Source organism: Glycine soja, chromosome 12 (assembly GCF_004193775.1).
Source record: "Glycine soja cultivar W05 chromosome 12, ASM419377v2, whole genome shotgun sequence".
NCBI classification, from domain to species: domain Eukaryota; kingdom Viridiplantae; phylum Streptophyta; class Magnoliopsida; order Fabales; family Fabaceae; genus Glycine; species Glycine soja.
Window position 1 is genome coordinate 3,953,046 of NC_041013.1, and position 71,098 is coordinate 4,024,143.

Consider the following 71,098-nt stretch of genomic DNA (forward strand, 5'->3'; position numbering starts at 1 on the left):
TATACATGATAGATTGTTCGTTTAATCATGATTGTTGACCACAGTGTTCCGTATCGCATGCCAATGTTACATGGATTGTTCATAAACATGTTAATGGGATAAACATACGCATGTGAGTGAACAGTGTGCAACACCACACTTTAATGAGGTGTCAATGCATGTGAGGGTTAGGTCTGACACTGTTCCGCATCTCTGAAATCATGCATATGTAGACTATTATTATTGAAGTAAATTGAAAATAACAACTTCAAAGCATGCAACAACTACAACTAGATAATAAAGATGGAGAAAAACTTCAATGCAATACAACAACAAAATATGTTAAATTATTCATTCTAATTTCAGGGTATTCTCCAGCTTCTGCTCCATGTCGGCCCAACTTAGGTCATTAATTTGAGTAGGTGATAATGAATTATGAACATCAACTTTAAGTTTCATACATATTACACTTGTCATATTGAGAAATGTATGAAACATGCATGAGACACCTTCTTCGTCAATAATTTGAATTGCCCTATATTGAACTTCACCATTGAATTGATATACAGGACAACGATACCAAAGGGCATTAATTATAGGCGTAACACCATTATCTGTAATTGATGACTGTATTATAGTGATTATATTTGGCAGCGTCATTGTTGGATTCAAGAGTAACGACTTTGTCTTGTCACCTCTGAAAATTGCATTTGCACTTGAATTTTGAATGATTTCACCATTGATATAAACGTACGCACAAATAGGCTCTGACCTCATTGCTATCCCTCTTTGTTTTCTCTCACAATTTGATTAGACGCAACTGTGCAAAGTATTGGGTGACATGGTAGGTTTATATATGCAATCAATCACGGGTCCATGGTTCACGTGAATTAGAATCTCGATGCGTCATAGTACCACAGTCGTGTTAACGTATTTTGGAATCTCGAGGCCTTACTATGAGACAAATTATAAATGTGGTTTGGAATCTCGAGACATTACAATTACATTAAGTGTAATGTTGAGGCCATGCGAAATGTTGAGAATGAAGCTAATGTAGTTATCGTACGCATTCGGGTGAATAGTGTGCATGAAAATGTCATTGGTTCACGTGCATTAGAATCTCGATGCGTGACAGTACCACAGTTGTTGTTAACGTGCTTTGGAATCTCGAGGCCTTACAGTGAGACAAATTATAAATGTGCTTTGGAATGTCGAGGCATTACAGTTACCTTAAGAGTAATGTTAAGGACATGCGAATTATTGAGAACCAAGTTAATGTGGTTAACGTATGCATGAAGGTGAACAGTGTGCACGAAATTTCATTGATTTACGTGAATTAGAATCTCGATGCATCACAATACCACAATCATGTTAATGTGCTTTGAAATCTCGAGGCCTTACAACGAGACAAATTATATATGTGCTTTGGAATCTCGAGGCATTACAGTTACCTTAAGTGTATTTGTGCTTGCAAAACTGAACATAGTTTAAATGATAAATAGATGAGAGGTGCAAGTCAATACCACATTTGCATCACCCAACTTCAAATTTTATATCATTTGTATTCGGTTTACCATTTGACATCATTCTCATGGATGATAAACCTCTATTGCATCATCAACACGTTCATCGTTCATGTACTACGATTAATGAGTTAATCGCTTCCTATTACCATACAATACCTGAACCAGAACCATAAATTATACCATTATTATCGTGTACCGGGTTCCAACATATTGCCTTAATCAAACAGTGTAAAATTGATCCTGCATTGATCACTGCATTGGTTGAACGATGGAAACCTAAAACACATACCTTTCACCTGTCATGGGGAGAGTGCACCATCACACTTGAAGATGTTGCACTTCATCTAGGCATTAGATTCGATGGTTGTGTTGTGGTTGGACCTAGCTTCTTACATTGGTATGAGTTATGTCACGAGTTACTAGGGGAAGTCCCTCTCGAAAATGCACATAAAGGAACCGTACTGAAGTTGACATGGTTACTAAGCATGTTCCGCGTACCATTGCCCGAAGAACCAACAACGCACCAACTACAATGCAGGTTTAGAGCTTACATAATGTACATGATTGGCGGTGCTTTAATTCCTGATAAATCTGGAAATAGAGTTCATTCAATGTATTTGAACCTATTACGTGATTTGAACAACACAAAAAATATAGTTAGGGTTCAGCTTGTTTAGCAAACCTGTATAGAAAACTATGTCGAGCATCATCGGAGGTTGGTAAATCTATGGGAGGTTGTGTCATACTATTGCAGTCATGGACTTGGTACCACATGCCTTTTCTTTCCAGTATGACTGGTTCTCCCACGTCATGACGATGTTTTAGCTGGGCAATGAGTTGAAGGAATAGTGACACATACACCAGTGTACATGGAATGGTATAGGAAAAATACTACTTTGTTCTTGTCTGTTGCACAACAACTACATGATCCACGCACAACAATTACCCATAATGTTGCAGGGTCAGGTGTTGAACAAACACATTTTGAAATTCCACATCCTCAGTCAATGTATTCTACTCCTTCACTTGTTCATCAAACTTTTGGTCACACTAGTGAGTTAGTCACCGTAACCACCCATGAATGGATGATCGATTTATTTGGCGTCAATTTCAATACACCAAATTCAACAGCATCATATTTAGCTACTTTAAAATAGTTCGATGCACCACATTCGTTTGGAGAACAAGGTCAAAGTTCTTCAGCTGCAACAACCAACATTGAAAATATTAACATAGAACAACAACATCATCATGACGTGGGAGAACCAGTCATACTGGAAAGAAGAAATCCACGACGTAATTGGCGTCCACCACCTTGTGGGAATGGTCATCGTCTTGGTCATTGAAGTATAAAATGTTGTGATGTTGAGATCAAATATGTTTAAGTACCCCTGTAACAGCATCATCAAATATGATTTGGACCTTTGGAACTATGCTTAAGTGCTCATGTTCTGCATTTTTTTCAAATTATGTCCAACTCTTTAATGATATTTTTGACTCACTTTTTCTATGGTTTGAACATCAAAGAATTCAAGAAAAATATATATCGTGCACCAGTTCTGTGGAATAACACCTCAAAATACAAGCACAAAATAAAAAACAAAACTATGATTTGGACTTTTGCAACTACGCTTAAGTGCCCATGTTCTGCATTTTTTTCAAATTATGTCCAACTCTTTAATGATATTTTCGACTCGCTTTTTCTATGGCTTGAACGTCAAAGAATAAAAAAAAATTATATTGTGCACTAGTTCCATGGAATAACACTTCCAAATATAAGCACAAAATAAAAAAAAAACTATGATTTGAACCCTAGCAACTATGGTTAAGTACCCATGTTCTGCATTTTTTAAAAATTATGTGGAATACATTAATGATATTTGTGACTCGCTTTTTCTATGATTTGAACGTCAAAGAATCCAAAAAAAATTATATCGTGCACCAGTTCCGTGAAATAACACCTCAAAATACAAGCAAAAAATAAAAAAAAACTATTATTTGAACCCTTGCAACTATGGTTAAGTACTCATGTTCTGCATTTTTTAAAAATTATGTGGAATACATTAATGATATTTGTGACTCGCTTTTTCTATGGTTTGAACGTCAAAGAATCCAAAAAAAATTATATCGTGCACCAGTTTCGTGAAATAATACCTCAAAATAAAAGCAAAAAATCAAAAAAACTATTATTTGAACCCTTGCAACTATGGTTAAGTACCCATGTTCTGCATTTTTTTAAAATTATGTGAAACACATTAATGATATTTGTGACTCGCTTTTTGTTCTGTGGAATAACACCTCAAAATACAAGCACAAAATCAAAAAAACTATGATTTGAACCCTTCCAACTATGGTTAAGTACCCATGTTCTGCATTTTTTTAAAATTATGTGGAACAAATTAATGATATTTGTGACTTGCTTTTTCTATGGTTTGAACGTCAAAGAATAAAAAAAAATTATATCGTGCACTAGTTCCGTGGAATAACACCTCAAAATACAAGCACAAAATAAAAAAATCTATGATTTGAACCCTTGCAACTATGGTTAAGTATCCATGTTCTGCATTTTTTTAAAATTATGTTGAACACATTAATGATATTTGTGACTATCTTTTTCTATGGTTTGAACATCAAAGAATCCAAAAAAAAATATTGTGCACCAGTTCCATGGGATATCACCTCAAAATACAAACACAAAATAAAAAAAAAACTATGATTTGGACACTTTTTCTATGATAATAACGTCAAAAAATCCAAAAAAAATTATTCGTAACACACTTTGCAATTTGCACAAATTAGTTTTTTTTTACTCTGAAATTTTAATGGACTTCTGCTGCACGCAGAAATTTGCACACGTCTCTAAAAAAATAAATGTTGCACCAGTAAAACTGACATGACATGGACAACTTAATTTTCTTTTCACTGATAATTATAATGGACTTCTGCTCCATCAATTGTCAGGGATAAATCACAGGTTGAAATTGACAACACTCGGCAATTTGCACACATCTCTAAAAAAATAAATGTCGCACCAGTAAAACTGACATGACATGGATGACTTAATTTTCTTTTCACTGATAATTATAACGGACTTCTGCTCCATCAATTGTTAGGGATAAATCACAGGTTGAAATTGACAACACTCGGATATTTGCACACATCTCTAAAAAAATAAATGTCGCACCAGTAAAACTGACATGACATGGATAACTCAATTTTTTTCACTCTGATAATTATAATGGACTTCTACTCCATCAATTACCAGAGATAAATCACAGTCAAAATTGACAACAATTGGCCATTTGCACACATCCCTAAAAAAATAAATGTCGCACCAGTAAAACTGACATGACATGGACAACTCAATTTTTTTCACCCTGATAATTATAATGGATTTCTGCTCCATCAATTACCAGGGATAAACACAGTTGAAATTGACTACACTCGACAAATTGCACACGTCTCTACAAAAATTAATGTCGCACCAGTAAAACTGACATGACGTGGGCAACTCGATTTTTTTTCACTCATTTGTTTTTTTCACTCTGCAATTTGCACATTATGGACCTTTGTAAATATGCTTAACTATTCATTCACCCGTTCATCTAAATGCACAGTTAACTAGTGACTCATCCAACTATAACCAAATTCTGTAAATACCACTACAACTAAAGACATTCGTAACAATTTCAAATTTTCATCTCAATCCCTACCACAATGTGTCACCTAACTACATATGTCACAGTTTACTACGAAGACCAAATTTGCAATACTAATGAGGGCACCACTTTCATTAGTAATAACACAAAAACTTTCATGGTCAACAAGGTCATAACCTTTACACAATTGCTTGAACTTGTTCACCAAAAACTAAACATTGACCCACTAACAACATATCCAACATCTCTACTTTCGGTGCCCTATATTTGAGTCAGCACAACGTTATATGTACACATCTTTTATTCTGCAAGATGATGCTGATGTTCTACAAATGTTCAACATTTTTTACAACAACCCATCACTACCATTTGTGGAGTTATTTGGCATAATCTGTGACAATAATCCATCAGGCAACCAACATGACTCAACCTTTAATCTTGAGGACTTATCAGATGAATACGAGACTTGTTGGGTCAAAAACCATGATAATGATACTGACTCCTCTTTTGGGCCTAAAGGAAGTAACTTGTCTCCATCCCACGAAACAATATTCAAACGGGATAGGTAATCTATAAATCATTCATGTCTAAGTTATTTCTTCTTTGAGATTTTCATGTAATGTCTTATGTCCGTCTTCAGTTATCACTTTACGTATTGAAATAATTTTTCCTTTAAATTTAAATTAGCAATTTTATGCTTCCCACTTTTATTGTAGTAGTTGACGTGGTAACATAACTATCAAAATTCACAATACTTTGCAATTTACACTACACTGTTTCTAAAAATTAAATGTCTCATCGACAAAACTGACATGAAATGGACAACTCATAATCTCCTTGTTCACTCTGAAAATCATCATGGACATTTGCATCTTTAATTACAAGGGAAAAATCACAGTCCAAATTGACAACACTCTGCAATTTAAACACGTCTCTAAAAATTAAATGTCTCACCTGCAAGACTGACATGAAATGGACAACTCATAGTCTCTTAGTTCACTCTGAAAATCATCATGGACGTCTGCAGCTTTAATTATAAGGAAAAAATCACAGTCCAAATTGACAACACCCTGCAATTTGCATACGTCTCTAAAAATTAAATATCTCACCTGCAAAACTGAAATGAAATGGACAGCTCATAATCTCTTTGTTCACTCTGAAATTATAATAGACGTTTGGTACATCAGTTACTAGGGAAAAAGAAACATTGGATTCCAATACACATCAACGTGGCAAGATACTCATACAACTATAAATAACACAACACACAATACAAACACACAATTTCACACAACATACTCTTATTAACCAAATTCAATCTTATTAGTATGTCATTTTTGGGAGAAACAAACAGCCAGACCATTGCTAACTCCAGATTAGCCTTCATTTTTCCAAATGGATCAATCACTCACAACCAAACTGGTATTTATTTTCAAAGTCCCACTCCAACACTAATGCGAGTTCCTAACGGCTGTTCTTTTGATACACTCAAGTGTAGAATGCACAACACCCTTCAACTAACCAACGCTCAATTAGTGGATGAAGTTTACTACCGACAATCATCCATAGCTGCAGGTCAACAATATTTTTTTAAATCTCTACAATTGAAAAATGATGATGTTTACACAATGTTAATGTGTAATGAGCAATACTCGTGTGTTGGCCCTATAGAATTATTATGTATCATTATTAGAACATCGGATGCTATACTCAACCTGCTTCAATCAACTATTACTCCTACTCATGATGCACTTATGTATTACAACAGGAAGTGGAACATACCACGACAAGGTGAGTTTTTGGGTTACTCCTTTACTGGAACTAATCCAATAAGATTTGACATTCCTTCGAGATGTAGCATAGACAAACTCAAGGATTTAATCAAGCAAGTTACACTTATAGGAGTTCCCCCTAATGGAATTCACGAATCATAATTGGTTAGACGATTGTTCTTTCGACAACCAGGTCATGTTAAGTATTCAAAAAATTTGATTGAATATGAGATAACAGAATTGAACAATGATGAAAGCGTGCTAAAGGTATTAGCACAATTCAAATATTGGAAACGATTTTGCACAATAGAAATTTTGGCTATTTTTAGCAAACTAGTAATCCAAATAGAAAAAGACATGTATCATACACAACATATTTCAGATCATCATTAGTTTTGTCATATTTGTATTGTAATTGTAATTTTTAATATGTTGCATCATTGTCGACTATCATCCCAGTTACTACAATTTGAAATTTTGTCTACTTTGTAAGACAAATGTATCAATTATTTTTTCACGGTGTTTTCTTTAATTTATGTTAATGTTACTAACTAATTTTATTATTTTTTATTTTTAAGAACATAATAAAAAAATAACAAAACATAAATTTAACTACAAACTTACATATAACATAAATACAAATTTATACTATATAATTTTATTCAATTTTTATATTTTTCTTCATATTTATATTTCTCTTTTAAAAAATATAAAATAATTTTTCTAAAATTAATTTATTAAATAAATAATTTTAAAATCTATTAAAAATAATTTTATATAATATAATATTTAACTTTAATTAAATTTTAATTTATAATAAATAATAAATAAATAAAAGAAAGAAAAAAAAAACTAAAGAATGGAAGTAAGGGTGGCACCCGACTTGGAAAGGCAAAACAAAAAGAGATGTACTTTGGGAAACTTTTTTCAAAGTAGTGTAGTTCAAACATTATGAAGAGAGAAGCTGTGTAGTACAGGAAAAAAAACCGAATGAGACACTGTTAAGCTAATCAAAGCAAGAATGTAGAAGCTCTTAAGCAGGGGCTGAACTACGTTTGTTGGAATAGGGGCAGCCGTCACCCTAAAGTTTTCTAAACTTGTAAATATAGAAGATGATACACACATATATTATATTATATTCTCTCCTAAAATTTCATCTCACCCTCCTTCCCTTATTTGTGCAACCATCTTTTCTTGTATACCCCTCCCCTTTTCTAATGCATCTTACTTTCTTTTAGACTTTACTTCTATGTTCAGAAAAAAGTTGTCAGGTAGTACACAGTTTAAGAGGCCAAAAATAAAAATTAGTTATGAACATTTTTTCATTTTTCTAATTGGTGTTTATTGGAAGTACGTCTTCTTTCAAACTGTTGGATTGCTTATTCGCTTTTAGTTTCTTCTTTTCATTATAGTTATACGTTAGGCAATAGTTTAAACTTTAGCTATAATAAACTAATTAAATTTTATAATGTAGTTCAAGTATGATAATTCAAAGAACTCTTTGTTTATTTTTCAAGAAAAAAAGAAGTAAATGATTTTAATCTATCTCATCTTCTATTCTTATATTAAAAACTTCAGATTTTTTACCAAAAAAAACTTGTAATCGTGATGAATGACCTTTTAAAAAAGTAATTGATTATGATTATTGTTGTATTTGCTTTCATAGAATATCATAAAACATATAATTTGTTTTATTAAACTAAATTTTAGATAACATCATTTGCAATCTCCATCATCTACGCAAGCTAGTCGACAATGTTTAACGTTCAACTGATTGCATGTATATTAGTCAAAATCTCAATTTATTAATTCTCGATTCAAACAAGAATAAATAAATCAATCGACTGTCCTTAATGTTCTTCACATGCACGAGTAATTTTTGGAGTTATTATTAATAGTGTTTTTAGGAGTTTTTCTTCAACAAAAGTGTTATTAGATATTTTATTAATTCCTTATCTCTTTCATTCTATAATTAAATTTAAATATATATTTTTAAAATATCAATAATTAAAATAATCTTGTATCACAATATAAATTTAAAATATAAAATTATGTTAAAAGAATTTATTTATTATAAATGTTGGTTTTATATATATATATATATATATATATATATATATATATATATATATATATATATATATATAGAGAGAGAGAGAGAGAGAGAGAGAGAGAGAGAGAGAGGAAGGAGAGGGAGAGAGACGCAATCAATTTAACCTCCATATATTTCATGTTAATCTCTTTCAGCAATTTTCTTAATTGGTCAAGCCAACTTAGGGATATTGACTAATGAAATTGTTAAAATACTATCACCTTCGTTGTTCAAAGTTGCCGGATTATCAACCAAGCGCACACATATTTTTTAATTAATTTCGTTAATTACTTTTAATCAATTTATTAAAATTTTCAATGAATATTAAATATAATAAGTTGCTTATAAATTATTATTGAAATGATAATACATTGATGAAATATTTTTTTATGATTTTCAATATAAAAATATTTAAATATATTTTTTTCTCTTAATCTTTAAGTTCATTCCGAGAAGATAATTCTGACTAATATAGTGTTTGATTGAAAGGTAAATAAATATATATATGCTTTATAATATATTTATGTTGTTGATTCACACACACAATACACACAAAAATAATCTATAAACCAAACTAGTTTTAATTTAAAATATTATTTATTATTTAAAAGAGATGTTGGAAAAAAATTGTGGACTGAAATTTCGTCTTCTGTTTGTTTTCCATGTAACTTCGCGTGAAGAACATGCATTATGGGCATTCCCTTTTTTTAAAATATCATTTTGTTGTTGACCACACAAACTAACATGGTTAAACTATAATTTTGATTTTTTTTTTAAATTTTGGATATACAATTTTCATCTCTCTTTATTATTTTTTCCTACAATTAATTTTCATCCTTTGTTTTAAAAATATAATTTTAGTTCAACTCTCAAATTTTTATTTGTTTATTTTTTATATCTTAATTAATTAAGTTAAATAAATATGTTAAATCTAGAGTTTAATTAAATCAAAATAAAATGTGTAAAACATGTGAAAAATTGAAGACTAGATCAAAATGGCAGATTTTATAAAATAAAAAATATCAAAATCAGAGGAAAAAAATGATCAAAATTAAGAATTAAAGGAAGCTAAAACTTCAATTCAGATAATATGTTGATTTTCTTGTTAAAAGAAAGATATAGAAAAGACAGCAGCCTATTTTGACAACCAAATTTACTTGGAATCATCAGAATGTGTTAGTGTTTAATTAGTCAGTCTTTATACCAATATCAACAGTAGAATTTACGATATCATTATTAAATCAACGTCATCGTATGGTAGGTAGGAATTCCTTCCTAACCTATATAAAGAGGAAAGCAATCGCAGAGATATAACAATCATAACATCAAACGACTAAGCAAAACATATCACATAATATGGCATTTAAAGGCTATTTCGTTTTGGGCCTCATAGCTCTTGTTGTCGTTGGCACTTCCAAAGTTACATGCGAAATAGAAGCAGATAAAGTTTCACCTATTATTGACTTTTCCCTCAATCGGAACAGTTTCCCTGAAGGCTTCATCTTTGGGGCGGCATCATCCTCCTACCAGGTACGTGTATATAATATAGCCCTTCTTACAATACAAACACATATATTATATAGGGAATGTTCAATATCTAGCTAGCTACTTAATTTATTGTATGGTTTTGATTTTGTTTTATGATTGTGCGTATGAACATATATATAGTTCGAAGGTGCAGCAAAGGAAGGTGGTAGAGGACCAAGTGTATGGGATACCTTCACCCATAAATATCCAGGTAACTAACTTTCTCTTACTTATTCTTATGCACCTACAAACAGATCAACGTATCGGAAAAGGAAGGGAATTAATTGCTTTTCGTGTGCAACCTTTTTTAGTTAACCAAGATAAGAAAAATATCTATGATTTACATTTGCTTATTATGAATTATTATTGAAATGCAGATAAGATCAAGGATGGAAGTAACGGTGACGTAGCGATTGACTCCTACCACCACTACAAGGTATATTTCTTATCACAGTAATTTTTTTTTAGTTTCTTTGTGTGTGTGTCTTGTTAAAATGAATTATTTCTTCTTCTTCTTCTTCTTCTTTTTTTTTAAATATCTGTGGTTCTTGGTGTTCATAAACGTGTTTTTTTCTTGCCTATTTTGGTTTGTGTAGGAAGATGTTGCGATCATGAAGGATATGAATTTGGATTCATATAGATTGTCCATATCTTGGTCAAGGATTCTCCCTGGTAAGTTAACTGCTTATAATGACTAATTTAAACTAAATATTTTCCTAGTTGGATTATCTTTTAACCATATATTTATTTAAATTATATATCTATAGAAGGAAAGCTAAGTGGAGGTATAAATCAAGAAGGAATCAACTATTACAACAACCTTATCAATGAGCTAGTGGCTAATGGTAAGAATATAATTAAACTCGATTGATTCAACTTTTATTGTACTTCAACTTTAATTTTATCATATTTCCTTAATTGATAATCATAATTAATTAAATATTTACAATTATAGGTATACAACCACTTGTCACTCTTTTTCACTGGGATCTTCCCCAAGCATTAGAAGAGGAATATGGTGGCTTTTTAAGTCCACGCATAGTGTGAGTTTCAATTATAGAACACAACTTATTCGAGTGTTTAGCAGATTAATTGAACACCTACATATGAATGTAATTTGTTGAACAAACATAAATTGAACTACAGGAAAGATTTTGGAGATTATGCGGAACTCTGCTTCAAGGAATTTGGTGATAGGGTGAAGTATTGGATTACTCTGAATGAGCCATGGAGTTATAGTATGCATGGTTATGCAAAGGGGGGAATGGCACCAGGTCGTTGTTCTGCATGGATGAATTTGAATTGCACTGGTGGTGATTCTGCAACAGAGCCTTATTTGGTTGCACATCATCAACTTCTTGCTCATGCAGTAGCTATTCGTGTGTACAAGACGAAGTATCAGGTTAGTTAATTAATTATATGATTTGTTCTCTTAACCTTTTAGATGTGTTATAGGTAGATTTGGCCATATTAAATTTACACTGAGGGAGGAATTAAAAAAAGAAAATTATTTATAAAGGTTGTTTTACACCCTCTTTTTAAAAACTATATATGTACACAGGCATCTCAAAAGGGTTCAATTGGCATAACCTTGATAGCTAATTGGTATATACCGCTCAGAGATACCAAATCTGATCAAGAGGCTGCTGAAAGAGCAATTGACTTCATGTATGGATGGTAAGAGAGTTCCATCCACCCATTTTGTAACTTTGCTTTCTACAAAATGCATTGCATTTATATCAAGAATTTGACAAGTAGAACTTATTATTATCTCTATTTGGTGTTGAGAATGCACGACTTGTTGAACAAAAGGTTGAATTGACAACTAATTGATTTCAGGTTTATGGATCCATTAACGTCCGGAGACTATCCAAAAAGTATGCGATCTCTAGTGAGAAAAAGATTACCAAAATTTACTACAGAGCAAACCAAACTACTTATTGGTTCATTTGATTTTATTGGCCTAAACTATTACTCATCAACATATGTCTCTGATGCACCTCTGCTAAGCAATGCTAGACCTAATTACATGACAGATTCTCTTACCACTCCTGCATGTAAGGACTCCAATCTTTTATCATTCTATCAATTCCCTAAATTGTATGTATACATTATTGCAAAAGGTCATGGTTGACAATGGTTTGTCTTTTTTTTTCTTTTCTTTTTTATTAATTTCAGTTGAACGCGATGGAAAACCTATAGGTATAAAGGTACGTGTATACCCACCAAAGCATGCTAATGCTCTACTAGTTCAATACTTTTAATTTTGATAAAATATAAAACTACCTCTTTTCATAATCATGCAGATTGCTTCTGATTTGATATATGTTACTCCAAGAGGAATTCGTGACCTTTTATTATATACCAAGGAAAAGTACAATAATCCATTGATTTACATCACTGAAAATGGTAAATAACAATTGTCTATACACATTTAATTTCCATTTATGAAATAACATATGTTATACATGATTTTCAATTTCCCCAATCTATTGAAAAGAATGTGTATTCTAACTTATGGTTTACATATTCTTTACTTAATTTATAGGTATAAATGAGTATAATGAACCAACATATTCACTTGAGGAATCTCTTATGGATATTTTTAGAATTGATTATCATTATCGTCATCTCTTTTATCTTCGATCTGCTATTAGGTATGTAATCTATTATTTATATAAAAAGGTTTATGTTATCTTGTCATAAAATTTAATAGTGTTTAATTTAACTTATACTTGATTTAGGAATGGCGCAAATGTAAAGGGATATCATGTATGGTCTTTGTTCGATAATTTTGAGTGGTCTTCAGGTTATACAGTACGGTTCGGAATGATCTATGTAGATTACAAAAATGATATGAAGAGATACAAAAAACTCTCTGCATTGTGGTTCAAGAATTTTCTGAAGAAAGAATCTAGACTTTATGGGACTAGCAAATAATGTTATGAAATTTGTTTATACAATAATTATATTTCCAAATTTTTACTATTTGATTTGTATTTGATTATTTTTTTTATTCTAAAGAGGTCCTATTGGACTTAGAGGGAAAATAGAGATGTAGATCTATCGATAATTGAAACGATTTTTTTATGTTATAATTGAAACTATTGTTACATTAAGGATGAAAGAAATTTATTGTTATGATAAAGTTTTCATTTTTATTAATTATATTTGTTAATTTACTGCATCTTGTATCGGGGGTTTGTAAAAGTTGATGACAGTAAAGCTCACTCTGTTCTCATCATATAGCTGGAAAATAGAAATTGAACGAAGTAATTGAACAAAGCCACGAACTTCTTTTTTTTTTTTTTTTTTTGAAGTACTACATATATCTATATGGATCACTCTTAAGAAAGAAGTTAAGGAAAATGTACAGGATGTATACATATAAGTATTTCCCCAAGAAAATAAGCACGATATATCTATAATTTTTGCATCCTAGTTTTTTTTTTTTTTGTTATCTACGATTTTTGTTTGAAGTCAGTAACTAATTCATCGAGATATTAAAATTCATTTAAAGAATTACTTATTTTTAATAGATATTTTTCTACACGCATAACATGGATTATACGGATGATTACTTGCTTAAAAGACAAATCAATCGACATATATATTGGTCTGACGTCTTAGTTTATTAATGAAAATTAACTTAATATATAATAATTCAATAAAATTAAAATGTGATAGCTATAACGAACAAGCAGTTTTATAAATCTATTGGCCAAATAATATTTATAATAAAGCTTGCTGTAACAAGTTCAACGACCAAAACAAAAAAACTGGTCCAAATAATTCAATGTGAAGTTTGCATATCCATAGAAGATTTTCTTTGAACTATATCCAGCAAAGGAAAAATTTCAGATGATAACATAAAACACTGCACTCCTTTTTTCTTCAAAGAAAATAAAAAAAAGCAATGTACTCCTTCTGACGAGACTAATATAATAATACAATTTTCAAACCAATCCCTTTATTATCGATTATTTGATTGATTAATCATTTATACTGGAATGAGTAAAAAGTCACATGATTTGATAATTTCTCATCGGAGGCTAAATCAAGATAATTTTGAATCTAAGTTTTCAATTTTTGTTCATCCTTCTTACCATAATAATATATCTCGAGGTTTACAATGATAATTTTTTCTATAAGACATAATTTTGAATTTTTTTTCTTTTATATAATTTCAATTATCTTGTATTTTAATTAAATTTTACTAAAATATCTTAAATTATTTTTTTTCTCTCTCCTAAAAAAAAGATGAACAGATTTTAAATTATTATATTTATAAATAAATTTAATGCTAATAATAAAATCAACTAATTTTTTAATAAATATAAATTAATCAATTATGTTTATGATTAGTGTTAGAGAGAATGTTATATTTATATAGATGGTTCAACCAAGTTGATCGCTTGAACCAATATTGATATAATACCAATTGAGTCAATACGCTAAAGCTAACCAACCATCACCCTCTTCTAAAAATTTAAACAATATGTAAACACTCGCTTATCTCGATAAAATCACCATTGCTCAACTTCTGGTGACAAACCATTAGTTAAATCTAGTCCCTGGAGCCAAAATATTCACATGCATTTACATCATATCCAAACCAGAACTGAGCTTACACTTCACACCACTGTGCATACCAACACAGCACCACGCATTGACCGCCACTTAATCATTACCTCAACCCACCAACACCACAAAATAACCCATGCAAGGCACCACTGCACGAGTCACCTCCCTATTTTTTTATATCCGTGTCATGATTTTAAATTGCGGTTTGTAGTGAACCAAAAATTGATACAAATTCTATGTTATCATTTTATTTATTATTTGAATAAATTGATATACTTGTTAAGAGTCTAACAAGGTTATACTTTGTTCGACCATTTTGAATGGTCTTCAAGCTATATATCAGGTTTTGGGATAGTTTTCACTGGATTACAAAAATAGTATGAAAAGATACTAAAAACCCCATACACAATGATTTAAGAATTTTCTCAAGAAAGACACAACAATTTATAGCTCTAATAAATAATATTATGAAATTCATTTATTTAATGGTTATATTTTGTAAATAATAATTTGATTTTTTTTTATATTCTTTTATTCTAAAGAGGTCCTATTGGACTTATATGATAAATAGTTATTTGATTATTCTTTTATTCTAAAGATGTTCCATTGGACTTAGAGGTGAAACAAAGATGTATATGATCTGTTGATAATAGCTGCTATTTTTATAATAAGAATGAAATAAACTTTTTGTTCTGATAAAGATTTCATTTGTTAATTAACTTACTGCATCTTATATTGGGGGATTTTGTGAAAGTTAATGATAGTAAAGCTCACCTTCATTTTGTTCTCATCGTGTGGCTAGAAAATAGAAATAAAACGAACCTGCAAACTATTAGCACCACACAGTGGACCAATATTTTAAAAAACTAACAGAGAAAAGATGTACTGGATTTAAAGATATAAATATACCCCTAGGAACTCCAGCTCAATATCTCTATAACTTTTGGCGTCCGAGAGTATTTACTATGAAATTTATTTTACGGGTTGATCTTAATGTGATTGTGTAATTTAATTCAAATTCTCAATGGAATGTTTTCACTATTTAATTCTAAATGATAATATGAGAACTTAGAAACAAATTCTCTTACTAAAGAAAACGAAGAAAATAACATCAGTAACTAAATTAATTAAATCAGTGCAGAGACACATTGCCCTCTAAAACCAAGTTCCTTCCCTTCCTATGCATACCAGAATAGTCTTTTAATTTCGAGAACCATACGGTGTGGTGCTATGCTTTTGTGATGTTGCTATAAGTTAGGCTTCGCAAATACTAAGAGCGTTTCCGTCTGCAAATGCTTGATAATATATATATATATATATATATATATATATATATATATATATATAGTTGTTAATTACAAGCATCTGCATGTTTTTTTTATTCTCGTATTGTCTTTTCTTTCTCTTTTAACTATTATGTTTACTTTAATTTGTCTCATTATAGATTGGGTGTATACGATTAAAATGACAAATTAACAGGACACCCGTGCAACGATTTGGTTTGAACGCATTTTCTAAAATGACTTCATATATTAATAAGTTGATATATATTAAACTCACCAATGTAATGTATATTCATATTCCAATTCAGTTATGTTGCAGTCAATTAATATAATAAAACCTGTTAATTGAATTCCTTTATCTTGTTTAACTAAAAAATTAATTTTTAGAAGTTACTTTCTATATTTTCTTAACTTTATATTATTTAACCCTTTTGATGTAATATACGCACACTTACACTAAAAATATTTATTTCGATTAAAATATTTTTTATAAAATTATTCTTACTAAAAGAGTTAAATGGTCATTATAATTTTATTTAAATATTTATGTCATTTATTAGTAATAAAATAATGTTAAAAATATTTATATTTATAATAAAATATGGTTTAAATAGTATTAAATGTAAAGTTTTTATACAATTAATATACGTAATATATAAATACATAATATACAAATATGTGACTCTAATGGATGTTCAAAGATAACTTAATTAATATATAAATATGTGGCTTAAGTCTCTACAAATATGATAATATCTAGTTTAAGTGTAAAATATTTGGTTAGTGAGAAATTTTGACACGTCCAGAATATAAAAGTAACAAAGACTAAAACAAGAATAAATTAATAAATAATCAATCTTGTGGGAAAATGTTCTTAATGTTCTTCACGTGAGAGTGATTTTCGGGTTATTCTATTCTTTAACAATGGTGCTTTTAAGGTTTTTGGATACTTTCTTAACTACTTATCTTCATCATTCTATAATTATCACATTTATTTTTAAATTAAATTTTAATATTTTAAAAAATATGAATAATTCAAAATAATCTTATATCTTAATATAAATTATTTATCATAAATTTAAAATAAAATTTATGAATTTATTTATTATGATTTTGAATTATATATTCAACATATTTATTTGTTATAAATTTTAGTCATATAAAAAAAACATATATCCTGTGCACATGGCTAACACACACACGTCTGGGTATAATATGTCCAAAATTTTCACGCAATCAAACTTTCATCAAATTCATGTTCATCTCTTTCAACAATATTCGAAATTGGTCAAAGAGCCAGCTTAGTGGTATTAACTAATTAAATTATTTGTTGCAATAAAAGAAAAACTAATTAAACTATTTAAAATATTATCACCTTCGTCATTCAAAGTTGCCGGATTATCAACCTAGCGCACACATATTTTTAATTTAGTTAATTACTTAAATCAAGTATTAAATTTTTCAATCAATATTAAATATAATAATATACTTATGAATTATTATTGAAACGATATTATATTGATTAGATATTTCTTTATGATTTTTTAAATAAAAAATTAAATGTATATGTTTATAATATATTTATGATTCATTCAAAATAAAAACACACTAACGCGCGCGCATATATATAATATATAAACAAAAAAAATCACTATCTATAAACCAACTTTTAATTTAAAATATTATTTATTATTTAGATCAATATATTTTCCTGCTGGTCTTAAATCGATGCTTGTGATGGTATAAGGGATGTTGGACAGAAGGTTGTGTATTCAAATTTCGTCTAATTTTTGTTTTCCGTATGTAACTTGGTGCGAAGAACGTGATGCATGCATAATGGCATTCCCTTTTTCAAAATAGTGTTTTGTCTTTGACCATCTTATTTTCTTGTTAAGAGATAGAATGTTATATAAAAGATAGCCGTGAGCCGTCTTTTTTGATAATAAACTTAACTTGGAAAATGGCAAAAGAAAAACGTGGGAAAAGTCAACAGAATATATCAAACAAGGTAGGCATAAGCATGTATTAGTGTATATTCAGTCTACTAGTCAACACTATAGTATATATATTATATTACTATTAAATCACGTAATAGTTTGGTGGGTAGGTATTCCTATTTCCTACCCATATATAAAGAAGCAAGCATTCCCAGATATAACATCAAACGACTAAGCACCTATCTATATAGATAAAGAGGCAATTAAGCATTCTCAGATATAATATAACACTAAACCACTAAGCAAATTAATATATCGATCACACGATATGACATTTAAAGGCTATTATTTCCTTTTGGGACTCATAGCTCTTGTTGTTGTTAGCACTTCCAAAGTTACATGCAAAATAGAAGCAGATACAGTTTCACCTATTATTGACATTTCACTCAATCGGAACAGTTTCCCTGAAGGCTTCATCTTTGGGGCAGGATCTTCCTCGTACCAGTTCGAAGGTGCAGCAAAGGAAGGTGGTAGAGAACCAAGTGTATGGGATACCTTCACCCATAATTATCCAGCTAAGATCAAAGATAGAAGCAATGGAGACGTGGCCATTGACTCATATCATCACTACAAGGTATATTTTTCATGTCATGGCATTTTTAATTATTTTTTTGTATCTTGTAATACGAATTATTTATTTCAAAAAATTATATATAGTTCTTGGTGTTCATTAACGTGAAAATCATTTTTTCTTTGCATGTAGGAAGATGTTAGGATGATGAAGGATATGAATTTGGATTCATATAGATTTTCCATATCTTGGTCAAGGATTCTACCAAGTAAGTTAATTAATTGCTTATGATGACTAATTTAAACTAAATTTTGCCTAGCTGTATGTTATCCTTTGACCATTTATATATATTTTTTATTAAACTATATACGTATACATATCTACAGAAGGAAAGCTAAGTGGAGGTATAAATCAAGAGGGAATCAACTACTACAACAACCTTATCAATGAGCTAGTAGCTAATGGTTAGAATTTAATTAAACTCGATTGATTAAACTTTTATTGTACTTGCAGTTTAATTTTACCATATTCGATTGTTGTTGATAATCATAATTAAAATTAAATATTAATAAATACAGGTATACAACCACTCGTCACTCTTTTTCATTGGGATCTTCCCCAAGCATTAGAAGATGAGTACGGAGGCTTCTTAAGTCCACGCATAGTGTGAGTTTCAATTCTAAAACACAGCATATATTTTATGTCTTTAGCACATTTAACATCTAGATATGAATGTAATTTGTTGAAAAAACATATATTAATCTTCAGGAAAGATTTTCGGAACTATGCGGAACTTTGCTTCAACGAATTTGGTGATAGGGTGAAGTATTGGGTTACTTTGAACGAGCCATGGAGTTACAGTCAGCATGGTTATGCAAATGGAGGAATGGCACCAGGTCGTTGTTCTGCTTGGTTAAATTCAAATTGCACTGGAGGTGATTCTGCAACAGAGCCTTATTTGGTTACACATCACCAACTTCTTGCTCATGCAGAAGCTGTTCGCGTGTACAAAACTAAGTATCAGGTTAGTTAATTTGTTCTTGAACTTTTAGATACGTTATAGGTAAACTTTGCCACATTAAATTTACATTGAGCGAGGGATTGGAAAATGGAAATCATTTATAAAGGTTGTTTTACACTTTCTTTCTTATGTACTCAGGCATCTCAAAAGGGTTCAATAGGCATAACCTTAGTAGCTAATTGGTTTTTACCGCTCAAAGATACCAAATCTGATCAAAAGGCTGCTGAAAGAGCAATTGACTTCATGTGTGGATGGTAAGAGTTCCTACCACCCTTTATCTAACTTTGGTTTCTACAAAATGCATTGCATTTATATTGCATCAAAAACCAATAAATAAATACAATGCGTAAGTATTATCTAATAGACTATATCTTGATATATTGGGGGTTCATAATCCTTAGCTTTTGCAGGCTTCTACATGTTTCCCAAACCTTAAATGGTGGTCTTCCAAGGGTGTATATATATTAAGGATTTGATCAGGGGATCTTGCTATTTTCTCTATTTGGTGTTGAGAATGTATGACTTGTTGAACAAAAAGTTGAATTGATAGCTAATTGATTTCAGGTTTATGGATCCATTAACAACGGGTGACTATCCCAAAAGCATGCGATCTCTTGTGAGAACAAGATTGCCGAAGTTTACTACAGAGCAATCCAAATTACTTATTGGTTCATTTGATTTTATTGGCCTAAACTATTACTCTACAACATATGCCTCAGATGCACCTCAGCTAAGCAATGCTAGACCCAATTACATAACAGATTCTCTTGTTACTCCTGCATGTAAGGACTCCAATCTTCTATCATTCTATCAATTCCCTAAATTGCATGTATACATTATTGAAAATGATCACGGTTGATAATGGTTTGTCTTTTATATTTGTGATTGATTACAGATGAACGCGATGGAAAACCTATCGGTATAAAGGTACGTATATACCCGCCAAAGCACGCCAATGCTCTACTAGTCGAATCCTTTCATTTTGATAAAATTTAAAACTAAATTGTTTTCATAATTATGCAGATTGCTTCTGAGTGGATATATGTTTATCCAAGAGGAATTCGTGACCTTTTATTATATACCAAGGAAAAGTATAATAATCCTTTGATTTACATCACTGAAAATGGTAAATGACACTTTTATATATATATATATATATATATATATATATATATATATATATATATATAATTTTCTTTAATGGAATAGCATATGTTGTTCATGATTTTCATTTTCCGTAACCTATTTAAAGGCATGTGAATTCTAATTTATATTTTCTTCACTTAATTTATAGGTATAAATGAGTACGATGAACCAACACAATTACTTGAGGAATCTCTTATGGATATTTTTAGAATTGATTATCATTATCGTCATCTCTTTTATCCTATTAGGTAAGTAATATTATAAATATAAAATGTTTATGTTATTTTGTCATAAAATTTAATAGTGTTTAATTTAATTTATATTTGTTATAGGAATGGCGCAAATGTTAAGGGATATTATGTATGGTCTTTGTTCGATAATTTTGAGTGGTCTTCGGGTTTTACATCGCGATTTGGAATGACCTATGTAGATTACAAAAATGATTTGAAGAGATACAAAAAATTCTCGGCATTATGGTTCAGGAATTTTCTCAAGAAAGAAACCAAACTTTATGGTTATAGCAAATAATATTATGAAATTTATTTATAAAATAATTATATATACTTGTAAATAATTATTTGATTTGTATTTGATTATTCTTTTATTCTATTGAGGTCCTATTGGACTTAGAGGGGAAATGGAGATGTCAATCTATTGATAATTGCTACTATTTTGTTACATGAAGAATGAAAGAAATTTTTTGTTATGATAAAGTTATCATTTTTTTATTAGTTATATTTGTTAATTTACTGCATCTTGTATCGGGGGATCTGTGAAAGTTGATGACAGTAAAGCTCACTCTGTTCTCATCATATGACTGGAGAAGATAATTTGAACGAAGCAATTGAACAAAACTACGAACTTCATGTATTTCATAAATCATAAGTACATATTTCTATGGATCACTCTTACGAAAGAAAGAAAGAAAAATGTGCTGGATTTATCCATATGAATATATCTCCCACGAAATATAGCACAATATATCTATAACTTTTGGCGTCCTAGTTTATTAATGAAAATTAAGTTCAACCGTGATTGAGTCAATGCGAGAACAGAGTATTGCTAAGTACCGTGATCTTTACATATCTTTAATTGACGAACGTATAATTGACCTTCTCTCACCATGTTTATATATTTAGAAGAAGAAAAAATGTCAATCTTTTTATTTTTGAGAAGAAAAATGCCAATCTTTTAAGTACTAACTTTCGTCACTAGTGTTTGCTCCTATTTTTAATAGTAGACTAATAGTTACCGTGAGTAGGAGTCACACTTGTTTTCAGATTGAATGTCTTTTGGCACAACACAGAATGGAGCCCCCCTTTTCCTTTCTGCCTTAGCCTGATCCACTTTCCATGGAAGCACCAATCGTGGAGTTTTGGTTCAAATAAATTAACCTCATTTAAACAAACTGTTTTTATTGAAGAATTTTAAATGGGTGTATAAATATTTATCAACCACTCTTATACTTTTTATCCCATTTTAACAAAGATTAAACAAAAAAAATCCATGATTAGCTATTTTTTTAATAAAGATTAACCATTAATAAAATAATAAATAAATAATACTTTGAATTTGATAATAATTTGAAAAAAATTTAGTCTATAAAAATATAAATATTGAGACAAATTAATTTGACGTCAAGTATTTAAGATTAAATCCATAATGCATATCAGATTGTTAATGTGCAAATTCCATGTAAATGTATGGTGTTTTGGACTAAAGATGTAGTGAATTCTTTTTAGGTAAAAAAATTATACCATGATGTAAAACGTCCTCTATGCATATGTATAGAATTGCTACGTCAGTAACAAACATGTTACGTTCGGACTAAATGTTAAAAAAAAGAAAGGAAAAAAATGATGTTTAAATTAATTTATGATAACATTTATACAATTATAAATTAAATTGATCATTTTAAAAATATGGGAGTGAAATTGTCGAAAGAAGGGTTCAAGGTAGTTACCCTAAAATCAATGTGACGGTAAAAAAGAAAAAACAAAGATGGAAAACGATAAGTTGAGAGAGCACAATCACTTGCTTAAACTTCACTCCGAGAGTTACGATTATGGCATTGAATTTGAGCATGTTACCATTGCTCTGCGTTTTGTCTCTTTTTGTTACCTCGGCCATCACAATTACTCTTTCCAAGAGCGTTGCACCCATTCATGACGTTTCTTATCTCAACCGGAGCAGTTTCCCGCAAGGCTTTATTTTCGGGTCAGCATCCTCAGCATATCAGGTACATTATATCATATTAATTTGTCAATCAATTTGAACAATCTTCCAATTTTGTTTATTGCTGTCAATACTGTCAATTACCGTTTATGTATTCAGAATCTAAGATACATAATTTTGCTGTGTAGTATGAAGGTGCTGCAAGGGAAGGTGGAAAAGGACCGAGTATATGGGATACTTTCACTCATAAATACCCAGGTATATGTATATCTCTCCTCCAATAGTGCTTTTTAATATTTTTTTTACTTTTGTTTTCAAATAAGAGTAAATAGTATCAAACGAGTGTAATTCAGTTGACAACAAACAAACACTGAACTTGGGGGAGGGGGAGAACCGAAGTTTGATTTTGGCATAATACACATTCATGGAGACGAAGAGGAACTTTGAGTTTGTCCAAGTCGTGGACCGTAGATTAATTCCATCATCAGGCATAGAAGACTGAAGTTTGTGGTGATACTTCAGAATCTAATCAGAGAGCCAAATACCTCAAATGTAGTGCTCACCAGAAAGAAGAAAAAAAAGTAAATAGTACGTGTTTTTTAATTGCTCCAGCCTTGCAGAATTTTGGGTCTCTGGGTGAAATTTTAGACCATTTTTTCTTTACCAAGCCAAGTAAATCATAACTTGCAATCAGAACTCAGAGGTGGTTGCTAGAATGGGGCTAGAGATCATAGAAATGGAAGTAAAGGAGAGGATTCATAGAGATTCTATAGTTGATTAAATAATGTCTCTGACAGTAGCTATTTAGAGTCTTCTAACTGTCATCTAACTGCTCATTTGACTAACATCTAACTCCTAACTAATGAGTAATTTGCAAGATGTATGAGTTGAGTATGTTCTCTGATACATGCTTTGACTATAAATTGCCCGTTTTAATGTATAATTTCCACTTATGGCATGCAGAAAAAATAAAAGATGGAAGTAATGGAGATGTAGCGGACGACTCATATCATCGGTATAAGGTATATATGGTTTCAATAGTAGTACTACATAAGTAGTTTTCATATGAATAAAGAATGTAACTGATATGTAGACTCATCATAGACTGGTCCACCTGTTTTAGGAGGATATTGGAATCATGAAGTATATGAATTTGGATGCTTATAGATTTTCCATTTCATGGTCTAGGGTACTACCGAGTAAGTGAAGTTTTGTTGACATTCCACCCAAATAATTTTTTTTCTTAGTTTGTGTTCCATAGTAACTTATTAATTTCTTATAAATTATTTGCAGAAGGAAAGCTTAGTGCAGGTGTAAATCATGAAGGAGTAAACTACTACAACAACCTCATCAATGAGCTCATGGCTAATGGTCATAATTCATTAATATTTATTTCTATAACTCTTTACATTGGATTAGTATCTTATCCATATGGTTGTTAATCATATATAATCATCATGAATCATGCAGGTCTGCAACCATATGTGACCCTTTTCCATTGGGACGTTCCCCAAGCCTTAGAGGATGAGTATGGTGGTTTTTTAAGTCCTCACATTGTGTAAGTGAAATCAATTTCCGCCTAGAGCTATATAATTAACTGATAAATGTTGTATGAATGTTGAGAGAAAGTTTTAGTAAATCTAATGATATGATAAACATATATAATTCATATGAACATGCAGAGATGATTTTAGGGACTATGCTGAACTTTGCTTCAAGGAATTTGGCAATAGGGTGAAACATTGGATTACTTTGAATGAACCGAGGAGTGTGAGCAAGAATGGCTATGCAAATGGCAGGTTTGCACCTGGTCGGTGTTCTGATTGGCTAAAACTGAATTGCACAGGTGGTGATTCCGGAACTGAGCCCTATTTGACTTCGCACAACCAACTTCTTGCTCATGCTGCAGCAGCCAAACTGTATAAGACCAAGTATCAGGTCCTCTGTATTCTTGAGCTGCTTTAATTTTAAATCACCAAATGCTTTTTAAACCCGCAATGAATCTTTGTGTCCTGATATTTAATGATACTTGAACTTTTCTAATAAAAGGATCAAAGAGTACAGAAGCCACATGTAATTTCTATTTGGTGAAAGACCATAATTTATTTTCATGTAAATTATTGACTGTTGTTACTAATTAAATTGACAAAATATTTAAAAGTGTATATGCAGACATCTCAAAAGGGTTTAATAGGGATTACCTTGAATTCTGACTGGTATGTGCCGGTTTCTAAAGAGAAATCTGATCAAGACGCTGCACGTAGGGGCCTTGACTTCATGTTTGGATGGTAAGTTTATACTCAACATTCATAGCTTGAAGGGAAGGAAAATTGACAGAGACAATATTTATTTTTGAAAATATAATCATGTAGTGACTGATGGTATACTACATTTAGTAAGAAAAATGTGGGCCAACAACATTATTGATCGCTATTAGTTAATGATGCCACTTAGATTGATGTGTTAGTACCTGATCTTATTTGTGGGGTGATTTGTGGTTACTCAAAGTATATGTCATCTCATAAACCTGTATAAAATTTAAGGTAAATTATATATGAATTCATATTGACTCCACTTGAGTTTAAAATAAACATTCTTAATTAAGTTTAACTAGCTGGATTCAATTGTAGTGATGTGTAATTTGTGCTGTTAGGAAATTAGAAAAGAGTGTTTCAGTACTTCTTATGGATTGCATTTGCATTTCTGGTTAGGTATATGGACCCACTCACAAAAGGTGAGTATCCAAAAACCATGCGATCTATGTTGGGAAACCGGCTACCAGAGTTCTCCAAAGAAGAAGCCAGGCAACTAAAAGGATCATTTGATTTTCTGGGCCTAAACTACTACTCATCCTTTTATGCTGCCCATGCACCCCACCAACGTGGTGCCAGACCAACCTTACAAACTGATGCTCTTGTTAATGTTACAAGTAATTATCAACTTGTTTATATGCCTGCACTAGTTCTAATGAATGACCAAACAGAACTCAAACCAAACTTATTGTACTTACCGTGAATTATATATGAAAACATGGTTTTTTTATTTTTATTTTTCAATGACAGATCACCATGACGGCAAGCCCCTTGGTCCAATGGTATGTATTTTCATCATTTCATTGGCATCTATGTTGCATATCAATGATTTTTCATTTGTTACTTTTTTCACTCATAATCATTGAATAAAAAAAGGCTAAAACATGTTTTCGATTCCTAATAAATAAATATCTGAATTTTGTGTTTGTTCTTCGATAAAAAATATTCTTTTGTTATTAGTCTTTTTCAAAGAGACTAATAATAAATGAAAAAATTTATTAAAAAATAAACACAAAGTATTAAAGATTAAAAATAAAATTTTTGTTTTATGAGGAAGCAAAAACAAAGAAAAATTTTATTAGGAAACAAATACAAAATTCAAATATTTATTAGAGATTACAAACATATTTTAGTTTATAAAAAGAAATATTTAGAGAGCTATATTTATAATAATTTGCAGGCTGCTTCTAACTGGTTGTGCATTTATCCACGAGGATTCCGGCAACTGTTGCTTTTCATCAAGAAGCAATACAACAACCCCTTAATTTACATTACTGAAAATGGTAATAGATCAGTCATTTTTATTTTTTTTTCTCATAATTCTGTGCGTACTGTAATTGATAAAGCTAATGATTCATCAAAGAAAAAAAAAGGCAAATGAAAATTTAACAAAATTAATTGATAGGTTATGACGAGTTCAACGATCCAACACTATCACTTGAAGAAAGCCTTTTAGATACTTACAGAGTCGATTACTTATATCGTCATCTTTATTATCTTCAAACTGCAATCAAGTAAGTAATGCTTTATCAGAGGAGCCTTTCTCTATTTATGGATCTGTATGTTTTATGCATCACACTTCACATTAGTATTAATTTTATATGGGTTAAATTGTTCACTCGATTCTTGTATTTATCTCCATTTTAAATTTTAGTCCTATATGAAAAAAATGTAAGTTTTAGCCATTACAGATGAGTAAAAGTTAAATGTTCCCTAATCGTCAAACAGTGTTAATACCGCTACAAAAAAAAAATTCGGGTTGAGTAAAATTGCTACAAACTTTTTTGGTGAGTGCGAAAATGCCCAAAAATAGGACATGGAAAACTTTTTGAAGCAATTTACATTGCCAAGAATTTTTATAGCAATTTTGCATTGCTATAAAGTTTCATAGCAGTGTTAAGTGTTAACAGCAACACTGTCAACCACATCCCTAACGATGTTAGCAGCAAAAACCAAAACTTAACATTTATGTGTGTTCAAGGACTAAAACTTGTAGTTTCTTGTTTAGAGACTGAAACATAAAATAGGGACAATTATAGGAATAAAATGAATAGTTTTGTTTTTTCATACTTCCTTTTTACATTTACATTTGATAGGAAAAGAGGAGCGAGAACCGGAAGATGATTTTCTTTCTCCCTTTTTATCATAAAAAGTAATTGTGAAAGAGTAAATAACCAGTGTAGGAGTGACTATTTTGGTTAATTTGTTTTTGTTGACTTTCATGCATGAAGGGATGGCGTGAATGTAAAGGGATATTTTGTATGGTCATTGCTGGATAATTTGGAGTGGAACTCTGGCTATACTGTGCGATTTGGACTCGTCTTCGTGAATTTCAGGGATGGCTTGAAAAGATACCCAAAACTCTCGGCACATTGGTTCAAGAATTTCCTCACTAAATCTTAGTTAGACATTGGTTTCGAAGAAAATGAGATGAAATTCAGGTTAAAAAATAAGTAATATGTACTCATTCGGTTCTCTGGGGAAAAAGATTTGTAACTAACAAAAATTTGGAGCAGATGGTTGAATTATTATTTTTTTGGGTTACAATGCTAAATATCTATTAAGTCTTATTGGAGAACTTGTGGACTATCTTTTAGTAGAGTTTTCTCTTTTAACTACATTGTTTTTCATCCAACAGCAAATAAACTTTTTTATATTAATTAAGAAAATTAGTTAATATCATGAATTTAAAGGTTATGAAATACTATCCCTATACAAGGTTGATCTAGTGATAAAAGGAAAAGAAAAAGAAAGAAAGATCCTGAGTTCGAATTTTTATGTTAATAAAAACTAACAAACTGATATTTAATATTTATTACCACTAAGCAAAACCAGTTTTTCAATGAGAACCAATTAAATCTCATAATTTTGCCACATCATGTGACAATGTTTTAATTGAATGAAAAATAATTAAAAGAAACTAATTCAGTATTGATCTATTCACAAAATAAAAAATCTCTATTGATCTTGCAAGGCTCGCTGGGAGAGGAAATCGTGAATGAGTGCAATACACCATCGATGGTAGTAGAAGGAATAGATGAAGGATGGGATAAAAAAATATTAACTTCTTCACATACCTCCACATTCAAATCCTCTTGTTGTAAACTTGTAATGTCTCCCCTCCTGAATCACCCAATAACATTTCATCTCATATATCACATCCAAATTCAAATCAATACAATTTCTTCTCTTCAAAGTAGTTCCGGCGTCGAAAGACACACACCATTCAAATTAAAATCCTTGTTGAGATTAAGTTTAGTATTCATATTAAGCCCAGCATTCAAACTATCTTCAAAACAATTTCCTCCCCTAGAGTTTCTATGAAGTCAATAGTCATCTGATGTGGCACGATTACCATTAACAAAAATAATTAGGTTGTTTTCTTATTCATCTGTCAAAAAAATATTTTTTATTCAATTAAAATAATGTTATCTGATGTGAAAATTTTATATGATTTAAATGGTTATGTAAAACTGATTTATAATAAAAGTGCAAAGCCTTTCAATCTCTAACATCAATGATTTTAATTACATTTAGAAAATTAACTTTTTCCTAAATTATTCTTTATTAAAACTCAATATCCAAAATAAAAAAATAATTATTAAAAATTAAATTTCAATTAAATGAAAGAAATTTTAGAAATAATTTCATTAAATAATGTAAAATTAATTAAATTTATTTATATTTTAAAGAGCATACATAATTTTTTTTCTTATATTTAATACTGAAAATAGTACTATTTGACAGCAATAATTGTTACCACTTTTCAGAAAGTGTGCAATGCAATGATGTATGCAAATCAAATAATTGATACAAATAAGTGGTACCACTTGACTCACTTGTCACGAGAACTCGTCATAATTTTAGAATGAAAAACAAAACAGTGAAGTAAAGAAAATTCGACCTTCCTGTAAGAAGTTCGACCTTTTGGTACGTGTCGATGCAGAAACGACCTTCACTTTGTCCATGTTTTCGGAACTAAACAAAAGTGAACCAATATTTTGTAATAAAATTTCCTTAACCTACTTCTGGTAAGAGAGGAAATAGAAGGATAACAAATTATTTTCTTTTGTTTGATTTGAGAAAAAAATATAAGAAATAATTTAACTTCTAGAAAAAAATTAAATTTTTTTCCAATTTTAAACTTTTTTTTCCTCTTGTTTTAACCTAGCGGACCATAAATAAAAGAACTTAAAGTTTTATTTTTATTATTCCAACAGAAAATAAAACTATATAAAGGTTAGAGTGATAGAGCAGAATCACTCAACTTGTTCACTTTCTGAATTATGGTAATGGCATTGAAGATGTTTCCGCTGCTCTGCGTTCTGTCTCTTTTTGCTACCTCGTCTATTATCACCATCACTCATTCCAAGACTGTTCCACCCATTCTTGACGTTACTAATTTCAACCGAACCAGTTTCCCGCATGGCTTTGTTTTCGGGACAGCGTCAGCTGCATACCAGGTATATATATATATATATATATATATTGATGACAGATACCATGAGTTTATATAATAACTTGCCTATGTTGTCCAATCAAATGTGCTACACTTCCTTAATATATAATATATTAATGTTTAAAATTTAATTGGTTTAGTTACTCTTATTCCTGTGCAATCTTTCTGTTTTAGTAGATGCACTTAATTACTGTGATGCATACAATTTTTAATCGTTTTAGCTCTTACCATCGAAAATTGTAGGGACCAAATTAAAATAGATTAAAAGTATATGTATTTGAGACTAAAATAAGTTAAAAAGCGTACATGCATGTAAGTACTCTAACAAATTATTTTGAGGTGTAGAAACTAAAACATTAAATTGTGCGAGTGTAAGAATCAAATAAGTAGTAATTAAATCAGTTTAATTTCTATATATTGTCAAATGGGAAAATCAATCATGTACTGCTTTTAAGATAATTATGTTAAAAAGTTAATAAACTTATCAAACATGTCTATGTAATTGTGATTGAATGACAGTTTAAAAGCTTATATGTTGTTAGTGCATGTATTGTTTACTCTAATTTTTTATTATTATCAATTTGCCAATTAATTTGAACCATCTTCGGATTTGGTCATCGTGATCAATTACCGTTATTATGCATTCAGAAGGTAAGAGGCATAATTTTGTGATGTAGTATGAAGGTGCTGCAAGGGAAGGTGGAAAAGGACCGAGTATATGGGATACTTTCACTCATAAATACCCAGGTATATGTATATGTCTCCTCCACTAGTGCTTTTTAATATTGGTATTTATTTTTGTTTTCAAATACACAGTGTGTTTTTTTAAGGTTCATTTGGAAAGTAAAAAAGATTCATCATACCTTGAATATAATATGGAACTCGTAGTGGATTTGGAAGAGGAACTCTCTTAATTTCTTTATGTGAGATAATGCAAGTTCCGTTCACTTTTGTGCAACCTGCTAGCTCTTCTCCGTTGATATAATATAATATACTTGGTGCTAAATCATGTTTAAGGGTCACTTTCAGAATAAAGTGTAGAATTTTAGGTAGAGAGGGTGCAACTTTGGACCCTGTTACACCAAGCCAATAGCCAAGTTATTGCTTGCTATCAGAACTCAGAAGAGGTTGAATCATGGAGATGAAAGTAAAGGAGAGGATTGGTACAGTATTCTGTAAACTGTAGTTGATTGAATAATATGATTGTACCTATTTATAAAACAAGAGTGATAGTCTTCTAATTGCTCACCTAACTAACATCTAAGTTCTAACTAACTCTTCTAAAAGAATGACAGCTGCATGAGTTGAGTATGTTCTCTGATACTTTATATAACTATAAATTGCCTAATTACATGTATAATTTCCACTTATTTATCAATGAAACGGCATGCAGAAAAAATAAAAGACCACAGTAATGCAGATGTAACGGTAGACGAATATCATCGGTATAAGGTATAGGGTATATATATATATATACATGGTTTCAATAATAGTAATCCAATTGTTTTTATATGAATACAAAATAGAACTAATATGTAGAGTCATGATAGACTGGTTCACATGTTTTAGGAGGATATTGGAATCATGAAGTACATGAATTTGGATGCTTATAGATTCTCCATTGCTTGGTCTAGGGTACTACCAAGTAAGTCGAGTTTATAAGCTCTTTTTTTCTTAGTTCATGTTCCATAATAACTATCATTAATTTCTTATAAATTATATGCAGAAGGAAAGCTTAGTGCAGGTGTAAACAAAGAAGGAATAAACTACTACAACAACCTCATCAATGAGCTACTGGCTAATGGTCATAATTCACTAATATTCTAACTCTTTACATTGCACAAGTATCATATCTATATGGTTGTTTATCATCAATAATGATGGTGAATAAAGCAGGTCTGCAACCATATGTGACCCTTTTTCATTGGGACGTTCCCCAAGCCTTAGAGGATGAGTATGGTGGTCTTTTAAGCCCTCACATTGTGTGAGTGACACTATCTTCCACTTAGAGCTATATAATTAACTGATAAACATTGTATTACTATTGAGGGAAAGTTTTTAGCAAACCTAATAAACTGATAAAGTTATATAATTCATATGAGCATGCAGAGATGATTTTAGGGACTATGCTGAACTTTGCTTCAAGGAATTTGGTGATAGGGTGAAACATTGGATTACTTTGAACGAACCGAGCACTGTAAGCATGAATGGCTATGCAGTGGGAAGCCATGCACCAGGTCGGTGTTCTGATTGGTTAAAAATGAATTGCACAGGTGGTGATTCAGGAACTGAGCCTTATTTGAGTTCACACTATCAACTTCTTTCTCATGCTGCTGCTGCCAATCTGTATAAGACCAAGTATCAGGTCCTCTGTATTCTTGACCTGTTTTGTATAACCAAATGCTTTTTAAGGGTTAAAGAGTACTCACAACATATTTAAGTTTTTGGTGAAGGATCATGCTTTATTTTCATGTGAAATTATTTAATGCTGTTACTAACTAAATAGCCAAAATATTTGAAAATGTGTATGCAGACATCTCAAAAAGGTATAATAGGGATTACCTTGAATACTGACTGGTTTTTGCCGGCCTCAGAAAAGATAACAGATCGAGACGCTGCGCGTCGAGCCCTTGACTTCAGGTTTGGATGGTAAGGTTTTTCTCATCTATTAATAGCTTGAAGGGAAGAAATACCGACAGAGACAATATTTATTTTTGAAAATATGATCATGGCATGATTGATGGTACACTACTCCATTTAGTATGTGGACCACTAACATTATATATCTGTGCAATTATGTGATCTAACTGTAACTGTTAAGCATTCGGCATTATTAATCACAACTAGTTGATCTTGCTACCACTTATATTGATTTGTTGGAACTCCTCTGTGGGGTGATTTCTGCTTAGACAAATGATGTCTTCTCAGAAACCTGTATAAAATTGAAGGTAAATGACATAAATATGAATTCAATTTAATTCAATCGAATTTAAAAAGAAACATACTTAAGTTTAACCAGCTGGATTCAAATGTAGTGATGTGTCATTTGTGCTGTAAGGAAATTATAAAAGTGTTTCAGTACTCGTTGATTGCATCTGCATTTTGCATTTCTTGTTAGGTATATGGATCCAATCACCTTTGGTGACTATCCAAAAAGCATGCGATCTTTGGTGGGAAACCGGCTACCAAAGTTCTCCAAAGAAGAAACCAGGCAACTTAAGGGGTCATTTGATTTTCTGGGCCTAAACCATTACGCAACCGTTTATGCTGGCCATGCGCCTCACCTACGTGGTCCCAGACCAACCCTACTAACTGATCCTCTAATTTATGTTACAAGTAATTATCAAGTTGTTTATATTCCTTCATTAGTTGCTTCAGTTTAATTGAATTTTCAAACGAGAAATTATTACATGATTTAACCATATAATCCTAACCAATCTCTGTATGACATAATATAGTTGTGTTATCTAGAAATTGGTCGAAACTCGAAACCACATAATCTTTGACTGTGTAATAATTTCCCCATACAGAACTACTAAAAGCAAACATTGTACTTATTGTGAATTATACATTAAAACATGTTTTTTTTTATGACAGATCAGCGTGACGGCAGGGTCCTTTGTCCATACGTATGTATTTCATCATTTCATTAGTTCAATGTTTTTCACTTGTTAGTTTTTTTACTCCAAAATATGATATACATGGAAAATATTAAAAGAACTCTAATAATTTGCAGGCTGCTTCTAACTGGTTATGCGTTTATCCACGAGGACTCCGACAACTGCTGCTTTACATCAAGAAGCAATACAACAGCCCCGTAATTTACATTACTGAAAGTGGTAACAGATCTGTCATATTTTATTTTCTCGGATAATTCTCTGCATACTGTAACAATATTGATAAAGCTAATGTTACATAACAAACAAATATAAAAAGAGCTAATGAAAATATAAAACAAAATTAATTGATAGGTTATGATGAGCTCAACGATCCAACACTATCACTTGAAGAAAGCATGATAGATACTTACAGAGTTGATTACTTTTATCGTTATCTTTATTATCTTCAAATGGCAATCAGGTAAGTAATGCTTTTATCAGAGGAGCCTCTGAAGCTCTCTCTATTAATTGATTTGTTTGTTTTATGCATTTTAATTCAGAGTAATATTAATCCTATTTTGTTTCATAGTTCTTTTTTACATTTACAGAAAAAGGAAAGTGAAGAAAACCAGTATAGGAGTGTGACTTTTTTGGTTAATTCTTTTGTTTTTGTTGACTTTTATGCACACAAGGGATGGTGTAAATGTCAAGGGATACTTTGTATGGTCATTGCTGGATAACATGGAGTGGAGTGCTGGCTATACTGTGCGATTTGGATTGGTCTTTGTGGATTACAAAGATGGCTTGAAAAGATACCTCAAACTCTCGGCACAATGGTTCAAGAATTTTCTCAACAAATCTTAGTAGTTACACATATATGTTCAGCATGGTTCCAAGTAAAATAAGATATGAAGTTGATGTTTTAAAATAAAGTGATTGTTTGAACATATCCAGTGGATTCAAGTTCAAATCTTGAGTAAGTGGGTGCCTTAAATATTCAAAAGAGTTTTATCATCTAAAATGATTCTATCTAACTCAGTAAAATTATGTCTAGAGAAGTAAAGGAAATTTTGGATTTTTTTTTTTTTTGGTTGATGTTGTTGTTCTAAGTTTTGGTGAGAGAAGGTTTTTGAGACAATGAATAGTAGCAATTAAGGATTCTATCTGTCAAAAAAAAAAAGTAGTTGCGGCTGTTAAAAGGATATTATGGATTTGTAATAAAAAATAGGGGTATTAATGGGTATGGGTTATTTGTGAACCAGAATTGATTCAAACTAACTCAAATAATTTAGGTTGGTTATTTTTTGTATTTGGGTCAAACTCCATGTGATCCATTCAAACCCATTGAATTTTGGGTTTAGTCACGAATTTTAATATCTGGACCAATTGACTGGCTAACCTAACCGTTAATTTGTATTATTATTATTGTTATTATTATTATTATTATTAAATTTACAAAAATTAATTACTATTATTATTAGACTTAGTAACTAAGAGTAAGATAGTCTCTCCTTTGAAAAATTAACTTAAACCAATCTATTTAAATTTGACTAGATTAAATCACAAGTCTTATAAAATTCAACCTGATCCACGGACACCCTAAAAAAATATGATATGAATTTGGTTTATTTAGATCTAAGAAATAAAAGTGTTGTATCTAACCAAATTCAACACAAATGATAGATGGTTGGATTTTTTTAACATATTGATAAATATTCAATTTCTGACATATATATAAGTTTTTGCTGTGAAATAAAATTATTTATATATTTTAAAATATTAATCTTTAACTATTTATTAATTGATAGAGTTAGTTTTTATGCATTATCTCTATTAAAAAATTACACTATTATCTGATCAGGAAATATATAACCAAGAATATATGAAGAATGTCTAATTTAATTGATTGAATTAGATATATAAATGTTATAAATTCTCCTGGCAGTATCTTCAACTCATACTAATAAAAAGAATATAACCAAGAATGTGCGAGATAATTCACAGTGATCGATCACTCACATGGCCACACTACAAAAATGCTATATTTTAGTTCCTTTGGCTTTGAGACATTTTAGTTGATGAAACGGTCGAACATGTAAGATTGTAAAGAAGCTTTTGTTTATATTATAGCCCTTTCCCTTCCTAATTCGAATTCTCAATAAGGTCTCTTTTAATAGTAAGCCCTCTCTTTAATCCAAAAAGGGTTATTCTCTGTTTACAACTTCTAAATTTCTCTTGTATTATATGGATATTTTTAAATTCATGTAAATTTCTTAAACAAAAGTAAATTAAATGAATAGTAAATATTTTGCAAGTAACTGTCAAAAAAAATATTTTTACAATTAATAGTATATATTTATATTATTAATTATGCATAGAGACAAAACTTTGAAATTAAAGAGAAAATTACGGAAATGAACTATTAGAATTGAAATACACTAATATTTTTAAATAAATCTTATCATGTTTAATTTTTTAAGTAAATACATTGATTAACCTTTACATACAATAAAAAAGGCAGAAACCAGCTGGAAGTGCGAAACAATTAGAACCGGCCACATATAACGCTGTTTGAAACGGTAGGTGGAAAGAAAACGGCCACTTAAAACACTGCACAAAGAAAATTAAAACCAAAAAAAACTATTATTCTTTAAAATATCATTATCAATAGTGCAAACTAAGCCAAGGAAATTTATTATACTCTGAAGGAGATTAATTCAATAATGCACCTTTCTTGTCAATTTATATAAATTTTATATAAAAGACTGATAAGAGCGAATTAAACCTAAAACTTAGTGTACACACACGCTTTGAAGTCCTATGTTTTCTATCTTCTTTGTTACAAAATCATCCCCACCAACAAATTCTCCCTAACTTTGTTTTTGCATTTTAAAATTTTTTTTACCATCTTTGTAACTGCATACATGTACAACTGCACTTTATATAAACAATCCTCACATCAATGAGTTCAGTTACACTTCTGAAGTTTTGTTCAGTCAAATAAATTATCTGTTTTTTTTAGTGCGGACTAAAATATTCTCTATATGAAGCAATCCTGCTCAAAATGACAGTTTGTTATGTACTTATGTTTACATAGCATCAACTTTTGAAAATGTAATTAAACAGACAAGTTGCCTATCAGTTTTTTTTTCTCTTTGAAGTTATTTAATGCTAGCTTGCAAGTTGCAACAAACAGATGTTGATGCCATTCTCCTAATACACAAGTAATTTATTTTTTAGAAGGATATATTTAACCAATGAAAGTAGTAAGCACACAAGGAAACTTTATTAAACATCAATAAGGGTATGGCATTCAACCGCTATCTATACCTTCTCCTAGTTGGTGTCTTCACTCTTGTTATAAGCTCCTCCGTTACAATCACACATGCTGTTGCGCCTATTCTTGATGTTTCTTCTCTAAATTGAAGCCGTTTTCCCTCAGGTTTCATCTTTGGCACCGCCTCCTCCGCATACCAGGTGTGTATCAGTACTCATACTATAAACATGTATATGTGTACGTGCGTGTGTGCATGTGTGAAAGAGAGATTGTGCTTCACATTTTCATAATTTAGATTATGTGCCAATGGCCTAAGCTTATAGGAGTTAGATTTGTATAGTATAATTAATGACTAATTTGTGTCTATGATGTAGTACGAAGGTGCTGCAAATGAAGGAGGCAGAGGACCAAGTACATGGGATACCTATTCTCATAAATATCCAGGCATCTCTGTTCAATCCTTTAATTTCTTTAATCGGTGAATAATTTGAAAGAGAGATGAAAAAGATGCTTGATTTACCTGATCTGGTTTTATACATTAGTGTAATAGGTGAAAACTAAAAAATTAGTTTAAAATTATCCTTAGTGTGAAAACCAGATAAACTCAAGGTCTCTGGACCGGATTGCTTGAACCTCTCACAGTATAAAAATATTGTATTAGCTGAAGATAAGGAACATACAGAGTGGAGTTCCTCTCTTTTTCTGTGTAAAATTTGATTAGTTGTGTTGTTTTGTCACATTATGGTATGCAAAAGTCGTTCTTAAGACACTGTTAAAAGTGAAGAATCAGAACAGATTTTAAGAAAACAGAGATAATTAATTAGGTATTTAAGAAGACAAAAGCTGAGGCTAAATCAGTATATTGATTTGATAACCGTTGTTCCACTCCCTCTGGCCAACGGCAGTTGCCCTGTATCTGTTTTCTTCATTCTTCATGTAGTAATTGGTGCATTTGCAAACAGAAAAAATATCGGATAGAAGCAATGGAGATGTAGCAGTTGATCAATATCATCACTATAAGGTACCATCCAAACCGATATTGAAATTTGTTCTGCACTATGTCTATCTTGTCAATTTTATATTATTCTAGTTTTTTTACAGCAAATTAATCCTAGTGACACACTCTCTCTTATTAGATCAAATTTACTAAATATTAAGAGTTTCGTTTTTTATATTTAGTGAATCTCATTCTAAACTAGTGAAATTTATATGAATTTCAATCAATATAAGAAGAGTGTATTGGAAAGAGAATGTGTTACTAACACTCCTTTATTTATATATGGGTTGTTTCGGCTTAATTTCTGTTCATAAAATAACTTTTTGGCTAGCCAATTATCAATATAAGTTATACATTTGAGCTTGTTATCCTAACAATGGCATTCACGAACTTCTATTTAACAACTTAAGTATTCAAGAGTTTTAGTCCTTTGCATAGTATCGAAGCTTATCATACGAATGTAAAATATCTACATTACAGGCACCAAAACATAAAAAATAAAAAAATAAAAAAGCTATACTCTTGCATTAAGCAGCTTGTTAGAGATGTAATATTTAAGTGTCTTTATTTTGTGAGATATGGTACTGTCATTCATAAACTTTCACTTGACCGCGTAAGCAAGGGTGGTTATTGATAATAGGATAGCGAGATCAACAAGTATAACGAAAAATTGTTCTTGAGTCCAAATTCCTGACATGATTTAAATAGAAGGGCAATCTAATATGAATATTCAGTAGTGTCTATTGGGCACAATCAATAAAAAATTTAGGATACATCAAAATAGCATTCATAAAGCTGACAAAGTCCATGCTAAAATTATTTTATGTCATTTTGAGTATTGATTGGTTGTGTCTTGTAAGCACATACTCACATCGCATTAGTACATATTGCTTTTATATAATTGTTTTGTTCACTATCTTTTTACCAAATGTGTTAACCATTTTACATGTTCATAGGAAGATGTTGGGATCATGAAGTAAATGAACACTGATGCTTACAGATTCTCCATCTCTTGGTCAAGGATATTACCAAGTAATCAAATCGGATTTAGTTTCATCCTTACCAGTTTCAGTTAGTAGAATCTTTCCTTTACACTAACCTCTCTGATAAATATGCAAAAGAAAAAATTAGCGCCGGTATAAACCAAGAAGGAAAAATTAATGACTTCAAATCTCAAAAAATGGTCATATATAATCCATCCTGCATTCACATATCATCACACATTCATGATGTTCATAATCTTAATATATTGATGGGAATTAATCCAGATCTTCTGCCATTTGACCCTTTTTCATTGGGATCTTCCCCAAGCCTTACAAGATGACTACGGTGGCTTCTTAAGCCCTCGTAGTATGTAAGTGACAGAACACAAGTTTTCATTCAAGCTAGATAGAATATTAGCGATTATTTACAAATCAATGCCTGCTTAGATAAATTGAATTTTCACCAGTGTTTAACACTCATTTCTATGTGCAGAAATGACTTCCAAGACTACACAGAGCTATGCTTCAAGGAATTTGGAGATAGAGTGAAGCATTGAATTACTTCTAATGAGCCATGGAGTTACAGTATGAGTTCAGAACCCTGCATGAGCTCTCACTACCAACTACTTGCTCATGCAGCTGCTGTCAAAATTTATAAAACCAATCTAAGTGTGTTTGGTGAGTATTGATAAAATGGGTTTTAAATGAAATTGAATTTATAAAATTGATTTTAAAGTAGTATAATTTATGCTTGGATGTTGTTATTCTAAAAAAGAAGTTAGTATTAAAACACAGTATACAAATTTTATTCAATTCAAAATCAATTTCTCAAGGTGAAACTAAACATAAGAAAATTTACCTAAAATCACGTTATTTCAACATGATTCTGGGCAGTTCAACATGTAACCAAACACACTAGAGTCTTTCCTATTCAAGATCAAACTTGTTAGTAGTACACATCTTTTTCTGCTGTTCATTATGAATTTACGAAAATTAACTTGAATGTGAGCAGGCGTCTCAAAATGGTTTGATAGGCATCACCTTAAATTGTCACTGGTTTGTTCCGTTCTCAAATGACACATTAGATCATCAAGCTTCCCAACGAGCTCTTGATTTCATGTTTGGATGGTAAAGGCTAATTAATTCTATTCAAATATCTCTCTGTGCCTGTGTTAGTGTGATGCTTCTAATCTGATTTGATTTCAGGTTTATGCAACCACTTACAACAGGAAATTATCCAGAAACCATGCAGTCTTTGCTGGGAAGTCGATTACCAAACTTCACAGGAGCAATCCAAGCTACTTATTGGATACTTACAGAATTGACTACTTCTATCGCCATCTTTATTATATTCTAATTGCAATCAAGTAAGTGTGACACTCTCTTCACTTATTCCATAATTTAATTTTATGATTTTTTGTTGGCTTTTGGTGCGAAGGGATGGGGTGAATGTACAAGGATATTTTGCACGGTCGCTTATGGACAACTTCGAATGGAGTGCTGGCTACACCTTGCGTTTTGGAATTAACTTCGTTGATTACAAGGATAATTTGAAAAGACACCAAAAGCTCTCTGCCCATTTGGTTTAGGAATTTTCTTCAAAAATACTAGACTCATTGTATGATGACCTCTATAATTAATAAAATAAAATGAAAACTTGGCAATTAATCAAGAGCAACACCTTGAGTTTTCGCAGTGTTCTGTTCTTGAATGAGATTCTGGTTAAGCAGTAGTGTTGTTTAGTACTAATTCTGTTAATTTCGAAAAAGAAAATATGCTAAAAAAAATGATCTCATTGGTTCAAGAACATCCTAAAGAAACACTAGTCATATGTGTTTATGGAAATTCTGGTGGTTTAGGCACCAGTTTATGTGACTATGTGTCTATCTTATGTTTAAATTAAAAACCCATACCGGTTTAGGATCATACTTCACACATAATATCAGTTTGACTTTGTCAACTTAAATAGATATACTACAGGGAACCCCCATTCCAGTCACACCTGGCTTTGAGAAAGGTTTCAAAAGCTCGTACGGTACAATGCCAGCTCCATTTCTGTTCTTCAACTTTGTGTTTCCATTCCTCTCATCAATCAGTGTTTCTAGTTTCTTCAGTCTCTCTCTAAATCTTTCAAAGGAAGCCTTTATGACAGGATCTTCACCCCATGATGGTTCCATCTTTTCTCCTATGTATTCCTCATCTGGTGAATGAGTTGAGAGTATGTCCAAGACAGCCATGACTCTAGTTGCTTGAAGTTGTGAAGGAAAGCACTTCAGAAGTGCTCTTTCAGGCTTTTCAATGAACTTTTTCCACTCTTCTTCTGTAGGGTCCTCTGAGGGCATTTTAGTCCTGGCAATTGTAGGCCTATTTGGGAAATATCCCCCATAAACATATTGCCCAAAGTTCACAGCTGCATGGTGACCAGAAGTTACCCATATGATTGTGTTGAGGATTCCAATGAGGTCTTTTGGGGTTTTAAGATGTGGCCACCATGGCTCATCTTTTTTGTCAGCATGACCAAGTGTTCTAATCTCTGTCCACCATGCCTGCAGCTCTTCATCTGACTCTACAAGACTTGGTTCAGGGTAGTAGTGGTTGACATAGTCAGTGACCCATAGCTTTATAGCATCCCACAGAAGGAGTCCATCATTGGCAAAAGGATAGTCTTGAATGGTAAGCTTTAAGCCATGTGGAGAAAATGGATCTTCAACAGCAATTCCCCTAATAATTATGGAAAATATGTCAAACTGTGGTAAGTTGTACTAAAAATTATTCATCAGACTCCACTTAACATACAAGGGATATTTTAGTTACAATTATTCAGGTATGGTCAAATTAAAAAGAAAAATGTTACTAACACACTCTTCCAAAGGAGAGATTATTGTATGGCCGGAGACTACTCCGTGTTCATGGTCTCAATCAATTTTTATATGTAGCCAAGTTTTTCAATTTGCTATAAGGAATTCATAAAACTTAGATACATGTCACATAATCAACATAATCAACACATCATGATGATGTCCCTGGACAATATAAAAATTTTCCCTCTCAAACATTTTTTGTCGTTAACTAACCCTTATTGTGGCAACCATTAAATATGTCATGATTCTTTAGACTGTACAATAATTTCTCCTTTCAAACACATTTTTTTTTATCATTATGCAAATATGCATGCTGTGTGTGTATTTGAAGTTTGATTATAAAACTACCTTCTAATTAGATCTGCTGGTAGTGCCTGCTTGTCAAACCGCCATTCGAGAGCATAAGCAGCGGAGCTAATCTCTAAGGCATACTTTCCTGGTGCAAATGAGCTCTCAATTGTGCCATCAGCATTAATAAGTGCTTCCCGTGCAAGAGCGTTAATCTCCATTGTGTAACGGAAATGAGGGTGTAGCAATTTGTTTATGGGGTGCATCTCACTAAGTTGTCTGTTGGTTGCAATAACATACGGCTCTGTCGCACAGTGAGTTCTTAACCTACCAAACAAGACAAAAATTAAACGTTAATTTGGACCTTCTTCGCAAAGATCAGAGAAAATATGGATTGAATACAATTCTAAATAAATATAACTGAGAAGGAATGAGTCAATGAGGAGAAATAATTAGATAGTCTATGATCACTATATGCCTATTGATGCAATCAATCTCTACATGACACATACTCAAGTTTTTCAATTTATGACAAAGAATTAATAAAACTCTATGTACCATGTAGTGACAAGATAGTCCTAAACTATCTAATAATTTCTAATCAATGTGACAAGTAACATAAGCAAATAGAATAATCTAAGCTAGCCTTCACAAACTTTCCGTTGATACACGCTAAGGACAGAACTTAGATACAGTTCCTTAATTAAGTACTACTGATATTATTTTTTGATTGAAATTAATGTTTCATGTGCTGAATAATCTGCCTAAGCCTTAAATACATACATTTATTATGCAAATTATCGAAGTAAAACTTAAATTCTGTCCTTATATCATTTGGTTGAGTAAAAGGCAGTTGGTGAAGCATTATATATTGCGTACCAATGACTAACAAGTTGGTGATAGCCAGAGTCATGTGCAAGAACATGAGCCTTGGCTAACCTCCAGAGCCAAACACTGGTTGAGTGCCAAGAAGGCGTGAAAACTTGCTTCCATTGGCCTGTTTTATTTGACAATGATGGTGGTCGAGTAAGCTCAATGGCTAGAGGCCTCAGTGTCCCCTCTGGGTTTAGAAAGAACAAAGTTCGTGAACCATACAGTGTTTTCCCCTTGAGTTTGCGTACTTTGTTGACGTAGGGTAAAAGTACGTCATGGTAGTCTAACATGAACAGCTTCTTTTCTTCAATCGCCTGCATGTTAGAACTATATTATATTTGTAATTTATAATCTAAATCCCCAATAAAGAAATGAGTATGTAACATCACTGAATTAATAAACCATGTAACATCATTGAATTAATTAATACTTTAGGAAAATTTAATCAAGAAGAACTAAACCTTTTCTACAGACATTATGCCTCCAATCTCTTTGTTGATAATTTCTGAGGTGATTGCTGATTCTGGTGGACCATATTTTTCTGGGTCAAGTTTACTTTTCAATGGCCATTCCTGCCCAAGAAAGTAAACTAATGATTTTTTTCAATGGGTTAATTTTTTATTGAAAAAATGAAATCGGTGTGTTTAAAATAATGCATACTGTGACCAATCGTATGCTATATGGGTTGAGACCAGCAACAGTCTGTCTAGCAAATTCCTCATCCCTAAACCAGAAAAATCTGTCCCCTGCAAACCAACACAAAACAAATATTTATGCAATATAATAAGAGTTTAATTTTGATCATTCATTTAATAATCAGATTAAAGTTTCTTTTTTGTCTAGACCACAAGTATCCTCCAACCGAATTTAAATATACATATAGTATAAATAAATAAATGAACAAAATGAATTTGAGAATTGAAATCTGACTGCTCATAGTCTCTGGGGTCTCGAAGCGAAGCACGTGTGCCCTGTCACCAGAAATGGATTTGACTAGCCTAGGCATGATTTTTCCTAGGAATCCCTTCTCGGTTTCTTCAGGAGGCAAGTCAAGTCCATGGCTGAAGAGTGAATCTATGTCGTCGAAGTAGGAAAATGCAAGGTCCTTTTCTTTGATAATTTTCCCCAGAGATGGAAGCAATATAAGTAACACCGAGTGTAATGTCTTGGTTGAGAACGTCAACTGCTTCACCTCTGAGAAGCACTCGTCCCTTGGAACGTAAAACTTTCTACTTCTTTTCTCTGACAATGGATCTGCATCACAACAAATCGCATTTACACTATCTCATATCCTTAATTAATTCTGACAAATCACTCTAGAATGTTTTGTGGATGAAAAATACTTATGCAGCATAAATTACATACCTGCTTCACTATGTGGACGACCAGTTCGACAACGTCTAGGATAAGGTCTCTCGTTACCTCCTAAAGGAGGTCTCTGAAGTTCAAGGCTTTTATCAGGATCTCCAATGTCATTGTATATGTCGTAATCGTATATTCTTTCAAAGCTCTTGCGTTCTCCTTCTCCATTGCCTCGCAGATTACTCAATTCTTTTGCTCTTAGTCTTCTTAAACCACCCGGTGTCTCTTGCGGTAAGAAACACTATGCCAATAAGATCATATCACACTTGTGTAAATTAGACCACATATTCTTGTATGAGAAATGTTAGGAATCTCTTACACCATCTTTTGAACAATTTTTTTTATTGATTGAAATTTATTGAAAACGATAAAATTTTGTGAATTCAGCATCATATTTAATGATTCTTTTTATTGATTTGTAGAGAGAGATAGTAACACACTAACCCTATACTACTACTACTATGTACCTTGTTGGAGAAGAAGACCCTTTTGGTGGGATTATCGAACTTGGAGTGAACCCAAGAGGCACAATGAAAATGAATAGGACCCTCAGGGAAGACATCGAGGTGGATGGTTTCAAGGAACATCTCCTTGTGATGCTCATTCTCAACAAGAACAGCACCAACCTCTCCAAAATCATTTGGAACTTCAAATTTAGCTTCGTACTTAACCGACTCCTCACCATTTCCTGCTTTGTGTGCATACGCTTTCAGTGTTTCCTTCTCTAGTCCCGTCACTAAACCCACAATTAACCAATTAATTATATATTATTTATCAATATCATTTAAGAAAACGTGTATGTGAGAGATATAAGGTGAATTGAATGATTAGCAGACAAGGAAAGAAGGAAAAGGTGGCAGATTTGATCTCTGCTGCCAACAAAAACTAACATTTGTCATTAAAAAAAAAAACCGTAGGTGTACAAAGGCTCGTTTAAGTGAATAAGTTAATTAAACACTTGTCTCATGAAAGATTATTCCATAACATAAGCACTTAAGTTCAATCAGGTGTTTGCATTTGAATATTCATCTTAATATGTAGCACATAAAGTTTATTTTCACCCTCAATTGTCAAAGTTAAGATGATAGTTATAAGAATTGGGCCAATCAGTTCCTATTCCATGCCGGTGATATGTACCAGTGGTAGGGGCTGTGTGTATGTTTTTTGTCTGTTACAATTTGTAGGACTTGATGCTATCGACTGGTCCCTCCTCTGCTTCGACATAGCACCTTTTGATTTTGTGTTTAATCAGTTTCTCTTTTCTGTTATGCCAGTTTTTGGTAGTGGGATTGTGGGGTTATTGGAAGGTGTTAGAATGCTCAACGGTTCCTTTCTAACAGGAATTTAAATCCTACATTCCTATGTGTCATGTACTCTTTGTTTGAAAATATAAAATTATTATTTTATAGAATACTTATTACGGAAGTTTTTTTTAGTGGTATGAAATGTTTATTTTGAAAGTTATTTTTTTATTGTTATGAACCATCTATTTCAGAAGATAAAATTATTTTTTATTGTTATGGTATATTTATTTTAGAAGGTATTTTTTATACTATTATGAAACGCATATTCCATAAGTTATTTTTTATTGTTATAAAATATTTATTTTGAAAGATAAAATTATCTTTTACTGTTATGTGGAATACTTATTCTGAAAGATAACATTATTATTTTATTAATATGAAATACATATTTTAAAAACTATTTTTTACAGTTATAAAACGTCTAGTTCAAAAATTATTTTGTACTGTTATAAAAAACATATTTCAGAAGATATAATTATGAAAAATATATTTCAGAAGATATAATTATCTTTATTGTTATGAAACATCTGATTCTAAAAATATTTTTTATTATTATCAAACACATTCCAAAATGATATAATATAAAAAGGATAAATTGGAATTTTTAAAAATTTGAAAGTTGTCGGATTTAATATGGGAGGTACAAAATTCAAACTTCACTGTAATATCTTTGTTTTTTTTATCTTGTACCGCTTGTACCATTTTAATAATATTTACTTATTTTGGCTGATAATAAAAAAAGTCAATAGAGCAAAAGATCCATAAAAATTGTTAAAATTAATAATGAAAATATTTTAACAATTAGCATATCTATATCTTTTTAAATTTTTTCACTCTCTCCCTAGATATCAAAAGGTTTACAATCTTCATCGAAGATTAACCATTATTTTTTATGGATTACTTCATATTAATATCCTAATAAAAAAACATTTGAGTGTCTAAAAATATTTTTTTCAAGATTTTATTATACTCCACTAGTTAACTCTAGCTAAAAACATTTGGGTGTCTACAAGGTGTAACAAGATTACAAAAAGATACAGGTAGTACGTTTCCGATAGGCTGTACAATTGTTGAAGTGAGTTTTGTGGTGGCAGACCGTAGACATATAAGTTTTGCTAACTTACGTGATTATTTGGGCCCCGCGCATGATACATGTCACTTAAAATTCGACTTTTCAAAGGTAACAAGAGTATTTTGTCTTTCGCATTGTAATTGTGGCTGTTGCTATTATAAAAAGATAAAAATATGTTTTTAAATTAATCTTTATAAATTCTTAAAAATAGTTTCTGCCATCTTTTTATGATAAAAGGACATTATTAAATATATCATTTAAAATAATTGTTAAAAGAACATATTGAGATGTATAAGTCCCGTCCTTATTAATTATTAAAAGAATTCTTTTAAAAGCTTTAATAGAATCAAAATTAAAAATTAAAAGTAAATTTAATAATATATAATTAAAGTGGAATCCAACTCTTACACATAATATAGATCACTGACTTTTCCCCCAAAAAACGTCAAATTAAAATTCTTTTTCTCGGTACTGTGCATGTAAAAAACAGAATACATCTCAACCTTGGTGGGTTGTGTAATATTTTTAACTTGGTGGGTTTAAATATATCTCAACCTTCTTGATCTGTGTTTTTCTTTTGTTGGTTCTGCAGTAATATTTAGTACCCCTGGTCCGTTTAATCAATGAAATTTGCATTTTGCCGATTCTAAAAACAAAAAACTGTGCATGTAAAAAACGAAGTTCGTCGTGAATAGTTATTACTTTTATTAATTAATTTGTTGTTTTTTCTGTAAAATTTGTTTCATTTTAAAAAAAATGCCATCTTTTACCTATTCCGGAAAGAAGTTAGACTCCGAGTTAGATTTTAGAATAGTTGCGAATGTTATTATATATATGAGAATTTATATGTGTATAATTAATTTCTATAATTAAGAGAGAAAAAAACTAATGAGAAAAGAAAAGAATTTTAAAAATAAATAATATCCTAAAATATATAACCAAGTAATATATAAAAATTTTATATGAATCAAAATACAACCTCTATTGTAAAAAATTAAGTATAAATCGAAATTTAAACTCAAAACAAGGCAAAGTGTAAGAAAAAAGATTTAGTAAAAAAATATTTTGGTTAAAATTATTTTAAAATGAAATGAATTGTGTTTAAATTATTTTTTAAAAAATTAAATTAAAAATAAAAATTAGTATAAAATTTATTGTCAAACTCAAAAATTTCCTAAAATTGTTTCAAGTGAAAATCAATTTTTTAATGTAAATTGAAACAAGTGAGCATTCATTATCCAACTCAAAAATATTTTTAATAGAATGCATTACTCATGACTTTTTTGTGTGTTGTTCTATGATTTTGTCATTAAATATTTTTTTTAATTTCTTAAGGACACTAGTTATAAAACTTTTTTAAATAATGCAACACGAATCCAAACACTCCTAAAATCATTAATTAGCAAACCAAAATAGGACTTTGTTTATTTTTTGGGTTAAGAAATAAAAAGCTGTTTTATCTTTTATTTTCTCGTGAAACCAAAAAAAAAAAGTTAATTAGAAAACTATCATATCAAGAACATATAAATAATAAATAAATGAACAAATAAAGAAGCATATGTATACATACCGGGGTCAAGCTCAGAGCTAACAAGCTCTAAGAGGAGAGATTTACCGAGCAAATCTGTTATATCATCGATTCCTCTGTCTAACCTCAGACTTGAAAAGAAACCACCCGCAGTTACTTTCACCTTAACTATGGCCTTAACCTTCACTCTACTCTCATCTGTATGAGTATCTGTTGTTGTTGTTGTTGTTGTTGAAGAAGTAGTAGAATTAGTTTCAACGTTGCGAGAAACCAGAACGAGGTGGTTAAGTTTTTTTTGCCTCTGCACTTTGTTCCCCAACCACAGTGGAATACTACTCCTAATACTGTGAAGGGATGGCCTCTGCAGAAACAAGAGGGTTTGGTTGGTGTTCTGTGATTGATACACTTGAGGCTTTATCATCTTTCTCGTTTGTGTTTTATGGTCCAAATTAAAATATATGCGAAATAAGCCATCTTGTTTTATACTTGGTATTTGCTAGCTACATGTCTTTGGCTCTTTAGCTCTCGGCCTTATCACATATCTTCATAACAAAATAAATAAATAAATTATTACATGCATGGAGATATATAATTAAAAAAAAATGTCTCATTCAAAATGTCAAATCTATCAACTTTAGCGCGCTATATAATTTTACATAAATAATCACAATTAAAAATTAATAGTTAATAAATTAAAAATGCTGTGTATTTATTTTTTTTAAATAACTATTTAAAATTCATAAAGTGATCATTTATGTCTTTTATTTATTTACGTTTATATGCATATATATATATATATATATATATAAAAGATATAAAATATCGATTATTAGACTAATTTCTAGACTTGACCAAACCTAAAACCAATAACACCCGACGATAGTCTTTAAGTGATTACAAATAAGTCGTCTATGACATGATAACAATGCAGGGCTCAGGGTGTTGAACTGACAAGTGCATCAATTCGTCTTAAATAGTAAAGTAAAAATGGAAATTTAAATGTTGAATTTACAAGAATTTTATTTGTGCTTAAATAAATGAATATATAATTTTCAAGTAATAAATAAATTGATTTAAAATATTATAAAGAAAAACAATAAATTAAATTGACATAAAATTAATTTATAATAAACGAGAGAGACAAATATAAAAAGAAATTAATTAATTAAAATAGAAAAGAAGTGAAAATTCAATCTTATTATAGAAGTTAAATTTAGAAGATGAGAAAGTTGGAAACTTAGCCTATCAAAGTTACTCTTGATGTAATATTAATGATTTTTTTCTATGAGTAATTAATTCAATTCTCACATGCATCTACTCATATGCTCTAACCAAGATCCCTCGAGTGATTGAACCTAATTTATCTATTTTTTTGATCAAATCCCTTTAAGAGTTAAAATACTTAAATTGCATTAACAATAAAGATGTATAAGAAGCTAAACAAATCTATCCATAGTGATGACTTTATTTAGATACATTTCTCAGTTCTACGACTAAGTTCCCAACAAAGGGATTTAGTCTCTCATTGTCATAGGAGGCTTTACAATTACAAGATGATAATATTTAGTAAATGGGATAATTGAGAAAGGGAAAAGAAGGAAGGAATGATTTATAATGTTTGTTTCTCCTTCTTTTAGTCTTTTTCTTTTATAAGAAATTGTATTCTCTTGGAATTCCTGACGCTAAACATGTGTTGTCCGCTGAGCTTGTGCATCACGCTGAGCGATTGAGACACACGAAGCGAGCAGCTTCAGATCTTCAATTTGCTTCTTGGGCTTAACTTTTTTTTCGTGCCAATTATTCACTAAGCATAAAAAATTCATCAACTTTTAATATTTTCTGCACAAAAACATAAATGATGTTAAAATTCTAATTATTTACACAAAAAGAAAGAATTAAGAGAGAAAAATTATCAATTCTTATATAATTTAATCCCAAAAATATACCTAAACATAGCAGTTATCATAGGATAATCAAAAGACCTTTAACTTTCCCACCAGAAGATAATTATCCTATCATCACAAAGAAGATAATTGCATTATCTCAACTTATCCTATCAATCCTATACAAAAAAAAAAAACTAGGGCATATAAAGGCAACAAGCTAGACTCCACATATTATGTACGACTTCTACCCTAACCACTGTTAATTGTTATTCGTGAGTAGTAAATGCATTAAAAATAGGAGAAAAAGTAGCAATGTACTTCTAATTTATGGTTTCTTTTGTGAGATTTGTGAATAAATTATTCTTATGTGAATTTATACAGTGAAAACTCCATTTTTTATGACTAATGTTGAACTTAATTGGATTTTTAGGCTAAAGAAGAGAAGATTTTGAAATGTTACTGAAGGACTCGCTCAACGAGCCAGATTGACTAAGCGAGACTCATCCGCTTAGCGAGGAAGTCAACTCGTTAAGCGAGTACAAAATCCTAAAGAATGTTAAGTTAGAGAGCAGCGCGCTTAGCACGCAGCCAGCCCAACGAGGATATTATCTCTTCTCGCGCTTAGCGCGTCCAAGCCCGCTTAGCGCACAAACACTAATTTTCGCTCAACGAGACATGCTCGTTGAGCGCGTCTTCGTAAGCTGAGAAGCCCAAAAGTCTTTAAAATGCTGAGAAAGGAAAGAAAATAGAGATAGAAGCAACGTGGGAAAGAAGAAAGAAGGCACCAAGGTTGAAGAGAAGACATTTTCTTCACATCTTTACTATTTCCTTTCATTCCTACATCATTTTCACCCTTGTATTAAGTCCTCCTTGCTAATGGAGAGCTAAACACTTCATTGTTGGGGAGTTTTTCCACTAAACACTCTTGATGTAAAACTTCTAACTATCTATTTAATGTTATTGTTAGTGTTCTCTGCTTCTATCTGTGTTTATTTTACATATTTGTGGCTTGATCACCCATTTATATGCTTTGTTAGGTATTAAGTATTGGAAAATACTTAAAGTCCTTAGAACTTGATAGAACAACTAGAAGTCTGCATTTCTAGGAATATTGTGCAATTATCTAGTACATATTGCATCTTTTGCGTAGTGCAGTTAGCTTAGAATGAGTTTGTTGAGGAATCAAGAACGAAACTATGAGGACTAGGCTCTTTCATGAAAGGAATTACAGTTAGAGTAATTTAACGGTGCAAGAACATTAAGATAATATTAAATAGAGAAAAACTTATCTAGTTACGTCAAGAGAAAGTTCAATAGAATACTCCTCGACGTTTTCATTTGATATTTGTTCTATTATATAGTTCTACGTTTGTCTTGTCATGCATTTTTAAGTTTAGAGAAAGTAATTCAAGAATTTGAATCATAAATGAATTCCTCTAATTTATTTTACTGCAATTAAAAGTGTTTACAAATTGAATATGCGGCAGCTAAGTATAACAAATTTCCTGTGGACACGATACTTGAACTTACCATTTTAATTACTACTTGAGCGAATTGGTACATTTATCAATTAAGTTGAACAATCACCTTTTATTTATAACTCAAATTGACTAAACATTAATGGAGTCCCTGTAAGTGACATCCCCTTCTAATTAGAGGCCCTCGCAGTATAATTTGATTTGATTTTTAAACAAAAAATCATCTAAATCAAATATTAAATAAACATATGTAGTTTGATATAATTCGATTTAAATATAATATTAAATACGAATTAAATCAAATCAATTTTTTACATTTTAATTTAGTTCAATTTGGTGATTTTTTTATTTTTTTAATTCTATTATTATAATTTAAAATCTATCAATTAAATTTTCATATATAGTTATTATGCTATATTATTGTAAAAATGAATTTTTTATTAAATTTTGTTTAACATATTTTAGTTAAATTTTATTATTTTCACCACTATTTAATATTATTATAAAATGATATTACCAACTTATTTTGTAACATAATAAAAATTTATATATTACTTGATATTTAATATTATTTTTAACATATTGATGCACCATTTTTTAACATATGATAGTAAAATATGTATCTTGATTATAAAATAAAGAAAATATAATAAATTATTCAATATTTATTATTAATTATCACAACAAAAATCACATATTACAAACTTGGTTGTACAAAAAAAACATATTACAAACTTGTTATGAAAAAAGTACACTATAAATTACATACTATAGCCATTTTAAATTTAAAATAATTAATATGGACTATATTAATGTTAATTAAACATCTATTAAATAAATTTAATATAATTATAATATACTATTTGATTCAATTTTGATAACCAAATCAAAAAAATCAAATCAAACCATAAAAAATACCATTTTAAAAAAAATTTGTTAGTGACACAGCCAGGAAAACTTGATTAATTTTTTATTTATTTATGGAGTTATGATTTGGTTATGTTTTGAACATCCTTACATCCAAGAAAAAATGAGTGTAATTTCCCCTATGTTTTATACATGAGCCAACAATGAATCACCCATGTGCAGGACTTACAACGTTCCCAAATGATGAGAATCATGAAACTGGTCAAATACAGGCTAAAGGCCCAAGTGGAGAAGGGCGAAGGTCCAAGTGGAGAAGGACAAAGCCCCCGAGTGGAGAAGGATGAAGGCCCAAGTGGAGAAGGATGAAGGCCGAGAGGCAGAGACACTATCAAGACTATTAATTGTTGTTGAAGGTCCAAACTAATTTGAAGACCCAAGTTAAATAAGTTTTTAGTTATAATTTATTTTTATTGTAATTTTGGACCAAACTATTTAGAAGGCCCATGTCTATTTTTATCTTTTTGTTCAGCTACACTATAAGTATGGGTTTTTGTTTTGAATAAAAAAACTTTTGGCATTTTCATAAAATTGGGTGAGAGTTTCTCTCTGGGTTCCTTGTTGAACCAATATCAGACTTATCAAGGTAATCCTTGTGGCGTCTACCCAGACTTATCTTCCTTCACCAGAAGTGGCGTCTACCCTGACTTATCTTCCTTCACCGGAAGTGGCGTCATCCAAACCTTCATAGCCTGTATCAAACGATCCGCTCCTACTCAGGTTCACATCATTTGGTATCATCCGTTCTTGCCAAACCTTCACCAACTTAACAACGAGTCTCCATCACATCCCTCTTAACTGCGACATTCTGATCTTTCATCGCCATTAGATCAACCTCTGCCCATGCAAGAAGGTGGGTGTCGAGTTTCGGGTTGCTAACTTTGAAATATATATGTTTCTAAAAATTTGAAATATATAGTTATATTAAAAATAAATTGCAATTATTTATTGAATAGAATATATTTTAATTCCTTTCAAAATTAACTTTAATCCCTGTATGCTAAAAACAGTTGCTTTGATCCTTGTATATTTTGTTGTATGGTGAAGTTTTTTTTTATCAAGTTAAAAAGAAGTACAAGATAGGAACTAATTTCAAATTTCTTCAGAAATATGAAGACCAAACTCGTTATTTTTGAAATGTAAGGACTAAAATCAGCTTTAACCAATTGAACATATATAAATCCCAATTTACTCTATCATCTTGGTAATAATTCAAGCTTCATATTTTGGTATCATGAAATGAAATATACGTGAAACAAATAATACCCATTTGGAAATCATTACTAAAAATATGAAAACAATAAAATCGGACAATAATGTATGTCTCATTTGAGCAACATCTTTTATCATCTTTGACATTGCGTCCTTTTTCATTTTTGGTTCCACCCAGTTAGCATTTAGGTATGAGTGCATGACCCTGAGCAAATACACAATATAGTTATTGATAATTACTAGCAAATATCATCACAAACAAGTTTCTTTCGATCTCAATTTCTCCCTGGAATCCAAAGACATTATCTGAACAAACCATTTTATTTGACAATAAAAGAAATCACTAAAAAAATCATATCTTAGCTACTGCTAAAACCCAGTAGTCAAACGCTAAATAGATATTAGTGTAATTAAGCTTTACATCCTCTTGTATCTTGATGCTCCAAAGCCGGAAGCGGTGCAATTGCGTCCATGTTTTTGGCCTATACTAATTACCATTGACAAAAATCAGACTCTAACGCAGACATCGCAAGGGAAAAAAAAAAGTTTGACATTACATTAGCCTCCACCTAACACTACTAGAAAAATGCTTATTACCTGAGGATTTTTCTGCAAATTTTGCAAAAAAAGAATCCGTAGAAAACACATTTTGTACGAGCCACAAGCTTATTTTTTCACCCTAAAAATCCGTAGAAAAATCAGTCTCTGGATTAGATTAGTCCACTTGTTCACCCTAACATTCATAAAAAAAAAAAAAACAAAAAACTTTCATATAAAACTTTCTTAAATTGTCTCTTTCATTAACTCTCATGAAGGAGATGTATTAAATTAGAAAACTTGTTTGTTGTAAGAAATATAAATTATAAATTTATATACAAACGTATCATACTAATTAACGTACTATATACAAAACTATCAATCATTTATCTGACTAGTTTAATTATTTGTAATAATAAACATCATTAAATTAATCAGTTTAACTATATTTTATGTTTCTTCACTTTAAACAAATTAAAAACTCCTTAAGCTTAATTTGAAATCTATCAATTACTGGACCACAATTACTGAAAGAGAATTCCTTCAGAATCACAAATTAATTGTCTTGGACCATAAATATCTTGTTTGTTTGTATATTGTGTTGCATCCTTTTCTTCACATGAATCGTGTACGGTACATTATTCACTTTAACTTTCTAATTATATCAAGCATATCTTTGGTTAAGCTTCTCCCAGTGTCACGAGAGTACTAGCTAGGAGAATTAAATATTGGTTATTATACTATTAAAAAAAATATTGTACGGTTAAGATAATTTTTTCACAAATTTTCATAAAATAATAAATATTTTTTGTTGCAACTGGAAACAATTCTATGTTTATGTTTATATATATTTTTGAGAAATGTGTTCACATTAATATTTTAAACAAATATATAAAACAAATAAAACTGAGGTTGTCAAATACCATTTTTCAATATTTATTTTTTCGCATTTACATATGCTATATATATAATTAGCCGAGGGATAACATTTTAATATCATTTTAATGAAATTGTATGTCATAAATACAAGTATATGATATTTGTGAATGTCTTATATTTTTAAAATTGACTTGTATTCAAAAATTGGTTTAGTTACTTTTATTTATTTTCAAAATAGATAATTTTTATAACTTACCTATGTGGTTTTATTTTATGAGTATGTCATAAAAACAAAAGAAATTATGTATAAAGATTAGATTTAAGTTTTTCTTTTTTATATTTTTTCCTTACTACGCAAATATATATTAACCACTAATTATAAAATTATTTAAAGGAAAAATTTAAAAACAATAAGAATAACAAAATATTTAAAGAAAAAATCATTAAATTTTAAAAAAATAATGTTAAGAACTCTTTTAAAGATACTTTTAAAACGAGTTGATCCACTTGATCCGGTATATTATTTACTTTGTTTAATCTGTTTTCATCTTAACTTTTTAAATCTTCTTTTCTTATAAATATATACACTTTTCTACAGTCCGAAATGATTATTTTTTAAATGAAAAAAATATAAAAGAAACGTGTTTGTCGTATCTCATTTATTTGGAAGGAGGGAAATAAACAAGTGTGAGAGATATTTGCATAGACAAAAATAAGGAAAAATAATTTGGTTTTAATTTTTTCTTCTTTAGTTATTTTTTCTTTAATTGAATAAAAAATCAAATTTTAAACCATCCTTTTCCTTAATTTTTTTTCACCCTCCAATCAAATCACAGAGTTTAAAAACACAATGAGTTGACGTAGTGACGACGATAGTCATGTGATAAGCAGCGTGGGACAGACTTACAGTAGTATTTTTGTTTTTTTTTTTTTTTACAAGAGGGACCATCTTAAACATTAACACGTGTTTAGACCCAGTCAGATTCTTCAAGAATCACGACCCTTTTCATTTTGACTCACACTCTCACAGAAACTTCTTTAATTAGCTTCAGATATTTATATTTCCAAAACGTGGGTTTTTTTTGGCTTTAATTAAAACGCTCAGCAAAATTGGGGTGTTGTGATTTCATTGACTAGCTAGTAAAATTAAATTAAATTGAATTAAATTTTAATTTTTGTAGATGATATCAGCCAAACAAATCGAACCAATCTAATTAACACAAGATTGATTTAGTTCATATATCATTGAGTTATGATAAATAAGTAAATAAATTATTATACTTTTCACTACAATCTTAAGAAAAAAGCTAATTACTAACGGATATGTACCTACGGATAAAAATCCATCAGTAAATTATAATTTTCAGCAAATGATTCGCCGGTAACTTTTGGTTTCTGATGAATTTACAAACGGATTTAAGCTCGTATTTAATTTGATTAGTTATTGCACAATTTTACTGACCAATAATATTCATGAGTAGTTACAGACCGATTTTACTCAGATATTTACCGACAAATTTTACCTATACATTATATTTATAGGTATTTATTGACGAATTTTATCTACGGATTATATTCATATGTATTTCCTAACGGATTTTTCTGACAAATTGTATTAACAAATAGTTACCGACAAATTAAATTGGCAAGTATTAACCGATAGATTTTATGGACGATTACATTGTCAAGTATTTACCGATAAAATCTAACAACCAATTTTCTATTGGTAAACTAAAAATCCATAGGTAACAGTGAAGATAAAAAAAAAAGAGAGAAATAGAATAAAACAATTATCTAATTGGGTGATATCAACACATATAAAAGACCACTTGATCATTATTAAAGTTGTTAAATATTATCATCCATTTTTTCACACCATGAAATTCAAAACATATATATGTACATGGCACACAATCATCACAAATTAATTAATTAATTAAAACATTTCTAATTAATTACTGAAGTTGTGGTACTCTCTCCAAGATCATTGTACACATCGTATTCGTAGATTCTCTCCAACCTCTTGCGTTCACCTTGACCTTTGTCCCGTAAGTGTTCTAGCTGCTCTTCTCTTAACCTCTTCACTTCTTCTGGTGTTTCAGACGGCAAATATGACTGTTTCAAATTTATTCACGGTCAAATCTAATACCTTAAATGGATGCACAGAAATATTAACGACACTTGCCACATACCTTGCTCTCAAGGATTAGACTATTAGGTTATCTATGGAACTATTGCTTACAGGGTTGTGTTATAAAATAATATTGAAAAAAATAAAGAAATTGATATGGATAAGAATTAACTGAGTATGTAATGTGACTAAAAACTTTTGCATTATCGGTGTAAACTAATCAATGAAAATTCATGATAATTATTTTAAGAGTTTAATTATTTTAAAATAATTTTACACTATCATTTAATCATAAAATTTTTTATGATTAAATAATAATGTAAAACTATTTTTTATTCATAGCAACCAAAAGTGATACCAAGAAATTTACAATAATCTACATACACGATTCAATCAATTAAGTTAGATTTCTTAATATTACAAAACAGTTTTACATTATCATAAACAATTTTTTCTTATTATAAAAATTGACAAATTTATTACACTTAATAATTTGTAATTATTCCCTCCATTCCAAATTGAATGATTTTTAGCTTTGAAAAATTCATATTCATATTGATTGATACTTTTAATTTTCAATAAAATATGAAAACATTTTTTTCAATTTTTTTCTCAAAGAAAGAGAGTAAAGATATTTTAGTAAAGTTAATAAATATTGTTATTTTGAAATACTTATTTTTCTTAATTTGTACAGAAAAAAAAAACTTAAACATCAATTATTATAAAATAAAGGAAGTAAATAACAGTAAAGATACTTTACAGTATCTATATAAAACCTATTTTCTCTCTATAACTTATCTTGATAGTTTTAAAAGTGTGAATATAATACATTTATTGAAATAAATAAAAATTTATTTTAGTAAAATTATTCCCTAGTAAATATTACCATCTTGAAATATTTTGGTTTTTTTTAAATCTTTATAAAAAAAATTTAAACACCAATCATTTTGAAATGAAAAAAATAAATATCAGTGGAAAAATAATGAACATTATTATTGCGCGCATAACCTATTTATTTTCTCTCAAGAACTAATCTTGATGAAATATGTAGTTGTTATTTACTTACTGGGATGAAGCTCAGTGCGAGCAAGCTCCAAGAGAATTGATTGACCTAGCAACGGTTGGCTGAACAGTGATTACGGCTTTAACTTTCACTGATTTGTTTTCAGCTTCACTCACAGCCACAGCTTCGATTTTGGTGCCATTCCTCCTGCACCCATAAGTGACCCTTTTTTGCTTCCTTTGGTTTTGAGGCATGGCTTGTGAAGATTAATGAGATAAGATGGACTTGAATTTGATATATATGAACTTGTTGCATCAGCATTTTTGCTGATTCTGTGTATATGTTATAACTCGCCCTTAGTTTTTCTTCTTTGTTTAGTGTGAGCTGAGTGAGAAAGATTGTGATATAAATAAATAAAGAAGCTGATGAGGGAAAACCGGGAAGTTATACTTACTGATTATGGGTTCCCACACGTTCGGATTATTATAGGTTTTTTCTCTGACAATAGCTTGTTTCGTAAATCTTATTCAAGTTTGAATTAGATATCATGCAAAGATATACTATATTAGTAAAAGATAATTACTCTCCTATTATAAGTTAATTTTATAAAATTGAGTTAAATCAATACTCCACATTCCAAGGCATGAGAGAAGATGATTTCATATTTTATTTTGGAGTAAAAATGGTAAGTGTTAATGTATAAAATGATAGGGTATTTATGTATAATTACTCATACGTAAATTAAACTTCTTTTGCACTTTACTTAAAAAGTATATACTCTTTTTTTTCTCTTCAAAAATATATGTAAGATTTTTTTTTTGTTACAGTCAAATCACTTACTTTATTTTCTCGTTCAATTTAATTTTAAAACATTTGCATGGTGCACGAGAAATTTGTTAATTTATATTTATATATAGTATAAAATAAAATATGAAAATGAGATGTCTAGATTGGATTCTAAATGTGGAATAGTATTGGAGAGAATGAACTAGTGGGCACGATTTTCATCTGGCTTCCATTATTTCCTGGTGCATTGGTAGAGGCTACTAATCTATTCTACTAAAAAGGATAAATTTCTTGTTTATTTCATTGATTGTTATGATATTTATAGGCTGATACATGTGTGCAGACAGAAAGGAAAAGATATATTCAGCCTGTTACATAAGCGACAAAAGCAGGTATAGCAGCAAACCTCAGGCGTAATCCTCAAGGTAGGTGGGACTCCAGGTAGGGCTCTTGGACCTGATGTTCCCCTGATTGGAATTGCTATCAACATCCTCCACACCAAACACGACCTAGTCCTCGAGGTCGTATGCTGACTTTTCCCAATGGATCAAGACCATGCTCGAGGGTGGAGTTTTGGTACTATCCCATTTCCAATCCAAAAAGGAGAGGGAAGGAGGTGGGCCCTTATGTGGTTTGGGTGTTGTAGGTGACTTGGCTACACACTCTTTGTGACATACTGTTTCATTGCTGCTATAGTTCTCTATGTTACTCCCTTCTCATTGGCTTCTTTATGCTAAGGCACCCCAGATTCCGCCACAAACTTCCATCAGTTCCACTCAACTTCTTTAGGAGGTTGCCTGCTAGATCAGACATCATGTTGTAAGCTAGCACGGATGATATATTCAACTTGTTCCTTTTGTCATGCACTTGGTTTAGACAAATCTTCATAAAGTGGTAATATTCATGAATCATGATGTTGCTGTTATGTTCATTTGCATTCAGTTATTAATAATGAAACTTCATTAATTAGTACCAACTTTCATTTTTTTTATAACTGGCACTAGTGTAAGATACTTGTAGTAGCTACATTTCCCTTTGCAAACCAAGGAAAGTTTTTCAGGATTAGCTTTGTCTTCTTTCTTTTTTATTCTTTTAACGATTGTTGTTGCAAAACCATAGACAAATTGAATTTGTGATCACTATCTAAATCTTTTTCCATCCCAAACACTCGGCAAATATAACTATACTTTTTTTTTCACAGTTTTTGTTGAATATATATTCAATACTGGAACGTGTGTTGTTTGATGACAATTGACAAACATAATGTAATGAGAGTCATGGACTTGGCCATATGTATGCATGCTCCTTTTAATTCATGAAATCATAAAGCATGAGAAACCATGGTGTGAATGCAATGAATATAGCGGGCCAACTTGTGTCAAGTGCCGACACCGAATCTTTGCAAAATGACATGACACATTATTTTGTTGTGAGTAAACTAACGTGAAATTGTAGAAATGTCATTTTCATGAAAAAGGTAAAAATAAGGTAGATCTATTTCATTACACGCGCGATATTAGAATTGAGTCACACCAAAAAGGAAGCCACAAGTTCACCCTAACTGCTCAAAATTTTGGGACCCTAGTGTGTTTTGTAAGAAGCTTGTAAGTTAGTTTCATCAAATAATTTTATTTGGTTTACAATTTTATTTTACTAGTTTTTAGCTTATTTTTGTAAGTTATTTCAAATAACTTAATAAACATAAATTAGCTCATATAACTAGGGGTGTGAAAAACTAGTTTGGTAAAAAAACCAAATCGAATTGGTAAAAAAACTTTGCTGTAACACTGAAGTATTGGCAATCAGGAGGAACTCTGATGGTGTTACCGTTAATGTCAAGAGCTTAAATCAAGTTGAAACTTTGGAATTTGATAAGATAATAATTTCTGGTTCATTTCCATTAAAATATGGAAGAACTTACAGATCATTGACTTCAACTTGCATAGGTATGTAGAATTCTTACTGCTCCATATTTATGTAAGGTATTTTTTTATCCAGCTTGAAACCTGATTAAACAAGTCTTGTGGCAGACTGTGAAACAGAAGTAATGGATGCAAGTGACCTTGAAAAGGATTTGTTCAGCAAAGTAGAGACAAATGACTACTACACCACTGTTTTAAAGATTAAAGGGCTAGAACATTTGCCTGTTGGATTCTATTATTTTAGTGAATATATGGAAGATCCTAGCACAATGGGACATCCAGTTGCAATGCAGAGATTTTATTCTGACACTAATATATTCTTATTATGGTCCTACGGCAACTCTGTTGATATTAAGGAACCGACAGTCATGGAGCTTGTAATCAAGACAATAGAAGCCATTGGGGGAGAGGTTGAGCATGTCATTCTTCAGCGTCGCTTTATGTATTTTCCTCATGTTGGCAGCCAAGGTATTTCATTTTAAAAAAAAAAATACTTTACTCTTTGCCAAGTAATGACTCTAAATGTTGAAGCTTTAATGCAGATATGAAAGATGGTTTTTATGAAAAGTTGGAATCTGAGCTTCAAGGTTCAAGGAATACTTATTATGTAGGCGGACTTATGGCATTTGAGCTCACAGAGAGAAATTCATCTTATGCCATGGCTTTGATCTGCAAGAACTTTGCATATAGGAATGATTTTCCAATATTTCCTTACACCAAGGTAATTTGTCATCCGTGTATATTTTGACATCTCATTGATTTGAAAAGCCTAGCTTTTATCGATTTTAGATAGTCATGTTTCCCAAATAGACCTACACTTAATAGAAGCATGTTTTATGCAGAATTTGTTTCCCTTGCAAGCTTTGTGCCAGAAAAAGAATCGTAGAGAATTAGGTGAATTGCCAGAAGTGCAATTTCCTAATTTGCCTACTTTGAATAGCTACTTAACGCACTGGGGAACTCATCCAATCACTCAAAACAGGGCTCTTTATACTTGGATTAATGAAGAAGGGACTCCAGTATGCCAAAGGACCTATGGAGAACTATATTTTAATTCTTCTTGCATTGCACATAAGCTCCTAACAAGCCAAAAGCCAGTTATCAAGCCCGGTGACAAGGTTCTCCTGATCTATGTCCCTGGTTTGGATTTTATTGATGCCTTCTTTGGATGCCTAAGAGCTAAAGTCATACCAGTCCCCATTCTTCCTCCAGATCCCATGCAAAGAAATGGACAAGCACTAATTCGAATTGAAAACGTTGCCAAGTCATGTAACATTGTGGCAATTTTATCAACTGTAGCTTATCACTCAGCAGTCCGTGCAGGTTCGTTGAAAAATTTAATCTCATTAACTGAAAAAAATGGGAAATCCTCAGCTCGGTGGCCGAATCTTCCATGGTTGCACACTGGTACATGGGTCAAGAACTCCAAAAGTATGATTCTGGAACATCTTGACAAACAATGTGAACCTCAGCCAGGTGATATATGTTTCTTGCAATTTACCTCAGGTTCAACTAGTGATGCCAAAGGAGTCATGATTACTCATGGTGGGCTAATTCACAATGTAAAGTTCATGCGAACAAGATACAAGAGCACCTCAAGGACAACGCTAGTAAGCTGGCTCCCTCAGAATCATGACATGGGGCTGATTGGGGGACTTTTTACATCTCTTGTTAGTGGTGGATCTGCAGTTTTATTTTCACCGATGACATTTATCAAGAAACCACTCTTATGGCTTGAAACTATTAGCAAGTATCAAGCAACTCATAGCGCTGGACCCAACTTTGCCTTTGAGTTACTGATTCAAAGATTGGAGTCTGACAAGGATAAGCTTCAGAATTTAGACCTCTCATCCTTGACTTTTCTTATGGTTGCTGCTGAACCAGTGAGACAGAAGACCATGAAAAGATTTATTGAGCTAACCAGTCCTTTTGGCTTATCTGAAAAGGTGATGGCTCCTGGATATGGCTTAGCAGAAAATTGTGTGTTTGTCAGCTGTGCATTTGGAGAAGGTAAGCCAATCATTGTTGATTGGCAGGGAAGAATTTGTTGTGGATATGTTAATCACAAGGATGCGGATGTTGACATTAGAATAGTTGATCCAGAGACTTGTGAAGAGCTTCAAGAAGATGGAAAGGAGGGAGAGATCTGGATTAGTAGTCCAAGTGCAGGCATAGAATACTGGGGAAGGGAAGAATTGAGTCAAAAAACTTTCAGGAATGAACTTCATAATCATCCTGGACGTAGCTACACAAGAACTGGATACTTGGGACGAATAATAGATCAGAAGTTATTCATCACTGGAAGGATCAAGGATCTTATCATTGTTGCTGGAAGAAATATTTACTCGGCAGATGTTGAAAAGACAGTTGAGACTTCATCAGAATTTCTTCGTCCTGGTTGCTGTGCTGTCATTGGAGTCCCTGAGGAAATTTTATCAGCAAAGGGGATTTCCACTCCAGATGGCTCTGATCAGGTTGGCTTGGTTGTGATTGCAGAAGTAAGGGATGGAAAGCCAGTCAGCAAAGATTTGATTGAGAAAATTAAGACTCGTGTGGTAGAAGAACATGGAGTCAATGTTGCTTCTGTCAAGTTGATCAAGCCTAGAACCATCAGCAAAACAACATCAGGAAAAATCAAGAGATTTGAATGTGTCAAACAGTTCACAGATGAAACACTGAACTTGGTACCACAAGGTTCAAAAACTATTTTGACAAAGAAGTCTTTGTTAAGGCCATTCACTACAGGAGCATGGGGAGAAGAAAAAAGACCAGGGCAACAGCAAGTAAGAAGTATACTTGCACCTAGGAAAAGGATCAGTAAGAATGAAATTGTAGAGTTCTTGAAAGGGCTTATTTCTGAGCAGACGGGAATCCCAATCAACGACATCTCAGTCACAGACAACCTGACATCCTATGGAATTGACTCAATTGGTGTGGTTAAAGCAACTCAAAAACTGTCAGATTTCTTAGGAACTCCAGTTGCAGCTATAGATGTTTTCACTGCATCCTGAATTCTAGAATTGGCTAACTTCTCTAAGGATCTCCTATCAAAGTCTCAGCCTCAACTTTCAAGCAATCTGCCCAACATTCCAGAAGCTGAGAGTGATTCTACTGAATTCATTGTGGAGGTATCCAAGTCTCGCCAATTTGGTATCCATGTACTTCAACTCCTGGCACTCATTTATGTTTCTATCATGCTGATATCTCCTGCATACCTATCTATTACTAGTTATCTAAATTTCATCCTAAGTGCCAGTAAATGGATAGATGGATTTCCCTGGTTAAATTACTTAATTTCCCTGACTTTTGCACCTCTTGCTTGGATTCTTTGTATTGCTTCTACTTGCATTTGCATTTCATTATTTGGAAGCTCTTTCTTGGGGCCAAACTATGCCCTTACCTCTGAAATCTCCATCTACTCAATGGATTTTGTTAAGTGGTGGGCACTATATAAGGCCCAAGAAATTTCTTCTAAAATTCTGGCTATACACCTCAGAGGAACAGTGCTTCTAAATTACTGGTTTGAGATGCTGGGTGCAAGGATTGGATCCTCAGTTTTACTTGATACAGTTGACATCACTGACCCATCTATGGTGTCAATTGGAGATGAAGTTGTCATTTCTGAAGGTGTTTTGGTTCAAAGCCACGAGGTAAAGAATGGAATTTTAAGTTTCCATCCTATTAGGATTGGCAAATGTTCTTCCATTGGACCTTATGCTGTTATCCAAAAAGGAAGTGTTATTGGAGAAGGTGTTGAGGTACAGGCCCTGCGGAAGGTTGGACAAGACCAACATGTGTTCAAACCTGCAAAGCTTAATAATGATAACAAGAAATGTTATGTACAAGTAAGGCAATGCTTACAAAAATATTTTATATATTATGAACATATATTTTTAGGTTATTTTTTATATCTGACATTCTGACTGTCTTTCTCTCTCCACGCACACACACAAACCATGGAGTTTGTTTGATTTTTGAGGTTCCATTATACTGCTATTACTATTGAGGCATTTTCGTCCTTTGTTGCTCTATATTTCATCATTTCACATAAATAACTCCTGTAGTCACTTTGTCTTTCTGCTCAAACATTGTCTGAGCATATGATTTTGAAGTTTAGGAATTTATAATATATTTCTCTAATTTTTAGGGGGAACTGAAAGTCATGGTCATGCATATCTACATCTACAATATAAATTAAATACATACAACAATCGAAGCTAGAACTATTAACTAATACCTTTCCATTTTATCTCAGAATGCAGAACTACTCATTACCAGCAAAACTCAATATGATATTATCTACCACTTTATGGGAATCTATCTTGTTGGCTTTCTCAGCTCCCTTGCTGCAGTCATTGCCTACTTCTTATATATTTGGTTCTCCAAGCAACCTCCATCACCCCAACACTTTACCTTTGTTTGCATATGTGGGGCCTTCCATTGGATACCCTTTACAATCTTTACATATGCTACCATGTTTTCTGAAGTCTCATCAAACCCCATCATCTTTGCCATTTCATTTACCAGCGCCTACTTGCTTCATGGTTTCATACTCATCATTCTCACCACTGCTTTTACTCGTCTCCTCAAAACTTGTCAAAAGAAAACCCAATTTAAAACCCAGCTTCAATGCCAAATGATAACTTCCTGCCACCTTAGATGTGCAAAACTTCTCTCAGGAACAGAAGCCTTCTGCATATATCTACGCCTTTTGGGTGCAAAAATTGGCAAGCATTGTTCCATTAGAGCCATCAACCGAGTTTCAAATCCAGAGTTAATGTCTATTGGTGATGGTGTCCATCTTGGAGATTTTAGCTGTGTAATTACAGGCTTTCATTCTTCAAGTGGATATGTTAGTGGAAAAGTTGAGGTTCAGGACAATTCGGTTATTGGTAGTCAAAGTCTAATCCTCCCTGGTTCTCTAGTCCAAAAGAATGTGATTCTTGGTGCACTTTCAGTTGCTCCAATGAATTCTACACTTCAAGAGGGTGGTGTCTACATTGGATCACAATCCCAAGTTGTCATAAGGAACTCAGTGAAGAATGCTTATGATGAAGGGATAGAAGAGATGGACATGGTAAGTAAGAAAAGAGTTGGTAATTTGGCTGCAGCACTGCACAAAAATGACTCACAGAAAGTGACCTTGACCAGAACATGGTATCAGACCTTCTCCGCACTCTTCACTCAGCCACTGCTACAAACAGTGTTACCTCATATGGTGTTAGGTTTAGCAGTTTTTGCTCCCTTGAACTGTGTTTTTTACCTAAAGAGTGCCAAGAATCTTCCAATATACTGGTTGCTTCCCTTGTTTTGGATTCACTCGGGAGCCTTAGCCGCATTGGCGTGTGTGATAGCAAAATGGATTCTTGCAGGAAAGAAAAAGGCAGGTGAAGCAGTGCCTATATGGAGTCAAAGGATCACATTGGACAACACATGGCAGGCCATTAGAACCTTAGTTGGAGACTATTTTATGGACATGACAAGTGGATCATTTTGGTTTGTGCTGTGGATGAAGTTGATGGGTGCAAAAGTGGATATGGAACATGCAGTTTATGTAGATAGCATGGGGGCCTTATTGAACCCTGAAATGGTGAAGATTGAGAGAGGGGGTTGTGTGGGGAGAGAAGCCTTGCTCTTTGGACATGTATATGAAGGGGAAGGAGGAATGGTGAAGTTTGGAGAGATCAAAATTGGAGAATATGGGTTTGCAGGGAGTAGAGCTGTGGCGATGCCAGGTGTGCAAATAGAGAGTGAGGGCAATCTTAGTGCTTTGTCACTTGCCATGAAGGAAGAAATCATTAGATCAAGGTGACAAATATTAGTAGTGCTAGCTTGTCATTTGTGCAATGACAAATGCACTCTTTCTAGGTCTTGCAATGAACAACTAGCTAGCTTTTTTACTAGAAGCTGAGTCATTATGAGTTACATTTAGGATCTTGTATAATTAAATAATATGCATCATGCAGTGAAATTCCTCTAGAATTTCACGTGTATTTCTCACTGTATACTCATAAAAGAATAAATATTTAACAAGCATGCTGAAGAAAGCATTATGTACATCAGAGAATAAATGAAAATAAAAACAGAAAACCAGTAGGCATAATATTTGAGCATGCATTGCAAAATAATTCTTGCCTAAACTAACAAATCAACTTAGCCTACCTTACATTTGCATGAGAATCAACATCTGCGGGTATATATAATTCTTGCAGGGTGCTCTGCAAACAATCTATATCTTTTGGGAAGGTAGGGGCAGGGATTTCCTAAAAGCTCCACCACTATCCTGGGGCGCACTATGATAATCAATATTTATAATTTTGAAGAGGAAAAAGTCAGAAAACTTACAAATTACAATTGATTTTGTGTGATCCCATGAAAATAAACGAGTGAAAAATAGTGACTCTTGACTTTCCTTTACAAGCTTACAATATGAATAGGAATGTTCAGAGATAGGCCTTCAATAAGGACATTCACTGCCAGGAATTTCCATTGTATAAGAAAAACATATTGCAGCAAAGAGTAAGTCCATGTTACATTAAATATTGGATAACTGTAAAAAAAATTAGAAAATGTCACTGTATAATCATTTTTCTCCACGTTAAAACTGTAAGCGTTGATATCTGATGATTCATTTGATAGATAAATTAGATGTGGCTGTCCTGGATACAATAGATAAATAGATCCAATCATGGGCCCAATTTTCAGTCAAATTGGTTTGAATGGATCGCTCAAGAGTGTTTGTAGCTGTTGTGGACATGAATAAGAGGCAAAGGGTGGGAGATAACTAGCCGCAGGCTCCTTTTAGAGTAGGAGAAATTTGGCTGAAATGATTCCTATCATTACAGTCCTACAAACGTGGATCAAACGTCAGGTGTACACATAAACACCCTTATTGCAAAACAGATAGAAATATCCTAACTGAATTTAAAAGATTTTACTCTAGAGAATAAAACGTGACTTAATAGGATATCCATACAAAGCCAATCAGCCAAGTAGGAAATCTCCCATGTAATAAAAAAAATTATTTTCTAATTCTTTTCAATCTGTCTGATTTTCAATTTATTCAGTTATTGAATTTTTGGATCGATTTTTTTATTGACATTAAATTGAATTGTTTTATGAACACCATTGGTTAAGGTACAAGCATGGCATGGCAGGAGTGTGACGAAGTGGCCCACCCTAAATGATTGGAGGTGAACCATCTTTACGGGGTTTTGCTTCCAATAATGAAAGGCCACGTGTCTGGTCATAGACGCCGCCAACATCCCTACGAGGATGTCTGCCTGACACGTGCCAGACTGTCAAACCTCGGAATAGTAGTATCCATCTTCGTGACATTGTCACTGTGCCTTCATCCCAATTTTGCCCTCTCTTGTCTTTTGCTCTTTAACACTTATCTTAAATATCTTCCTTGTAGTTCTTACAATAACAAGAGGTTCACGTTGTCAACTTCATTTCAAATTTCAGTGCAAAAACACAGTAATTTTTTCCATTTCTTACCCTGTCTCACTCCTACCAGTCAATCTGCTTCGAGGGGTTTTCCAAAATGCTTAGGAAGCTTCAACAGAGATAGTGACAAAAAAAAAACACAATAAAGTAAAGGGTTCTTTTGTCATTAATTCCTCTCTTCTTTTCTATTCTACTGCTCTAATACAATGGCCATTAAGAAAGCTCTAATCCTTGTGATCTTCATTTTCCTTGTTTCATTGCCATTTCTTCAATCCTCTACTTCAAGTGAGCTCAACAAAATCACTCTTCATTTCTTCTTCCGCTTGTATTAATTGTAGTAAAAACCATTGCTTGATACATACCTACTTACAGGTCGTATATATCAAACAAACATGGCAGGAACCGGGTCCATAGCAACAAACAAAGAGGTATATATATGATATAATACATAAAATCGTTAAATTTTATTTGGGTCTTTTTTTTTTTATCTTTTGGTAATATGGTGTTGATTTACCCACTTACATATGGGGTTTTACTTTTAGGTTGCAAGATTTGGGAATGAAGCTGCTTCTGCTGGCATAGTAGAAGACTCGGCAAGAGAAGTCCCTACGGGACCTGACCCCCTTCATCACAACAACCACCCTATAGGCCATTGAATTTCCTTCCTTAAAAAACTCTCTCTCTCTATAGGCCATTGAATTTCCTTCCTTAAAAAACTCTCTCTCTCTCTCTCTCTCTCTCTCTCTCTCTCTCTCTCTCTCTCTCTCTCTCTCTCACTCTATATATATATATATATATATTTCAATTAATGGTTCAATGTCATATCATGTATTCAGTGCTTACGGTTTTGTAATTCACGGGTCATATCTTCTGCAATGTGCTTACTTTTGTACATAATCAGAAACGATTATACCTGGGATCGGTATATTTGTTTTTAATATTATTGTTTGCAATTCATTTTGTTTTCCATTCTGTTCATCGTTTATGTTTATGAAAGAAAAGAATATGAAGCATCTATTGCCTCTTTATCTTTTTAGCTATTGTATGATAGACTCAAATAGTACTCCAAAGAAGACAAAAACGACCATTTTTTGCCGTTTGCAAACAATGCAAAGGACTCCTGCAAATTGGTACAGTTGCGGTTCCTTTTTTTTCGCTTTAGTATTTCAAGTTTAGCCATTAGTCAAGTTGTTACAATTTCCATTGGATATGAATGGGAAATCGAGTATATTGAATTGGGGCAATTTTATTTGATACTACAAAATAAGTGTTGCTTGAAAAAGATTTTGCTAGCTACTTCTGAAGTGAAAAAATCTTAGACTCTTTTCAACTAACATAAAAGTCGTCGTTTTCATCCTATTAATATCAAGATCCATATATTACGTAAACCATCCGATATATTCACAAGAATATCATGAAACTAGTTTTCTTAATATGACATGCTTTTATATAAAAAAAATCAAATTCAAAAAGGAAAAGCAAGTGTGTATTACTTGGACTAACCATTAATTATGAATATTGAATTTTGATATAAAAATTACATCTAATTCTAATAACAGGTTATATTATTTAACAAAATTTTCCGTGATAATAATTACAATTAAGCTTTTTAAATGGCATAAGCATGCTTGGTAGGTATAATTAAATTGTTTAGACATTTTTTCACCCTATTTCGGGGTGGGCAGAGAAAAGAAGAAAAAAGATAGAGAGAGAAAGTGATAGATATAATGAGTGATATGATCAAAAGAAGATGAGGAGGAAGTGAAATGGAAGAGAAAATAGATAGCTGATAAGTTTTTTCATTTTTTTTTTCCATTTAGATAACCTGATTTTATGAGCATAACTCTATAGTACCACGTTTTTGGCACAACATACATCAATTTGACTTGAAAATTAGCCAAAAGACCCTTGAGGGCATGTAGTGAGGTCTTTTGTCCCGATTTAGACTCTAACACACCCCATGTGAGCATGTATTAATATGATGGTAATCTAATTACATTTAAGAAAATAATATCCTCTTAAAAAGTTTTAAATAGTACTCAACTTATCATATCCTTTTTGCTTATCAAATTAAGTACACTAACAAGATATCAATAGGACTGCTGATGATCGTTGATCTTAGATATAACAATAGATATATTATGACTTTACATCTCACGTTGAGATGCAATTATTAATTAGGAATGATAATGATCATTGACCTTGGATATAACAATTGATATATTATGATTCTAGATCTCACGTTGAGATACAATTACTAATTAGGACGAATAATAATCATTGATCTTGGATATAACAATAGATTTTTTATGATTTTATATCTCACGTTGAGATGTAAATTAACACTAACCAACTTAAGTTGGTAATTGCTGCAAACCGTATGGTTAGCAACTCCTCATCTATAAATACCAAGACTCTCTTCACAAGCAACAATTTTCTTCTACTCACATATATTGTTACTTTGTCAAAATCTGATATGATTATATTTAAGTATTAAGAGTGTGTACATATTTCCCCCACCATTTTTTATCATACTCCATTATATCCAACAATCACTAGGGGTGCATGTGTTTGAATTATAGTTACTTCCAACTGAAATATATCAAAATTATAAGCCACTGGAAAATTAAGTGTAGGTCAACATTTTTTTACTACAATTAACCAAACTGTACAATAACTTCCAAGGGGGACACAATATAGAGAA

General features: G+C 31.5%; 7 protein-coding genes and 1 long non-coding RNA gene across 13 annotated transcripts; 7 read left to right on the forward strand and 1 right to left on the reverse strand.

Annotated features, from left to right (window-relative positions):
* Window positions 1–10,328: 10,328 nt before the first annotated feature.
* On the forward strand, window positions 10,329–13,699 carry LOC114379397 (cyanogenic beta-glucosidase-like). Its single transcript, XM_028338039.1, has 13 exons — window positions 10,329–10,558; window positions 10,697–10,766; window positions 10,933–10,991; window positions 11,152–11,227; window positions 11,323–11,400; window positions 11,511–11,598; window positions 11,702–11,957; window positions 12,117–12,232; window positions 12,395–12,612; window positions 12,734–12,765; window positions 12,862–12,964; window positions 13,104–13,212; window positions 13,300–13,699. The coding sequence occupies exons 1-13, from the start codon at window positions 10,385–10,387 to the stop codon at window positions 13,493–13,495; spliced, it is 1,575 nt and encodes a 524-aa protein (XP_028193840.1). The 5' UTR covers window positions 10,329–10,384; the 3' UTR covers window positions 13,496–13,699.
* A 4,873-nt stretch (window positions 13,700–18,572) lies between these two features.
* Window positions 18,573–21,806, forward strand: LOC114379400 (cyanogenic beta-glucosidase-like). Of its 2 annotated transcripts, none has more exons than XM_028338043.1 (11): window positions 18,573–18,993; window positions 19,123–19,198; window positions 19,317–19,394; window positions 19,509–19,596; window positions 19,699–19,954; window positions 20,090–20,205; window positions 20,516–20,733; window positions 20,847–20,878; window positions 20,975–21,077; window positions 21,246–21,345; window positions 21,430–21,806. In XM_028338043.1, the coding sequence occupies exons 1-11, from the start codon at window positions 18,688–18,690 to the stop codon at window positions 21,623–21,625; spliced, it is 1,569 nt and encodes a 522-aa protein (XP_028193844.1). In that variant the 5' UTR covers window positions 18,573–18,687; the 3' UTR covers window positions 21,626–21,806. The 2 variants fall into 2 exon arrangements, with proteins under 2 accessions (XP_028193844.1, XP_028193845.1); XM_028338044.1 differs by having other exon boundaries at window positions 18,892–18,993; window positions 19,127–19,198.
* Window positions 21,807–23,113: 1,307 nt separating this feature from the next.
* On the forward strand, window positions 23,114–28,175 carry LOC114379402 (cyanogenic beta-glucosidase-like). Its single transcript, XM_028338046.1, has 13 exons — window positions 23,114–23,336; window positions 23,461–23,530; window positions 24,236–24,294; window positions 24,396–24,471; window positions 24,566–24,643; window positions 24,743–24,830; window positions 24,955–25,210; window positions 25,445–25,560; window positions 25,984–26,201; window positions 26,335–26,366; window positions 26,765–26,867; window positions 26,990–27,098; window positions 27,816–28,175. The coding sequence occupies exons 1-13, from the start codon at window positions 23,163–23,165 to the stop codon at window positions 27,985–27,987; spliced, it is 1,551 nt and encodes a 516-aa protein (XP_028193847.1). The 5' UTR covers window positions 23,114–23,162; the 3' UTR covers window positions 27,988–28,175.
* A 1,656-nt stretch (window positions 28,176–29,831) lies between these two features.
* LOC114379403 (cyanogenic beta-glucosidase-like) lies at window positions 29,832–34,725 on the forward strand. Of its 3 annotated transcripts, XM_028338047.1 has the most exons (13): window positions 29,832–30,047; window positions 30,721–30,790; window positions 31,437–31,495; window positions 31,613–31,688; window positions 31,770–31,847; window positions 31,940–32,027; window positions 32,153–32,408; window positions 32,577–32,692; window positions 33,162–33,379; window positions 33,641–33,672; window positions 33,780–33,882; window positions 34,015–34,123; window positions 34,335–34,725. In XM_028338047.1, exons 1-13 carry the CDS (start codon window positions 29,871–29,873, stop codon window positions 34,504–34,506), a joined length of 1,554 nt encoding a protein of 517 aa, XP_028193848.1. In that variant the 5' UTR covers window positions 29,832–29,870; the 3' UTR covers window positions 34,507–34,725. The 3 variants fall into 3 exon arrangements, with proteins under 3 accessions (XP_028193848.1, XP_028193850.1, XP_028193849.1); XM_028338049.1 differs by lacking the exon at window positions 31,437–31,495 and having other exon boundaries at window positions 29,850–30,047; window positions 30,692–30,790; XM_028338048.1 differs by lacking the exon at window positions 31,437–31,495 and having other exon boundaries at window positions 29,867–30,047.
* Window positions 34,726–36,818: 2,093 nt separating this feature from the next.
* LOC114378591 lies at window positions 36,819–40,563 on the forward strand. 3 transcript variants are annotated; one of them, XR_003659380.1, is made up of 7 exons: window positions 36,819–37,119; window positions 37,294–37,940; window positions 38,873–38,987; window positions 39,393–39,577; window positions 39,912–40,027; window positions 40,106–40,266; window positions 40,338–40,563. It is a non-coding gene; the product is annotated as an uncharacterized LOC114378591 (long non-coding RNA). The 3 variants fall into 3 exon arrangements; XR_003659378.1 differs by having other exon boundaries at window positions 40,106–40,563; XR_003659379.1 differs by having other exon boundaries at window positions 38,873–38,948; window positions 40,106–40,563.
* Window positions 40,564–40,672: 109 nt separating this feature from the next.
* Window positions 40,673–48,711, reverse strand: LOC114378588 (linoleate 13S-lipoxygenase 2-1, chloroplastic-like). Its single transcript, XM_028337225.1, has 9 exons — window positions 48,230–48,711; window positions 44,751–45,019; window positions 44,287–44,524; window positions 43,852–44,175; window positions 43,582–43,667; window positions 43,383–43,493; window positions 42,928–43,235; window positions 42,109–42,375; window positions 40,673–41,620 (listed from the first exon to the last, which is right to left on the reverse strand). The coding sequence occupies exons 1-9, from the start codon at window positions 48,606–48,608 to the stop codon at window positions 40,861–40,863; spliced, it is 2,742 nt and encodes a 913-aa protein (XP_028193026.1). The 5' UTR covers window positions 48,609–48,711; the 3' UTR covers window positions 40,673–40,860.
* A 9,594-nt stretch (window positions 48,712–58,305) lies between these two features.
* Window positions 58,306–63,983, forward strand: LOC114378589 (long-chain-fatty-acid--AMP ligase FadD28-like). The gene is made up of 5 exons (XM_028337226.1): window positions 58,306–58,726; window positions 59,367–59,917; window positions 61,022–61,413; window positions 61,488–61,666; window positions 61,788–63,983. Exons 3-5 carry the CDS (start codon window positions 61,071–61,073, stop codon window positions 63,954–63,956), a joined length of 2,691 nt encoding a protein of 896 aa, XP_028193027.1. The 5' UTR covers window positions 58,306–58,726; window positions 59,367–59,917; window positions 61,022–61,070; the 3' UTR covers window positions 63,957–63,983.
* Window positions 63,984–64,118: 135 nt separating this feature from the next.
* Window positions 64,119–66,981, forward strand: LOC114378590. Its single transcript, XM_028337227.1, has 2 exons — window positions 64,119–64,790; window positions 65,201–66,981. The coding sequence occupies exons 1-2, from the start codon at window positions 64,140–64,142 to the stop codon at window positions 66,755–66,757; spliced, it is 2,208 nt and encodes a 735-aa protein (XP_028193028.1). The 5' UTR covers window positions 64,119–64,139; the 3' UTR covers window positions 66,758–66,981.
* Window positions 66,982–71,098: the final 4,117 nt, after the last annotated feature.

Coding starts and splice junctions, on each gene's coding strand:
- LOC114379400 (XM_028338043.1), top strand. CDS start 18,688: ATGACATTTAAAGGCTATTATTTCCTTTTGGGACTCATAGCTCTTGTT. Junction 18,994..19,122: donor ACTCATATCATCACTACAAG/GTATATTTTTCA, acceptor CTTTGCATGTAG/GAAGATGTTAGGATGATGAA. Junction 19,199..19,316: donor TTGGTCAAGGATTCTACCAA/GTAAGTTAATTA, acceptor ACATATCTACAG/AAGGAAAGCTAAGTGGAGGT.
- LOC114378589 (XM_028337226.1), top strand. CDS start 61,071: ATGGATGCAAGTGACCTTGAAAAGGATTTGTTCAGCAAAGTAGAGACA. Junction 61,414..61,487: donor TCCTCATGTTGGCAGCCAAG/GTATTTCATTTT, acceptor GCTTTAATGCAG/ATATGAAAGATGGTTTTTAT. Junction 61,667..61,787: donor CAATATTTCCTTACACCAAG/GTAATTTGTCAT, acceptor TGTTTTATGCAG/AATTTGTTTCCCTTGCAAGC.
- LOC114379403 (XM_028338047.1), top strand. CDS start 29,871: ATGGTAATGGCATTGAAGATGTTTCCGCTGCTCTGCGTTCTGTCTCTT. Junction 32,028..32,152: donor CTTTTAAGCCCTCACATTGT/GTGAGTGACACT, acceptor ATGAGCATGCAG/AGATGATTTTAGGGACTATG. Junction 33,380..33,640: donor TCCTCTAATTTATGTTACAA/GTAATTATCAAG, acceptor TTTTTATGACAG/ATCAGCGTGACGGCAGGGTC.
- LOC114378588 (XM_028337225.1), bottom strand. CDS start 48,608: ATGATAAAGCCTCAAGTGTATCAATCACAGAACACCAACCAAACCCTC. Junction 43,668..43,851: donor GACCCCAGAGACTATGAGCA/GTCAGATTTCAA, acceptor GTTGGTTTGCAG/GGGACAGATTTTTCTGGTTT. Junction 41,621..42,108: donor CCAGCAGATCTAATTAGAAG/GTAGTTTTATAA, acceptor CATAATTATTAG/GGGAATTGCTGTTGAAGATC.
- LOC114378590 (XM_028337227.1), top strand. CDS start 64,140: ATGCTGATATCTCCTGCATACCTATCTATTACTAGTTATCTAAATTTC. Junction 64,791..65,200: donor ACAAGAAATGTTATGTACAA/GTAAGGCAATGC, acceptor ATTTTATCTCAG/AATGCAGAACTACTCATTAC.
- LOC114379402 (XM_028338046.1), top strand. CDS start 23,163: ATGGCATTGAATTTGAGCATGTTACCATTGCTCTGCGTTTTGTCTCTT. Junction 23,337..23,460: donor CAGCATCCTCAGCATATCAG/GTACATTATATC, acceptor TTTGCTGTGTAG/TATGAAGGTGCTGCAAGGGA. Junction 27,099..27,815: donor TATCTTCAAACTGCAATCAA/GTAAGTAATGCT, acceptor TCATGCATGAAG/GGATGGCGTGAATGTAAAGG.
- LOC114379397 (XM_028338039.1), top strand. CDS start 10,385: ATGGCATTTAAAGGCTATTTCGTTTTGGGCCTCATAGCTCTTGTTGTC. Junction 11,228..11,322: donor TTGGTCAAGGATTCTCCCTG/GTAAGTTAACTG, acceptor ATATATCTATAG/AAGGAAAGCTAAGTGGAGGT. Junction 12,965..13,103: donor GATTTACATCACTGAAAATG/GTAAATAACAAT, acceptor CTTAATTTATAG/GTATAAATGAGTATAATGAA.